We start from the raw sequence: 72,089 nt of genomic DNA on the forward strand, positions 1-72,089 counted from the left end.
GAGAATAGGTGGGGTCCTGGGATTTATTGCTCAATACAACTTCAGGAAGGAGCAGCTTCTGAGAGGAAAAGCTGTTGGCATACAAGGAAGTCCCAAGGGTTAAGATGGTTAATGCTAAGAATGGGAGGTCAACAGACATGGAACTTGTGAGTTTGCTTATTATTATTTCTTCCTGTCTTTGTTAGTTTTCTTTCCATCTTTAAGAACACATGTCTTCTCATATATTGTTGATATTTGCTTATAAGAAGAAAATTATAGCTCTTCTTTTCTCTTTTTGCACTATAGAATGTTCTAGGTTAAGGATCATGTTAATCCTCTAAAAACAGCTCTAAGTAACAAAGGTGGCATTCCATAAAAAATAAATTTTGACAAATGTCTTGATAAAAGGATCCTTAAACTACTAATCAGATTAGATTTTATTTATTTTCATTTGGGGGAGTGGTGTTGCTTTGGGGGCTCTTAAAAGCATCTTGCTGGATGTGAGCATTTTGTCTACTAGGGAGGCTGCAAGTTTCTTAAGATACTAGGAGGGTCAGAACTATGGTGTTCATAGGTGCCAGACCTCTGCTGTTTTTCAAATCTGTACCGTTTGGATAGTGCCTAGTTTGAAACATTGATTGACTGATTACTTAGTGAGGGAAAGTTATTGTTAGCAGTATTGGTTTTCTTAAATTTTATCTTAATTCCAGTATGGTTAACATGCCATATTGTATTAGTTTCTGGTATATCATAGATTATTGTTAATATTAAAACTAGTACCTATCATACACCCCTGGCATTGGGCTAGGCACTGGAGGTAGAGCTATGACTTCGAATGACATGTACAAAAACCTTTCTTCCAAACAAGGGGATAGTCCCAGTTTCCACGGATTGAGACATGGATGTGTCCTCTTGAGGGCCACATCCAGCCTACGACAGAGAGCTAGCCTTCCTGAAGTTAGCCGACATTAAAGTTGAGGCCCAGAGGATGAGTCAATGTCTGGGGAGTTGAGGTCAGAGGGTATTCCAGACTGGGAACAGCACGCTCAAAGCCCAGAGGCAAGAGTGTGGTGCAATCAAGGAACTGAAAGAAGCTCCCATTTGGCCCCAGCTCAGAGCACTGGGAAAATGAAATAGGGGAGACAAGGCTGGAGCCAGATCATGTGTAAGCCACATGAAGGAGTTTTAAGTTTATCTTTAGGCAATGGGAAGCCAGTGAATGTTGTACAAAGAGGAGAGATATAATCAAATAATCACTTCAGGAGGATCTCTGGCTGGCAAATGGAAAATGAATTAGGAGAGACTAGAGCAGGAACAGGAGACCCAGGAGGAGGTTATTACCATGGGCCAGAGAAAGAAAGATAATGTTGGGGTAAACATAAAAAGAAATAGCTAGATGCAACATGTATTTGAGGTACAATGGGAAGAACATTCTGGTAGTTTACATGTGGAGAGGAGAGGGAGGGAGGTGTCAGGAATAACATCCAAGTTCTTGAAATGTCATTGGTTGAATCATGTACCCCAAAATTTGTATGTTCAGGTCCTAACCTCTAGTACCTCCGAATATGATCTTATTTAGAAATAGGGCTTTCCAGAAGCTATCAAGCTAAAATGAGTTCATTAGGGTGAGCTCTAATCCGATAAGACTGGTATCTTTATAATTAGGGAGAATTTGGAGACAGACATCTACACAAGCTGAACTCTGTGTGAAGATGAAGGCAGAGATCAGGGTGGTGGTCTCTACCCCAAGGAACGGTAAAGGTTGACAGCAAAGCAGCAGAAGCTAGGAGACAAGATGCAACAGATTGTCCCTCACATACTTCATGTAGGCAACTCAGAAAACTAAATAACCTGAGACATTGGAGACGCCACCCACAGAGTTAGAGAGCACTAGACAAAGAGCCAGCTGGTGAAAAATAATGCTCTTAACCTACCAACAGAAGGAATTTTCCAGCCACACACCAAAGAATTATCCTTTTTCATCTGAAACTGAGATAATATGTAACTTAAAACAAAACCAGTTTCCAAATGATCAAGGAGCTGACCATTTGAACTAAATAAAAGTTGCTACATCTCTTGATAAACTGAAGGATGGAGAAACAAAGGCGTCTGAGGCACGCCTACATTAGAAGGTGCTTGGCTCAAAGGCTTAATCCCTGCCCCATCCCCTTATGGTGAATTTCATTGGAAATTACATAAGAGAAATTACAGGAGAAAATTTCTCAAACTGAAGCAGTCAGGTCTACCTTCTGAAAGGGCTCTTCAGATGCTTAGCCAAAACAACTTTGTATTGAAAAAAAGGCCTACATAAAGACTCATCAATTAGAAGTGTCAGAGCTCTAAAGATAAAGGAAAAAAAAACTGTTTAAAAAAAAAAGCCAAACACAAGGAATAGGTATAGAAGCCAAAGGAGAAATGCCTTCATAATCAAAAGGAAAAAAAAATTTTAATTTAAATTCTAATACCCAGCCAGCAATTTAAGTCAAGTGTAAAAGTGGAATAAAGACATCTCAAATGACTAAACAGCTTTACTTTTTTAATTCACTAATGGGATTAGCCCAGAAAACAATAGTGTAGCCACATCGTGTTTCCCTCAGGCCTTGCTTTCCTCCCCAGCTCCAGCCCTAGCCACATCCTTCCTAATTCCTGGACGTCGCTATTCTTCCCTTCAACACCCTAGGCCAAATGGCTGCAAGAAAGCAGATTGCTCCAGAGGACCTCCACTGGAGTCCAAAAGCCAGCAGAACAGTAAAAGCTGGCAAAAAGAAAAGAAAGGAGATCTTGAAGAGATAGTTTTAATGAGGTGATTCAACACAGCTAAAGACCATTTGTTGACTCAGTTCCCAGAGTGCTGTGGTTTCCAGTTATGGCCTTTAGATAAGTATGGTTTTCCTGTACTTTGGTTAGGAAATTTAAAATAATTCAATATCAAACTTCATGGGAAATGAGGATGATGATAATGGTGATGAGGAGGATGGTGATGATGATTATAGATTTTAAAAAGAAAGAGTGTTAAAGGAAAACACAATGTGAATTGCTAAGTCCAGCTCTTCTGGAACAATTGATAAAAATACCAAGCAACTTGTGATTAGACTATGGCTTACACTTCTTTAGTTCTCTATATAACACATAGTTTTCAGTAAGATCTTAAAAAAGATGACACAACTCCCTTTGGACACTTTTCTGCTCACAACAAAGGCATAAATTAGCGATCCTTTGTCATACTCAGAGGGATCAAGTGTATTTCTCTTCACACGAAAGTTACCCCCTGCTAGAATATCTAAGCTGCCCCCAGAGACAAAAGTGTGGTGGAAATTTAGCCATTCAAGTTGTATTCCTACCACACCAAATGTTGGCAGAGATGTGTGGAGACAGGCACCCATTGCTGGTGGAAATGCAAAATGGTACAGCCACTTTTGGAGACATTTTGGTGGTTTCCTGTAACACTATATGTACTCGTACCACATGATCCAGCAATTGTGCTCCTTGGTATTTACCCAAAGAAGTTGGAAATTTATGTTTATACAAAAGTCTGCACACAGATGTTTACAACAGCTTCATTCATAATTGCCAAAACTTGGAAGCAATCAAGATACACTTCAGTTGGTGAATGGATAAATAAACTAGGGTACATCCGCACAATGGACTTATACTCATCACTAAAAAGCTATCAGACCATGAAAGACATGGAAGAACCTTAAATGCATATTACTAAGTAACAGACGCCTACCTGAAAAGGCCGCATACTTTATGATTCCAACTATATGACATTCTAGAGAAGGGGAAACCAGGGACACAGTGTGAAGATCAGGAATTGTCAGGGATTGTGGAGGTTGGGAGTGAACAGGCAGAGCACAGAGAATTTTTAGGTCCATGAAACTATTCTGTATGACAGATGTCATGACAGATACATGTCATCATACATTTGCCCAAACCCATAGAATGTACAACACCAAGAGTGAACTCTAAGATAAACTATGGATTTGGGGTATTATACTTGTCACCGTAGGTTCAACTATTGGAACAAATGTGTCCTCCGGTGAAGGGTATTAATCTTGAGGAAGTCTGTCCATACGTAGCAACCAGAGCTGTATGGGGATTTCTGTACCTTCCTCTCAATTGTGCTGTGATTGTAAAAATGCTCTAAAAAAAAGAAGTCTCAAAAAATTCTTTTAGCTTGATGATTCTTGCTGAAATGCAATAATTCCAGGAAATAGAAGTGCATTAAACTGCGAGGAGTCACTGAAGGCTTGCAGTAAGTGAGTTTTAAGACTCTTTGGAAAAACAGGTTTTTACAAGGAAGGGACCATGGACCAGGAATTGAGTACAAACCAAGGCACAGCAAAGGCAACCGTCTCAGGAGTTACAACAGGTCTCAGAGCTATCTGGGTGTTGTTTGTTTACTCATTCAACAGATGCTAATTATATGCCTAGAATGTGTCAGGTAGTTTGAGGCTCTCAGGACATAAGTAAATCAAACAGATAAAGTCTCCTGTCCTCCCAGAGGAAGGGACAGAAAATAGATAATTGACACATACAATTAAATCATATAGTATTTCAGAAGGTGATTAAGTTGTTCTAGGGGGGAAAAAAAAAAAGCAGAGCTGGGTCAGGGGATTAGGAATGCCAAGGTAGTAGGGGCAGGTTCTAATTTTAAATATGGTGGGTGGTTTGCTTTTTCAAAGACGTAATTCAGTTAAAAGTCCACTGAGTATATAATCAGCTCCCAGGCTTGAAAACCATAAAGTGCATCTGTGACAACTGCTAGACACTGAAAATGCACATAACACATGGGGTTGGAGGTAGCAAAGGCATTTATTATCCTCCGTGGATATTTATAGATGTTCAAATAACATCACATTATCTCCTTTATTGTTTCTGAACGCAAGGGATGTGTTGAGTTTCACAATCAAAAACAAAGGCAAATATGTCTATTTGAGTGATGACACACCTCCACCTCCTCTTCATCCGTAGGCTGCCATAGGTACAGATCACACCCAATTTATTGGATGTTTCTTTCATCAACATATGAAAATGTTTAAATATTTGAGTTGAATATACTTCCAAAAGATGATGAAGATTATGCGTTGAGAGTGCTGTGATCTGCCTCACCATGAAAGAATCAAAGACCAGAGATAGGGTTGCCTTAGTACACTCTCCTTTTCTAGTAGAAGGGAGGCCCTTAATCACCAGGTTCTGTTCTCTGTGATTACCATTCAGGGGTTCAAAAAGCATTACTTGGGAAATGAAGCTCATTGAAAATTGCAAGGGAGAGATGGTCCTGAAAATCACACATAAGAGCAAGACTTCAAGTCAAGATGATTTCATCTTAGGTTGACACAACTATACCTTGAGATTTGCTTGGTGTTGCCTTTAGCCTCTAAATCACTCCTTCAGTAACCAGTTCTTAACAAAACCATTGGGTAGGACTGGAAGGGAAGAGAAAGAAGTGATCAAAAATTCAAAAAGTTAACAACCTGACCAACGTCGTTACTGAATGACACTGAACAACTATTAAAACAAAGACTTGTGAAGCAAGAATCTGTATCCTGAGTGCCTACAGCAGATGTCTGAGGCTTAAGTTACCTGGGTAGCAGATGGTGTTCTGGTTTGACTGTCTTGAGTCTGAGGTAGATTTGAGATATCTATGGTACACACTTCTTAGTAGGAGAGGATTTGCTGTCCCAGGCCCAGTCCCCTTTGCCGTTGGGTCAAAATCCCCTTTGTGAGTTGGGTCAGCTAGGTCCTTCCTCTGCTGACTCCCAGGGGACAGGCAGTATGATGTAGGAAAAGCCAATGGGATGTTCCAACTGGAGACTTTGAATTGTGTGTGGGATGTCAGGACCATGACCGATGGTCAGTTCATTGTACATGGAGGAGTTGCAGTGATGAAGGCAGCAGTACCTATGGTCATATCTGCAGAGCTAGCCTGCCAGCAAAGCCAAACATTCCCTCTAGTGGGACTTGACTTGTCTGTAATTCTAGCTATGTAAACTCCTGGAGGTGTCCTGCTCTAGCCCTAAAGTCTGTCCCTCAGCCTTACTAGCAATTCTAAAGTTGACAGATAGCCTATAATAAATTCACTTTCTCTTTAAGTTTCTGTTTCCAAACAAAATCCTTGACTGATCATATCCATGTGAAACCTGAAAGATTCACTCCTTCATTTCACAAAGAAGATAGGTTGTCTAGAGAGGTTGTGACTTTTTCTGGGTTCTTTCTGTGACTTTTTCAGCAACATGGTGTTCATAAGACCATGGCTTAACTATTGAAAAGATAACTGAAAATAAAGTATGAGGTAGCAGAACTAAGTCAGAGATAGATTTAAAGTTTAAGCCTTGGGAATGAATGAACTCACCATCTGAGAGCATGTGGTGGCACCAGAGGAGAGAGTGGGAACGGAACCACTGGAAGATTTTCTTTAAGGAAATAACTAAAACAACAAAATAGAACAAAAAAACAACTAGAGTCCACACTAAGGCAGACTAAGTAGAGGTTGATAAAATACTAACAGAAGGAATAGGAATGTAGGGTTATAAGAGAAGAAATAGAAGAATAACATCATTGAAACCAAAACATGAGAAATGATTCCAAAAAGAGTTAATTGATCAGCAGTTGATGACATTATCAACCACTACTAACATGCTGGTCACCAATTATGATATGCAGAGGTAGGGAGTTTGTGTCTCCACCACCAAGGAACTCACCAACACTAGCTCGGTGGCCTGCAAGTCAACTCAACCTGGACACTGTCTACCTGGAGATGGCATCGGATCCCACAGGTTAGGGGTTCCATTCTACAAGAGGGACCCCCACTTCATATGCCATCACAAGTCCAGACTGTCACCTGTGCTACTGCCCAACTGGCTATAGATCAGAGGTTCCAATGACTCCCTTCTTGGGTTCAATGAATTTACTAGAGCAGCTCACAGAACTCAGAGAAACATTTTTGCTTGTTGGACTACTAGTTGATTATGAAAGGATGTAACTCAGGAACAGTCAGATGCAAGAGATATATAGGGCAAGGTGTGGGGAAAGGGTATAGAGCTTCCATGCCTTCTGAGCTCACCCCTCAGCACTTCCATGTGTTCACCAAGATGGAAGCTCTGCAGACCCTTTTGGGGGTTTTATGAAACCTTCATTACAATAAGCATGGTTGATGAAATCATTGACCATTGGTGACTGAACTGAATCCCCAGACCTCACCCCCTCCAGGATTTCGGAGAGTAGAACTGAGAGTTCCAACCTTCTCATCACAAGGTTGTTTCCACCGGCAACCAGCTCTCCTCACTCTGGTCCAAAAATCACCTCCTTAATTAAAAAAAAAAAAAAAAAAAAAGACATCTTTATTGCTCTCATCTATCGCTCTGTGCCAGAAACCAGGAGGAATATCAAATGTGTATTTTTTATTTTAAATCAGGATATCACAACTGTGAATTGAGAAGAGACAATTTTGTAATTCTGGATTTATTTACCAATCAAGATATCTTTAAGACAAAAATCTTTAAAGAGATGCTAAAGCCAAAGCCAGCTTGCAAAGGGTGCAGAGTAAGTGAGGATATGAGTGTTACTTTTTCTTTCAGAAAATTTTGTGTAGAAAGGAAGAAAGAGGATGTATGCTGAACATCAGAGGAGAGATTTTTATAAGGGACAGATGATTTGAATACCAAAGAGAAGGAACTAATTTATTTGCTTATGTATTTATTTTTAAAGATTTTACTTATTTATTTGTCAGAGAGAGAGCACAAACAGGGAGAGAAGGATCCAGAAGGAGAAGCAGGCTCTCTGCTGAGCAAAGAGACAGATGTGGGACTCTATGCAGGACTTGATGCCAGGACCCTGGGATCATGACCTGAGCCGAAGGGACACTTAACCAACTGAGCACCCAGGCGTCCCAGAGAAGGAACTAATTTAAAAGGGTGTAAAAGACGGAGTCACTGTTTCTCTTGACTGTCACCCCACCCTGTGTGCAGCCAGGAGAATTATTGAATGCATTAAGTTCATGAATGGTTAAATTTGTAAATATCTGAATATTTGTATTTATACCTATTTTCTTTTTAGACCATTGATGGCTGGCTAAACATTATTCTTGTTTGGCTTCATGTAGCCATAGCCTGTTGTGGGGCTAATCATATTTTCTACATTTGACTTAATTCTTATAATTTGTACTGTGCGCTACCACACGGAAAGAACTAGATGTCACTCATTTCACAGGCACAGATATATTTATCACTGGCGGGACTTTGCTATCCTTTGAAGACGATTGCCTGGATAAGTCAAGCCAGAGAAAGTTAGATGCTAGAGATAACTGGCTGCCGCACAACTATGTGTAGTTTGGATGCACTTTGAGTGAGCGACACTGTTGATTTCATGCTGTGTGTTTCATGCTGGACTCACGCGGTGAAAACCTAGCAGCCTCACCTGTCATTCCCAGATAACCTCTCCAGAGAAACTACAATGACACTGAGTATCTGGAAGGAAAGACCTTCTTGAGAAGTTTGCAGACTTCAGAAAAGTTGTTCCTCCCGCTGGTGCACTTTGATGGACACAGCATCTCATTCTGAGTCACTCTGGCAGAACTGGGTACAGGTATCGATCAAACTTTCCTGCCTGCCTTCTGGCTGCATCTTGGGTATAATAATCAGGCTCAATAAGCTTGGATTCTCAACCAGTCTCCAAAATATTTGCTCAAATTATTAGCGTCAAAAAATACCTTTGTGATCTTGGGCAAGTTTCTTAAACTTCTTAGAGACTCAGTCACCCCTGTGCAAAATAACCGTATAGGGTCCCACGGCTGTTGGGATGATAAAATAAGAACTTCTGGCTGTAATTTTTTTCACAAATTTGATTACAGAACATTTGTGTACAGCCTAGCTAGTGACCCTTCTGTTGATTCATAACCCTGAGTGTTTTCATAATAAAACATTATGTGACCTTGTTAATATTAAATATGAAAGGTTTTATTGGGAATAAACATTTAAGGGCACCTGGGTGGCTCAGTCAGTTAAGCATCTGACTCTTCTTTTTTTTTTTTTTTAAGATTTTATTTATTTATTTGATACAGAGAGACAGCGAGAGAGGAAACACAAGCAGGGGGAGTGGGAGAGGGAGAAGCAGGCTTCCCGCTGAGCAGGGAGCCTGATGTGGGGCTGATCCTAGGACCCTGGGACCATGACCTGAGCCAAAGGCAGATGCTTAATGACTGAGCCACCCAGGTGACCCACGTCTGACTCTTGATTTTGGCTTAGGTCATGATCTCAAGGTTGTGAGATGAAGCCCTGCTTCGGGCTCTGTGCTCAGTACAGAATCTGCTTGAGACTTTCTCCCTCTCCCTCTGCCCCTTCCCCTGTTCAGGCACATGCTTGCTCTCTCTCTCTCTCTCTTTTTCTCAAATAAATAAAAAAAAATCTTAAAAAAAAAAGAAAAAAGAAAATAAACATTTAGATATCAGCTCTAATAGATTTGCTCAAAAATAAGCTAAGCTCATGTCAGATTCCTGGTCATTCAATATTAGGTTATAAATGATTAGGCTTTGTCATAATTGCTCACAGCTCCTTTCGTGAGGTCTCATAAAGCCTCAGTGTCCCCCCCCCCATAAAATATGTAAGCCTTTGGGGAGACACATCAATGCAAAGTCTTTTATCTTCTACTCGCACCTTCCATGCAAATGAAGTATGCCTTTGAAATGTGCAGAAATACGTCCATTTAGAAACTTGCATTAGATGATTTTTATTTCCAAACAGCCTGTAAAGAACACTTTGACTATTGTAATGGAAAAAAATCTTGGAGTCATCTTTGACTCATCTTTGTCTCCCCCATAACCAGCAACCTATCTGCCAGAAAATCTTCTGGGCTTTTCCTTCAAAAGATTTTTAAGATCCAACAGTAAGGATCTCCTTCACAGGTCTTCCCATTTACCCTTGTCTCTCTCTCTCTTTTTTTTTTTTCCTAAAGATTTTATTTATTTATTTGACAGAAAGAGAGATCACAAATAGGCAGAGAGGCAGGCAGAGAGAAGGGGGAAGCAGGCTCCCCGCTGAGCAGAGAGCCCGATATGGGGCTCGATCCCAGGACCCTGAGATCATGACCTGAGCCAAAGGCAGAGGCTTAACCCACTGAGCCACCCAGGCACCCTACCCCTTGTCTCTTTACAGCTTCTTTTCTTCACAGCAGCCAGAGTAATCTGGAAAACCTAAGACATCCTTCTTTTCAAAAACCTGAAATGATTCCACTTCTGCGTATATACCCAAAAGAATTGAAAGGAAGGACTTATAAAAATAATTAATGAAAAAAATAAAAAGAAAGGAAGGACTTGAATAGATATTTATACACTGATAGTCACAGTAGCATTATTCATAATAGCCAAGTATCCATCAGTGGATGAATGGATACACAGAATATGGCATATACATACAATGAGATATTCAGTGGTAAAAAAGAAAGACGTTCTGAAATATGGTACAACATAAATGAGCCTGGAAGGCTCGAAGAGATGAAGACATTACGCTAAATGAAATAAGCCAGTCACGAAATTATAAATATGATATGGTTCCATTTAGCTGAGGTACCTGGACAAGGAAACCTTGTCCAGATAGAGATAGATAGCAGATAGAAAGCAGAATCATGGTTGCCAGGGGCTGGGAGTCAGAGGAATGGGGAATTATTGTTTAATGGGTATAGAGTTTCAGCTGGGCAACATGAGAAATTTCTGGAGACAGATGATGATAATGTAATGCACAGTAAATGCACTCAATGCCACTGAACTGTACACTGAAAAATGCCTGCAATGATAAATATCATGTTATGCCTATTTTACTGCAATTAAAAGAAAAAAAAGGTGAAATGTCACCCATCTCAGAATAAAAAACTAAATTCTTATTTTGACCTAAAGGTTCTATGCAATTCGATTCCACATTACCCTTCTGACTCAAGTTCCTTTGCTCTTACCCTTGCTCATTCCACTCCAGCCATGCAACCTCCTTGTTATCCTCAAGACCGCAGGGCATGGCATCTCCCTGGGTGTTGCTGTTTTCTCTGCGTAGGTTGCTAGTCCCCCAGATCCCCTCAGGGCTCACCACTTCCTTCTTCCATCACATCTGTGCTCAAATGCTCAGGGAGGCTCTTCTGGCCATTCTGTTGAAAACACCTTCCTCCCAACATCCTTCACCCCCTTTCCTTCTTTGTTTTTCTCCATACAATTTATTAGCATTTGATATGCTATATAATTTACATATTTATTTGTTTCCCCTACTCTAGCCTAAGTTCCATGAAGGTATGATTTTCTCCTGTTTTGTCCACTTCTGCTTCCCCAGGGCTTCGAAAAGTCCCTCACACCTGGGGTGAACTGGTAGTCATCCCATAAATACTTGTTGACAAAAAGCCAAAAGGCGCAGTGGGGCCTGAATGGCTCAGTCAGTTAAACATCTGACTGTTGATTTCAGCTCAGGTCATGGTATCAGGTTTTTGAGATTCAGCCCTGGGTAGGGCCCTGCTCTGTGCTCAGCTGGGAGTCTGCTTCTGTCTTTCTCTCTCTCTCTCTTCCTCTCCCTCTGCCCCTCTGCTCCGCTATCTCTCTAAAATAAATAAACAAATCTTAAAAAAAAAAAGCCAAAATGTACAAATTCATAAAATGATCTAAAAGGCAGAAAAATACATTCAAAACATCACTTTAAAGTCTAAAGCCTTTACATTGACTATTAAATATTTCTCAGAAAATCCCTGTAAATGAATCATTGACTGGGAATCAAATCATTTAAGCTTTACTCTAATTTTTTTCTGAATAATAGTTGACTTTTATATTTTCAATATTTAATATTTTATGGTATTTTTTATGTCCAAAGTACCTTGCATCACCTACATTCAGATTTAATTTAACAAACATTTACTGAAGACCTTCTCTGTACCAGGCATCATTTACCCAACCTGATTTGGCATCATTACTATCACAGCTCTATAATCAGCCAGTAAATATTTTTGGTTTTTAAAAGATGTACTCTTGGGGCACCTGGGTGGCTCAGTCGGTAAAGCCCCTGCCTTTGGCTCAGGTCATGATCTCAGGGTCCGGAATCAAGCCCCGCATTGGGCTCCTTCCTCAACGGGGATCCTGCTTCCCCCTCCCCGCTCCCCACCCGCTGCTCTACCAACTTGTGATCTCCATCTCTCTCTCTCTCTCTGTGTCAAATAAATAAATAAATAAATAAATAAATCTTTAAAAATAAACAAATAAATAAATAAATAAAAGATGTACTCTTTCAAATTTGAATAGAAGCAAATTTTTATTGTCTGGCAATACAAAGTAGAGATTCAGATTATTTTTCTCCCATAACCGTGATGTCTTCTCTTTAAGCCCTTAGACTTCAGTTGCTCAAAACTGGTCTCATTGCCCCAGGGACAATTGTAGATTCCTAACATCACAGAGATACTTGGGCCATGACAATCCTTCTGGTCCATCTTCCTGCTCTCAACGATAAGTGACTTTCCACTGTTATGCTAAGACCTTATTTGGGGATTGTTCCTCCAGGGATGTATACTTCTACCATAATATTATAAGAATGAATCTGGTATTATAACATAATTCTCATTTTATAGATAAAGAAATTAAGGTAGACATTTTAACTGAGTTTCCTAAACCATCAAAACAAGTTTATGCTAGAGCCTGGATTAAACTTCCTTCAAAGCTCAAATGATCAGCTTCTGAGTAACTCTGTAAAGCTCACTGATTTTTATGAGTACACAATTTCTTTTCTAAAATAAATAACATTATTTCCCACAAGCCAATATCTTATAAAAGTAAAATTATATACCTTTGATTCTAGAAATGACTCCATCTGAACTCTTCTCCCAAAACTGGTTTTTAATTCATAAATGCAATAGTACATTTTTGAGAGACACAGTTAAAAATCCCATTGTGATTAACTGTATGGGATGTGCTAATTAATTACCTGGAGTAGAATTTTGCTATAGTGAATATTCAGTTTAGGCATGAAATTCCTAGGCAGCAAGAAGAATAGAAGAGAACACAAGGCTGGTGTGTGAGTGCCTTGAAATAGTAGCCGTTAGGTCATTAATAATAGTCACCAGTTCCTGAATATCTCAAATGTACCAGACCCTGTACTAAGCTCTTATCACTGGTTTATTCTTACCATTTTTCCTTCAAGGTCCTGCAACTTTTACTTCTTGGAAAGTCCTGTTTTGGGTTACTTGGAGTAAATAAGAAGGGGATTCAACTGCTTTGGTTGCTATATTGTTTTCAGTTGGTGATGAGAGTAATAAGTGGGAAAGGGCAGGAAAAGAGGAGTTCCAGTTTCTACCTACCACCTGAAAATTGATTAAAAGTTCTATTTTGTCACGTGGTTCCGAGATAGCTCTAAACACATCCGTCTCAGTTTTAGGAAATCAGGATCCTATCCCCAGGGGCTGCTGCTCACCTTTCCACAGGAGAAGCATAGAGTCTAACTTGGAAGGAACAGTCTTTACTGGGGTGGGGCAGTCAAATATCGGAGTGGCAGCCAGCTCGCTCTCCAGGGTTGGCTTCTTCCTGGGTTACACGGTTGCTATGGAAAGGAATAACACAAAGAAGGAGAATAACCTGAGCTGAGAACGAATCTTCCCAAATCTTACTCTATGCAAAGGAAATGCTCATTAAATTTACATGTGAGATTTTATGGAACAATACAATTTGTTTTTGTTGCAGTGTTTGAACCACGGGCCCGCTTACATTTATTTTATAATCGATAACTATGAAGCTCTGCAAAGAGATTTTTCAAACCTCACTAGTCCACAGAGAAAATCACGCTCCTGTCCCATCAAAAGCAGTTTTGGTAGCTTTTAAATCTATAAGGCTGAGATCATGATTCAAAGGTTTCAACACCTTGCATCACAACCTGGAAGAATAATCACACCGATTGTTAATTAAATCTAAGACAGTGATAAGGAGAAAATGGTCACATTAATCATGTATTGAGACTAAAAATAGCTACCCAAATAGGCTGCTGAAATTCACATTGCAGCATTCCATGGTGAGCATTTTAAAGCTCTGACTACCCACTACCCAACAAACAAAGGCTGAAAATCAGCTGAACGAGAGGAAAATTCCCTTATCTGGCACAGAATGATAATGAAAAACTCGAGCTGTTATGCCACTAGTACCAAGGTCACTGTAAGTCAATTATTTTATAGGATCTTGCCAGTAGTATGTGTTTATAACAGTTAAGTACAAATTCAGCTATGTCAAGGTTAGGATATTTAGTTGAAGAGAATGTTTCAAACACCAAAAAACTAAATATTTTTAACCACAGGATCAAAAGGAGATGCTATTTGTTCCTTACAGTGTACAGGTCAAGACCTAAAATATTTGGGGCAGAGGAACCTGACAGAGGATAAAATTCCTTTTTAATGCACAACACTGCTCTCTAGGCCAAGAGGAGAGTTATAGAATTCAGAATAGGAAGGGACTTTGGAGTTGATGTGACTCAACCGCCTCATGCCAAAGGGAGGAAACTGTAGTCTTGGGGTGGTCAGGAATGGTCACAGGGTTATAATCAGACTAGAGTCCAGGCTTCCTGACTTCCTGCTGCTCCACTCTGCTGCCAAGATGTCCTCCCTTGTGGAAAGGGCCAAAGCCATCCTACCGCCTGGCACAAGACTAGCCCAATGCCCCACCACATGCAAATCATGTCAACCACCCTTGTCAATATGTGGTGTCATCCTTGCCTGGACACTACAAACTCTGGAGCCCTCTTAAGAAATGATACGCCCAGAACAGTTGAATGAAGCCCAGAACATTAGGTACAAGTTTCTTTCAGCATCTATGTAAGCCAGTAACTCAAGTATTTCCTTCTCCACATTAAACCATTTCTCTTCCCAATGCCCTTCCTACTAAAGGTTTAATCCAACTGTAAATATCTATTCAGGCCTTCCTATTCAAGCACAAGACTTTTTTCTTCCCATCAATTAGCTTCTTATCATTCTCCTAGAATGATTGACAAGTGTCTTTCTTATGCCAATCTTGTCATGGTTGTACAATGTGTGGGAAACCTCCCCAAGGTTCTATGATTACCTTAGTTTTACAAAAAAAAAAAAAAAAAAGCACACAAAAGAAGTAGGAGCTTAGTTATTTAGGCTTAAAATATCCAAAATATTCCTTTCAAATTTCATTTGACACTTCATTTTGGAGCGCCACCATTTTCCATTATGATTTCTCATTACCCAGACCACTATATCTGATTTTTGTCCTCCAATCTAGACTCAGTAGTAAGCTTACTTGGTAGACTGTTAACTGGTGCAAAACTAAATGTAATGTTTTTTATAAATAAATTTCAAGATTATATATCTACTTGTTGATGAAATTTGCTCTGGCCCTCCAGTTCACTCAGTTTCAATAAAAAAAAATATGAAAATACAACTTCTCTTTCTTTCTTCTTCCTTCTCTCTTCTTTTCCTTCCTTCCTTCTTTTCTTTCCTATTTCCATGGAATACCTGTGTTATCTCTTGCTATTCACTAAGTACTCCACCAGTTGTTGCAGAAACAAAGAGTAATAATTCATGGTTTCTGACCTCAAAGAGCCCAGTGTCCAATGAGGGAGAAAAATGTATTAAGCCTTTCTTTACAAGTATCCTTTTCACACTTTGGTTGTTGCTGTGAAGATGAGGAAAAAAATCACATACCAAAAAGACATTCGAGTCAAAGAATACTTATAGAAACATCTGAAGACTTACACTTGAGAGTTGGTGTTTTAATCTATAACTTGCCAATTTTCTTTCTTAAGCCATGTGCTCAGTTTCTTTTCCCCTGGAGTTGGAGTACCAATCCCTATGCATTCTTGATAGACATGAATTTCAGGACAACTGCCCAGTAAGTGGGTTTCTATAACAATCCAAAAAGTTGAGGCTCCAAGCTTAAAGATTCTAGAGCCACAAAGACAGAAGGAAAAATTCCCCCCAAAAGGGCTGCAAGAAACCTTGCTTAACTGTGAACCTTGCTTAACTTCCTTACCTGTCCCTCTGTCAAAATGACACACTGATCAACTACCCTGAAAGAGAAGCATCCTAAAGAAAACCAGGTCTAATTAGACTGAGCACTTTACTCAATGTGTTAGTTTCTAAATGTGCTATACAAAATTACCATAAGGTGAATGGCTTTAAACAACACAAGTCTGTTTCCATATGTTCAGGAGACCAGAAGTCAGAAATCAGTTGCACTTGGCTAATGTCCAGGTATCCTTGGGGCTGGTTCCTTCTGGAGGATCTAGAGAAGGATCCTTCTCCTTGTCTGTTCCAGCTTCTAGAGTCTGCTGTGTTCCCTGGCTTGTGAACCATTCCTCATATTGCTCTTGCTTCTTGCTTCTGTTATCATCTCTCCTTCATGCTTCCCTCTTATAAGGACAGTTGTGACTACCTTGGGCTCCCTGGATCTTCCTGTATCAAAGCCGATGTCAATCACATCTGCAAAGCCCCCTTTGTCATATAAGGGGACAGTGACAGGTTCCAAGGACGAGGACATAAATGTTTTTGTGGGGCCCTTATTTAGCCTATCACACTCAGCCAGAAGTCAACTCAACCAAGGGAAAAGTTCTGATTCACTCACAGACAGTGGACTGGAAAAAGGGCTGAAAAACGGATATTACCAAGATCCATTGCTCATTCTACTAGACTGTTTTTTCATTGCTCAATATGAGAGTTTTTTTTTTTTTATTTCTGGGGAAACAGAGACATAGACTCTGGCTATTTGTTTTGCCATCTCCCGCTAAATCATGTTCCCAAGCCTGATGTAGTTTGGTTTACATTCTTACTCCCAACACTGCCTTTGGCACTTGGCGCTGACCCATTTTCTCCCACCTACCCTGTAGGTAATTGATTCCCAGTGGTACTGACATTTAACTTGGGACATTTTTCTTATTTCCTCCCCTTCCTCTTTTTAAAACTTGCTAGGGTTTTTGTAAAATGCTGTCATTTAGTGCCACCTACAAGTTTCATTTTCGTGAAATTCCTTGAATATTCTTTGAATATTGTAATGAACTCATCTAAGGAGATGACATCTAATTTTGATCTCCATCAGATAATTCTTATGGAATAAATAAATAGCCTTCAGTTTATAATCTATACAAATTTCAGTCAACATATTGGTTTTTTATTTCAACATCTTCAACATTTTTTTATTAGGAGAGTCAAAGTCGTGCTCCATTTAAGATAATATAGTTCATACCACATTCATATTATCATTTGTACAGAGACAACATTGAGCTATGAAAAAGTATTCATATTTATTGGTCTTTTCTCCCCATCTAGATTATTTGTTCTTGATAGAAACAAACTTTTACTTCTTTTTCATCCTTGATGATAACTAGTATTGGGTTGGCCACCTAATTAGCAATCAAATTATTTTTGGTTGATTGACCAGTCTTTCCCTAAAAGTCACATTAGGCTATATGACTTCATTCCTTTCTACAAATCTGGATATGTCTCATTTTAAACAAATTGTATATATGGAAACTTGGGTTTATTTTTAAAAAGAAAAATAAGAGAGCAATGATTTAATTTCAAATGGGATGTAAGATTCTTATTAATTAAAACCACCCACCATAAAATTTTAATTTGAAAATTTAAAATTTAAAATTAAAATTTAAATTTAAAATAAATTATTAAATATATAAAATTGCACAGAAATATATCCGTGGCAAAAGTAAAATGTGGGGCACCTGGTTGGCTCAGTGGGTTAAGCCTCTGCCTTCGGCTCAGGTCATGATCTCAGGGTCCTGGGATCGAGGCCCACATCAGGCTCTCTGCACAGCAGGGAGCCTGCTCCCCCCTCTCTCTCTGCCTGCCTCTCTGCCTACTTGTGATCTCTCTCTCTGTTAAATAAAGAAATAAAAAAATCTTTAAAAAAAAAAAAAGTAAAACATGGTTGCACCCTGTTTGATGTTTTTTTCATCTTCTGCTCACTACTGATCTTTAAAAATATCTATGTGCTGCCTTATGACTTCATTTGTTTACCACCCCACCTTTGATTCTGGTTTATGTATCACCATACTTCTCAGTTTTACTTTATTTAAAACTTCCATCTTATTTCATTTTTATTTTACTTTTTAGTCCTTTGTTGCACATACATAAAAGCACATGGGTCACAGTGAACAGCCGACCAGACTTTCTTGAAGAACACCCCCTCTGTAATCTGGCGCAGGTGCAGAAAAAGGACATCACTGGCATCCCAGATGCCCCACCCCTCCTCTTCAGGGTTTTTCCCCCTCTCCACTTCCCACACCACAGGGTAGTTTTGCTTGCTGTTGAACTCATTTTAAAATTTGCTTGCTTACTAGTGGCCAATCTAACAAAGATTCAGATTCTACCTATCCCACTCCCACCAAATATATGTATATATATATATATATATATATATATATATATATATATATTCATATTCCTGGGGTATATTTTCTTTCCTCCTTTTAAAAGATGAATTTAATGATAGAGTTCATTATCTCAAGAATGTCATGTTCATCATTAAAGCCATCTTTCTGTGACTTGCTAATAGGCCTCCCATGTTTCTTTTCTCTCCAGTCCTTTCATAAAAGCCTTAAAAGTTCCTATAACCCTTCTGCTCACACATTCCTTCCAGGGACTACTGTCCTTTCCTGTCCCCTACAGTTCTCAGGCTTGCTCCAGTCTGAATCTACCTTCTTTCATATTCTCAGAGAGACATCATTTTATAGCTTTCAAGATGAAACCCTCTGTCTTCCTTTGTGAGTCCACAGTACAGCTGTACTTTTTCTTTCTTAAAAAAAAAAAAAAAATCCCATATGTATTAATTATAGAGTGTTGCTTAAATTTCTAAAGATTCCTGGGGCACTTACAAGCATTTATTAATTCTTGTTTCACTTGCCTGATTAGTTTTATTCTTGAAATTTTAAATCTGGAAATTAGGCTTTATGCTGCTTTGGGCTATGTCCTCACCATTTCTTACTATGCCAAATTCGAGTGGTCATGGGGGCCTTCTTTTATGCAGGTCTCATCCTCATTCACTTCCCTCCCCTTTGTTGAGAGGCAGATCAAGACTTTGGCTGGGGCTCTATTCTCTGCTTCTAACATCAATGTTTCTCTCTCTGACTAAAGAACCATGTGGATGATGGATATACCATGTGCTTGTTTCCCAGAAGAAGACTAGAATAACTCTCCCCAAGGAAATATTTTGAGCACTTTAAAGAATTTGAAAAATTGAAAACACTAAGTACATCTCATAGTCTTGATACATTTGAACTCTAGGGACACAGAATGTTATAAAGGATACAGCTCTTGACTACAAGACAGGAAACCTGTTCTTATCTTGGGGAGGCAGCTAACCATCTATAGGGAGGCCATCTCTTGGCATTGTCTTTCTCTGCAGCATCGTGCTACAGGGATCCTTGGTGGATAGTAGAAGGAAAGTTACCTAGTCCCTCCTGGGCCACAAAAGAATCTATAAGGGTGCATATCTTCATGATCCCAAATACAAGAGAAATTACTCAAAACCTTGGGTTATAGAGATACATAGAGGCTTAACTGAAAAGCATTGTCTAAGAACCTGGGTTTAAAAATGGTGTAAGCATTGAGCAAGAATATCTTCAGATTATGAAGAATCTGGAATTTATGAAGAAGACCTTTAGGTTCCTTTCATTTCTGGAATTTTTGGTTGCCTCAGTCATCCTCTTTTCCTGTCCCCTGCCCTCTATGGAATTCTCTATAAATTATGCAATCCCCACCCAGGGTTTCTGGGCTTTCTACTCATTTAGATTTCCTAATGAAAATAAATAATTCTTCTTATTCAGTAAGAAAAGTAATAAGAAAACCAGAGGACAAAGTCCTCTGAGCAGAAAGTTTTCCCACTGACCCTCTGCTGATGCTCCCTGCAGCTTGGCTTTACTAGAACTTGGATGCTGGAAAGAGAACTGACTTAAAGCTCAGAGCTGAGTCTTTTCAGTCCTGTGGTTTGCACTAATTGTGTGGATGGTGGACACGCCATTTCATCTCACAGGCTTCCATCCCTGAACAAAGAGTTACTGTCTTGCTTCTTATACACGTAGTGCCAGCCTAGAATCAGCTTTGGGGTGAGCTCTAGTTATTGCAGACCAGGAGACTCCGAGGGCTCTTGGTTGGCCCAAAGAACCTTCCAACCAGAGCAGCATCTTTCCCAAGAGGAGATCAGACTGGGGTGAGGGGCAGGAGCCCGCAAGGAAAACACTCAAGGAAGAACCAGACAGAAAGAATAGCACTCTTGGACCAGGGGACTGGAACCAGGTGAGTCAGCTGCACTCTCTTCCCATTCCCATCTCAGACACACGGGGACACCGAAAGGGATGGAGGGATGACAGAATGTCCTAACAATCCCCTGGTGATGGTGGTGGCACTTGGAAAACCACTGTGGGATCTTATTATTATCAGCAGGGGGATGATCATGGAGAAAGGGAAGAAGGAACAAAGAAGAGTAGGTCAGAAGACTACTGGGAAGAAGTTTGAAGATGGTCATGAATGAAAATTTGTGAATTTTGGTGTAAAACCAATTAAATGACGCCACATCATTTATCTACCTCTACCATTTGGCCTTGTGAGAAGTTGATCTAAGAATGAAATTCCAAGGAATGAAATGGCAGGCAGGCTCCCCGTGCACTTTCCCTGTCTCAGCGTCCTGAATGCAAGGTTTTGGAGCCCTGCTGAAAAGGGACTGTGGATGGAGGTCCGCTGCAAGCAGGTAGAAGGCCTTTTCCTGTACCTAAAAGTGCTTGCCTTGTCATGGAAAAAAGGAAATTTACAATTACAACTGCAAGGAATTAACTTGCACGAATAATGGGTAATTGGAATGCAGGGAGCCAAAAGAAGGTTAAGCTTTCTTACTGACATGCATTCGTGCGGGATGGGGAAGAAAACACCTGAGAAGTGGACAATATTTCCCTAATGGCTGTCAGGGGCTGACCATGGTGTCCTTCCACCAAATGGCAGGATGAGTGGTGAGATTCTTCCTCGGGCTTGGAAGCATTTTGGTCAAAGGAATGGAAGGGCTGAGCCTGTTTCGCTGACTCCCACAGGAAGTGGTGGGCTGAGAGCACAGCTACAGGCTTTCCTGTGCAGCATAAATTGGCCCAATTTGCGCAAAACATTCTTATCTGATGAAGAACTGGAAATGTGACTGTGTGCTAAAATGTTGGAAATCAGACTGGGTCTCTGCTTCCCTGTTCCCTCATTTTTCTTTCTCCACTGTCCCTTCTTTGTCTTTGGCAATCACCCTTAGTTCTTTTCTAGCTTCTCACATGGTTTTGATTAGGAAGAACAAATATAACAGAGAACAGAAATGCTCCTAGTCTTTCTTTTTCTCATCTTCTTTCAGATGAACGTGCTTAGTTGTTGATCTTGTAGGTCTGGATACACACACACACACACACACACACACACACGTATATTTCGACCTAAAAGTGTCCCTTTTTATCCTATCCTCTTTGAAAAGCTGTCTTGAAAAGAGAAGCACTAATATGAAACAACCAAGCTACTCTTGGCTAAAAGCTATTCATAAACTGAACTGGCAATCAGACATTTTGATTTTCAGTCCTGGCTCAGCATCTAGCTAGCTGGGTGGCCTCGGAGAACTGACCTGAAGGTCCTGGTGTGAATTTTCTCCTCTCAAAAGATGACAAAGTTGGATTCAGTACTCTCCCAGGTACCTCCCAGGAGATTTTATCATTGTCTGTGTAAAGGTGCATTTGTACCAACTTCATGGGATGAGCCAAAATGGGACTTTTTACCTGTACAAGAAAATGAAGGGGGAAAAATTCCAAGTCTTTTATTGATTTCCTTAACGAAATTAAAAAATAACCAAAAAATAAAGTTTATTACAATTCATCAACAGAATTTTATTAATGGCTCACACATAGCAGGAGCCCAGATTATGAGCTATGTACAGTCCCAGACACCTAGAAAGCATAAAATAAATGTTCCTCAGAGGACATGCTGTTCTAAGTACGGACAGGGTGGCCTAAAGGGACAAGGGCCCAGAATTTATAAAACTGAGACTCAAGTCTCTGCCCCACAACTTGCTGTTCTATGATTTAGAACTAGTCGTGAACTTTTCTGAGCCTCAACTTCCCCAACTGCAAAATGGGACGAGTATGGGTACTTCAAATTGTGGGGAGAGAAACAAATGACATCATATATGTGAAAATGATTAGCAGTGTATGGAAGGCTTGAAAATACACTTGTGCATAATCCAAGTTAGGTTACAGAGGCCTTAGCCAGTAAACTAAGGAAGTCAGTCTCTACGATCTATAAAGAGCCTTTCAGCTTGGAGCAACTCTTAGCCTGTGACATCGCGTCTGCCCCCAGGGTGCCGTTGTGCCTGCCCCAGGCAACTTGCAGCAGTACCTGCTGTGTCTGGAAAGTTGGAGAAAGAGGCTGGGAGGTTCCCGTAACTTCATTCCTGGCCCCACAGTGCACAACGCCGCCCTTCTTCAAAGACGTTGCCGGGGCCTATCGACTCATCTTGTTAACCTTTAACTGCTCCCAAGACATTCCACCCCACGGCTCCTGTGCTGTTACCATCAAAAACACTCTGGTCCCCAAAGGCAAGACACTTGCCCTTTTATCAATGTTGATGCTCGTAATCTACAGGAGAAGGGGAAAAACACAGGTAGTAAGTAGGGAAAGAAGTCAAGTTCTGTCCTTTTTCCCTGAAATTGTGTATTTCTTGCTTTTGTGTTAGCTTTTATTGAAAATGAGCAAATTGCTGGTCAGAGTATCCTAAATTCGCAATGGAGAAATGATGGCTTGAAGAGTCACCTGAAAATCTGCATTACATATTGTGAAAGTGGGTTTAGTGTCGTGAAGTGGAGGGGACGTGTCTTTACCAGAATGATGCGGGCTCGCAGCACTCCCACCTTCGGGAGACCTGGCTGCACCTGTCGTGGGATCCCACCCCTCCAGGAGCCCCGCTGTGGGTTGCATTGGAGAGCGCCAGGGAGTGAGGGTTCCCACTCACTCTTGAAGAGCAGGTGTGGATGGGGCCAGTTCTTCAGACTTTAAGAAATAAAGAATAAAAGAGCAGAGGAATTGATCAAGGAACAAAAACCTCAGTTTACGATGAAAACATCTTTCGAGGTTTGTGATAGTCATTTTTATATTCTGGGATCAGTTTTTACTCATTGTTCTCTCTGGCTTATCCCCAGATGACTGTCACGCTGATTACTCATCAGCCATGCGTGTGTGTATCACCGACCAGTACAGTAAGGGGTGTCTCCGCTGTTTGTAGACGCAATGATTATACAATGAAAGGGCACATTCCTCTTCCATTCTGCAGAATGCCGGCTACCCCCGGGAATGGAGACCGCTCTGAAGCAGCATTTTACTTTTGGCTCTACAAAGGCTTTCTTTGACAGGGGAGTGTGCAGTGGGTTGAGGAAGGGAAAACGGAGAATAAAGGAAGGATATTTCCAGAGTTGAACTTGAACAAAAGTTAACGCTGACAGCAGAGTTAGCTACTGGTCAGAACTCAGAAATGCAGCCGGGCATGGCATGACTGGAGGCTAGTGGCCAGTCCTCTCTGCGGGCAAGGACGACGTCTCCAACCCACAAGGGTGGGATGGATTTTGAAAAATCCCAGAAGGCAGAACTGATCTTTGGGGATTTGCTAGCCTTTTGTTTAAAGGCTTGGGAAGAATTTTGGTAGGGAAGAGATGGGGTTCTAAATAGCACGAGAGGGGGCTTTTTCTGCCCCCCTTCTTGGTAGTGCTCAGAGATACCTGGCCTCCAGAGACACCTGCTAATTCGCCCCCTCCCCTTGCTTTGACCCCGAAGGTTAGCTTAAGAAGCCAAACCTCCTCAATCTGGAGGTGGGACTGAAACGAGGCCACCAGTGCCTTTGCCTGTGACCTACTTGTACCCTCTATCTTCTGAGATGAGAAGCTGATAAGCCGCCCACACCCAGTGGCCGAGGATTCACCAGTCTGTCATTTTGGCTGGGAGGCAGGACAGCTTCTGGCAAACCTAATAAGCAGATTTCCTCAGTGATAGGAAAATTCTTGCTTAATGCATGCAGCTCTATTTCCGTGGTTAAAACGTGCAACCTGGAGAAGATAGCAGAAGTCACCTGACCTGGTGTGAACTATAAATGAAAGTTGGCTTCTTTTTTTTTTTTTTTTCTTAGCCCCCACCCCCTTTTTAAAACTTCCATTTTCTTAAGGGAGATGGGGAAGGTAGGCTTTATCTTTTTTTTAAAGATTTTATTTATTTATTTGACAGACAGAGATCACAAGTAGGTAGAGAAGCAGCAGAGAGCAAGGAGGAAGCAGGCTCCGCACTGATCAGGGAGCCTGATGCCGGGCTCGATCCCAGGACCCTAGGATCATGACCTGAGGCTGAAGGCAGAGGCTTTAACCCACTGAGCCACCCAGGCGCCTGGGCTTTATCTTTTTTTTTTTTTTTTAAGATTTTATTTATGTATTTGACAGAGAGAAATCACAAGTAGGCAGAGAGGCAGGCAGAGAGAGAGGAGGAAGCAGGCTCCCTATTGAGCAGAGAGCCCGATGAGGGGCTCGACCCCAGGACCCTGGGATCATGACCTGAGCTGAAGGCAGAGGCTTTAACCCACTGAGCCACCCAGGCGCCTGGGCTTTATCTTTAATAGACCAGGTTCCTGTAAGAGAACTTAGGTTGGAATTATGAAACTGGCATAATATGAAGCCTACTTGGTAGAGCAGCCACCATTAACATCACACATAGCATTTGGGTCCGTTTTAATCGCTTGATTTACACTGAAGGCTTCTCCTGTTACTGTCAGTCCAATGACCTCTATTCATGTGGCCAGTAACAGAGCAAGGATGTTGTAAGACTATCAGAAAGCAGAGGCCAATAAATGCTACCTAAGCAAAATGTGGAGTTACTTCTGTGCGTAACTCCCAACAACAACTAGTTCACATTCCAGCGTCTTCTCCCCAGAAATCCCAAATCTCTAAGTCAGAGAAGAACCCAAGTGTCAGGCTAAGCGCCACAAAGATGGAGTCCCCGTCTGCTCTTTCCCTTCCCAGGTACAAAGCAGGGACTCCCGGCCTAACAGGTGTGCAGTCTCCCCAGCTGCGGGGGTGCTAGCGCAAGGGAATACATTCAGAAGGGATTGTAAAAGTGTAAGATGTACCACGTCAGAAGTCCGCGGGAGCATATTTTTGAGTTTTACGGCAAAAATGATGTAATCTCCAAAGATCTCTTTTCTTGTAATAGTCCAAGTAAACAAATGTCACGGGCATTTTTACAATTTAGCAGATCTGCATTTCATCAGTTGGTTGGGAAATTAAACAATATACCTATTAAAACTCATTAAAAATTGGAGACTCTTAATTCGGGCTTTTATTTATAACCCAAGTTCAGGGAGCTGGCACCAATCTTTTAGAGAGACAGAGCATGACTCTGAGTCAAAACCAAATTGATTCCAGCTTTTTCAATTTGTGAACTTCCTTTGTGTTTTCTTTTGCTTCTGCAGCTGCGTGCCGTGGTCCTGCTCCATTATTGGGCTGCTGGGTCCATGCAAACCCTTCTAGCCCTGGACGGAGCTTGGGGGGTGAGGGGGGCACGGCATCCAGCAGTCCGAAGTCAGAATGAGAGTGACTTGGGTCAGACCCCCAATTCAGCAACAAAAGTTAACATGCAACCAAAATAGTAGCGCATTGTTACCAGTGGGGATGGGGACAGAGATGAAGACATCAAAGGCCATTTTATTTATTTATTTATTTTTAAAGACTTCATTTATTTATTTGACAGACAGGGATCACAAGTAGGCAGAGAGGCAGGCAGAGAGAGAGAGGGGGAAGCAGGCTCCCTGCTGAGCAGAGAGCCCGATGTGGGGCTCGATCCCAGGACCCTGGGATCATGACCTGAGCGGAAGGCAGAGGCTCTAACCCACTGAGCAACCCAGACGCCCCTCAAAGGCCATTTTATTAAGCCCATCAGCTTAATGATGACTTTTTGCAATGGGCTTTTGCTGATTGACTTTTGCAAAGCAGCTCTTGGAAACTTCACTTTGATTCTCTTTAGATAAAGGAGCAAAAACCACAAAACACATGAGAAATGCTTTAGACTTTATAATCCAAAAATCTAGAACCTACCTACTGACTCTATTCCTTACTGGGTAGATATGAATTTGACAAATGACTTCAATTTTTGAAGACCAAACATCAGCTTCTTCATATGTAAGAGGGATGCGATAATATCTTATTACATATTTTAGGGTGTTGGCTTGAGGATTCAAAACATTATTAAATGCCTCATGTAGAGCTTGGTACATAGCATATCCCAAATAAAGAGAAGTCATAGTTGTTATTTTGTCAAATGCATTTTCATTTTCGAGTGAGATGATCCCATGGGAGTTTATCCTTCATTCTGCTAATGTGATGTATTTACATTGATTAACTTTTGTACATTGAATCATCCTTGCATTCCAGGAGTAAATCCCACTTGGCCATGGCATATAATCTTTTTAATATACTACCGTTGAATTCAATTTTCTAGTATTTTGTTGAGTATTTCTGCATTAATATTCATAAGCGACTGTGGTTTGTAGTTTTATTTTCTTGCAGCATCTTAGCTGGGTTTTCTATCAGGGTAGTTCTGACTATATAGCATGAGTTAGGATGTTCTCTGCTTTAATTTTTTGGAAGAGATGAAAATTCGTGTTAACTTTAAGTGTTGGCAGAATTCTTCAGTGAAAGCACCTAGCCCATGACTTTTTTTTTGTTGGAGCTTTGAATATTGAGTGGTCTTCTTACTAGCTGTAAGTCTATTCATATTTTATATTTATCCATGATTCAGTTTTGTACATTTCTAGGAATTTGTCCATTTTGTTTAGATTATCCAATCTAAACATACAGATGTTCTTAACATTCTCTTTGATTTCTGATGTAGTTATTGGAGTCTTCTCTCTTTTTCGTGGTCTAGCTACGGGGCTGTCAATTGTGTTGGTTGTTACAAAGAACCAACTCTAGGGGCACCTGGGTGGCTCAGTTGGTTGGGCATCTGGCTCTTGATTTTGGCTCAGGTTGTGATTTCGGGGTCATGGGATCTTGAGCCCCACGACACACTCTGTGCTCCTGCATGGAATCTGCTTGTTTCTCTCTCTCCCCCAGTTTATGCATGTGCTCGCTCTTTCTCTCCAAATAAACAAATAAATAAAATCTTGGGAAAAAAAACAATTTTGGTTTTGTTGTTTTTCCTATATTGTTTTTCTCATCTCTGTTTTGTTCTGCTCTGATTTTTCTTATTTCCTTCCTTTCGTTAGCTTGGGGTTTAGTTTGCTTTTCTTTTTCTAGTTTCTCAAAGAGTAAGTTTAGGTTATTGATCTGAGATCTTTTTCTTTTTCTTTTTTTTTTTTTAACATAAGCATATAAGCTACAAATTTCCTCCTTAGTACTGCTTTTCTGCATCCCATCAGTTTTTGTATCTTGTGTTCTGTTTTCCTTTTCATTTATCTCAAGGTATTTTCTTTTTCTTTTTTTTCTATTTTGTTTTATTTTATTTATTTTCAGTGTTCCAAAATTCATTGTTTATGCATCACACCCAGTGCTCCATGCAATATGTGCCCTCCTTAATTCCCACCACCAGGCTCACCCACCACCCCTCTCCCCTCTAAAACCCTCAGTTTGTTTCTCAGAGTCCACAGTCTCTCATGGTTTGTCCCCACCCCATTTCCCCCAACTCACTTCTAAATCTCCTATGATTTATCTTCTTTGATTCATTTGTTACTCAAGAGTACATTAATTTTCATATATTTGTGGGGTTTCTAGTTTTCCTTCTGTTATTGATTTCTGGCTTCATTCCATTGTGATCAAAAAAGAAACTTCATATGATTTTAATCTTTTAAAATGTATTAAGATTTATCCCGTGGTCTTACACAGAGTCTATTCTGGAAAATGTTTCATGTGCAGTCGAGAAAACTGTGTATTCCACTGTGTATTCCAACTGTTATTGGGTAGAGTGTTCTATGTATGTCTCGTAATTCCAGTTGGTTTGTAGTACTGTTCAAGTCCACTGTTTCCTTATTGATCTTCTGTCTGGTTGTTGGCATTTTTGAAAGTCTCCTACTGTTATCTTAAGCTATTTCTTCCCTTAAATTCTATTAATGTTGCTTGATACATTTTGGAGCTCTGATATTTTGTATATCACATATGTTCATAATTTTTATATCTTCTTGGTGAATTAACTCTTTTATCAATATGTATTCTTGTCTCTTGTGCTCATTTTTTTTACCCAAAGTCTATTTGATTTACTATTAGCCATTCCAGCACTCTTCTGGTTACTAATTGCATGAAATATCTTTTTCATCATTTAACTCCGAACCTAATTCTGACTTCAGAGCTAAAGTAAGTCTCATGTTGACAGCCTGTAGTTCAGTTTTTAAAAATCTATTCTGCCAACCAATGTCTTTTGATTGGAGAGTTTAGTCCATTTACATATGAAATAATTACTGATAAGTAAGGACTTACTTTTGCTGTTTTTTGTGTTTTCTATATGTCTTATATCATTTTCTGTCCCTTATTTCCTCCATTACTGTCTCTTCCTGTGTTTCATTTTTGTAGAGAAACATTTTGGTTCCCTTTTCATTTCCTTTTTTATATATTTTATATATATTTTCTTTGTTGTTATTATGATGATTACATATAACCCTTTTAAAGTTATAACAATCTAATTCAAACTGATTCCAATTTAAATTCAATCACATAAAACCCTACTCCTATAACAATTCCACCCCCTTATGCTATTAATGTCACAAATTACATCTGTATACACTGTATACCCAATTACATAGATTTACAATTACACTGTATGCATTTGTCCCATAAATCCTGAAGTGAAGTTAAATTAAAAGTGGAGTTAAATCCAAAATTATAATAACACTGGATTTTATATTTTCTTATATATATATTTTAACCAGAGGTCATTGTATGTTCATCTGTGTTTGAGTTATCTTACTCTCGAGGATTCTTTCATTTCTATTTGAAGGTGTGATGTTATGATTTATAATAAGAAATACATATTTGGTTTTCACTCATTCCTGGCACAAAGCTCCCCAAACCAATGGAATTTCTTAAGTGATAAAGGTGTCTTTCATTGTGTTAATGTGATGATTTTTGGAAAGGCCTTATATAACCCAAGGATGGGGGCTGGTAGCCAGGAAAACCAATCATGTGATTAAAGGATCTGAATTTTCAGTCTCATCCCTTGATCTTAGAGGGAAAGGGCCTGGAAGTTGAATAAATGGCCAATGATTTCATCAATCATGCCTATGTAATGAAGCATCCATAAAAGCCTCAAGGATGAATTCAGAGAATTTCTGGGTTGGTGACCATGGGAAGGTGCTCAGAAAGGATGGAAGCTTTGTGCCCCTGACCATGTCCTATGCATCTCTTCTATTTGCATATTCTTGAGTTTTATCCTTTTATAATAAACCAGTACTCTGGAAAGTAAAATGTGTCTCTAGGTTCTGTAAGCTATGCCAGTAACTTAATGAAACCCGAGCAGGGATCATGGGAACGTCAGAAGCATAGGTGACAACCTGGACTTGGGATTGACATCTTAGTGGGAAAGTCAGGGGTAGTCTTATAGGATGGAGCATTTAACCTCTTGTACCTGACATGATCTTCAAGTAGATAGTGTCAGAACTAAGTTAATTATGTGGTGGTATTGGAAAAACCCTCATCTGAGAAAGCCTTCCTTTAACATTCATTATAGAGCAAGTTTAGTAGTAATGAACTCTCTCAGCTTTTGTTTTTTCTGGAAATGTCTTAATTTCTCTATCAGAATTCTGTTTTCTTTTTCCTTTCAACAATTATAAAATATATCATCCCACTGTCTTCTGTTTTCCAAGAGTGCTGCTGAGAAATTAGGGAATCATATTATCAAGGATCAACTGTACATGATGAGTTGCTTCACTCTTGTTGATTTCAAGGTTCCTTTTGATGTTGGCTTTTGATGGTTTGATTATGTGTCCCAACGTATATTGCTTTTAGTTATCCTACTTGAAGTTCATTGAGTTCATTATCCTACTTGAAGTTCATTGAATATACAAATCAATATTCACATTGAATATACAAATCAATGTATATATTTGTATATATATAATGATTTGTATATTCACGTATTTCATGAAATCCAGGGGTTTTCAGCTATTATTTCTTCAGATAAACTCTCTGCCACTTTCTTTCTTCTTCTGGGATTCCCATAACTTATATACAGGTTTCTTTTTTTCCCCTTGTTTATTGCACTTCACTTTATTTTGCTTCACAGACACTGCAATTTTTACAAATTGAAGGTTTGTGACACCATTTTTCCAAGAGCATTTGGTCACTTCATGTCTCCGTCACATTTTGGTAATTAACACACTTTTGGTAATTCAAACTTTTGCGTTATTACTGTATTTGTTATGGTGATCTGTGACCAGTGATGTTACCATTTGTGAGTTTTAAGGAGTGACGAAACCATACTTTCATAAGTTAGAAAACTTAACTGATGAATACTGTATTTATTCTTATTATAGATTTGGAGGAAACAGCAAGAAAACTGGAATTAGGAGTGGACCTTCAAGACATGACTGAATTGCTGGAATCTCTTGATAAAATGTTAACAGATGAGGAGTTGATTCTTACAGATGAGCAAAAAAAAAAAAAAAATGGTTTATTGCTATGGAAACTTCTCCTGGTGAAGATGCTGTGGAGATTGTTGAAACGACAACAAAGGATTTAGACTATTACATAAAATTAATTGGTAAAAACAGTGGCAGGTTTTGAGTGGATTGACTCCAAGTGTGAAAGAGGTTCTTTTCTTCCTTTCTTTCTTTTTTTTTTTTTAAAGATTTTATTTACTTTTTTGTCAGAGAGAGAGCACACAAGCAGGGAGTGGCAGGCAGAGGGAGAAGCCGGCTCCCCACTGAGCAAGGAACCTGATGGGGGGCTCGATCCCAGGACCCTAGGATCATGACCTAAGCCAAAGGCAGATGTTTAACTGACTGAGCCACCCAGGAAACCCTGAAGGAAGTTCTAATGTGAGTAAAATGCTAGTCAATTGATGTGGCATACTTCAGTGTTGTCTTATTTTAAGAGGTTTCCACAGTTAGCCTGACTTCACCACCCTGATCAGTCAGCAACCATTAACATCAAAGTAATATTACTACTTACTACAAACTCAGATGATGGTTAGCATTTAGTAATAAAGTATTTTTTAACTCAGGAATATATATTGTTTTTCTACACATAATGTTGCACATTTAATAGGCGACAGTGTAGTATACACGTAACTTTCATATACAATGGGAAAACAAAACATTCATTTGGCTCACTTTATTGAGATATTCACTTTCCTGCAGTAGTCTGAGGCTGAACCTACACTGCCAGTATTGGTTCTTTTGATGGTATCCTTTAAGTTTCTTAGATTCGGTTCACTTTCTTTATCCTTTCTCTTCTGCTCCCCAGATTTGAGAATTTCAGATGTCCTATCTTCCAATTCTCTGATTTTTTCTTTTGCCTGCTCATGTCTGCTGTTGCAGCCCACTAGTAAAATTTCCATTTCAGTTATTACATTTCTTCACTCAGAATTTGGTTGTTTCCCTTTTACAATTCTTATCTCTATGTTGATGTTCTCATTTTTTAAATATATTATGTTCCTGATTTCCATGTTTTCCTTTGGCACTTAAAGCATATTCAAAAGAGTTGTTGGGGCACCTGGGTGGCTTAGTCAGTTAAATGTCTGACTCTTGAGCTCAACTCGGGTCTCTATCTCAGGGTTGTAAGTTCAAGTTCCATGTTGGAACTCCACACTGGGTGTGGAGACTACATAATAAAAGAAAAAGAATTGATTTACTCTTTGCCTAGTAAGTCCATTGTCAACCTTCTTGGGGACAGTTTCTGCCCATTTATTTTGTCCCTTCAATAAGCCATATTTTCCCAGGTTTGTTGTTGCTGTCGCCATCATTGAAAATTGGGCATTATATTATTATAATATGGTAATTCTGGAAATTAGATTTCTCCCTTTTCCCAGGGCTTGCTTTTTTTGATTTTTGGAGACTGTGATAGTCCATTTGTTTTGAGACTTTTCCAGACTATTTTTGCAAAGTCTATTCTTTGCCGCATGTGCTCACTGAAGCCTCTGTTACTTGAGCTTGTGTTGAGCTAACACAATTTGATAGAGATTTTCTTATGCCAGGAGCTGAAACATACAAATGAAAACACCGAGATAGAGATAGTTATATATGTATGTGTGTGTGTGTGTATATATATATATATATGCATATATATAGAGAGAGAGAGAGAGGGAGAGGGGAAGAGCAAACCCCACTCATAACCTTGGCGGATGGGCTCTGTGCTGGGTTACTTCTCCCTTAGTTAGGCTTGCTCTCAGCCTAGGGATCAGCTCTAGGTGAAAGGTTCAAATCTTCTCAGATTTTTGTGAGCGTATGTCTTCCCTGGGTATGCATGTGGCTTTCTAGATTCCCCTACATAAACACTTTTGAATCTCCTGCTTTCCCAAAGAGTCTTACCCCACTTTCTCCTCCGGCCCTTCGACAGTCTATTGTATGCCTCCAGTGAGAATCTGTTGCCCAGGGTGTCTATGTGCGTGCATTCTCTGGCTGCTTTTAGGAGCAAAGCCTGCAGCTTTTCCTACTTGTATTCTGAATGATGTGAGAAAGAGAGAGCAAGTCAGTTCTTCAGGCATCCCCAGCCAGGTTAGAACAGATGTACATAATAATCGGCAAGTAAGGTCTGTTCTCTCCCACTGGTTTGAAGAGTGGAACTGGGAACTGAGTTGCCACCCCTTGAGTCTAAGATGGTTGCCATTTGTACAAAGGTTTTTTGAGGTTTTTTCCCCCATGATTATATGGAGGAGCATGAACTTGGAGCTTCCTAGTCCAACATTTTTCGGACGTCCCATCACTGTTATTTTCTGTGGATTTACTGCGTACCCAAACTGCACCCAGCTGGTTATTTTCCCTTTGCCCTCCAGATATACTCTCCACCCTTCTCTGTCCTAGTTTGTGTCCGGCAGGCTGATCTGCACAAACCACATCAATGGGTTTTCAGCCCCAGTGGGAGGAGAGGGAGGCTGTGAATTTTAATTCCCTTCCTGCCGTGGACACAATGTGGCCACATCTTTCCATCAAATGTCACACTCTCCTCCAGTGACCCTCTCCCTATGGCTACCCACCCTGAGATCTGGAACTGGCACAGTCCCCTTCAGACCCGGGGGGAAGGAAGAGCTTACCAATCACCATCACCTTCTGCTACCTTAGCCCCAAGGTCCTTCACCATCCTTTGTACACATCCCCAGATCTTTCCACAACTTTGTAACTCACTTTTTTATTAACATCCCTCACTTACTCAGTTGGAGAGTGCCATCTGTTTCCTGCTGGAAATCTGAGGGACACACAGCGCTACTGTTGCTATTTCTCTCTCAGAGAAATGCTTCTGATGTTGGAATAATGTGCTCAGATACCAGCAGATTCTGGAGGGTACTTTGGGCCAAAAGATACGAATGCACTTTCCCGAACAACTTGGTAATATTTATAAGACTGAGTCTCCGCTTGGGGTTCAGAAGATGTGTCTTATTAAACACACAGCCTCAGTCCTCTAATCTGAAATGAGGACACATCTACGGTTCAATTCCTGCAAGACAAGTGAATGAGAAGAAGACAGCCCTCCCTCTGTGGGCAGGCAAAGCAGAGCAGCACTGTGGCATCCCAGGAAACCTGTCCTGGGAGTGGCATCATCCTGCCTTCCCATAAACTGAGAAGACAGGCGCCCAAGGGAAACTGCAAAAGGAGATATCTATTGCCTTCTTTTTCTAGAAAAGAGCTACCCATGAGGTGAGATCAACTGCTCCTTCTCAAAGGCTTTCTCCTCACCATCGAAAGGCTTTTCTGAAGCACAGACAGGATGAGGAGGCCATTTTCTCTGCCAGGAACCTCTAGCGACTCTTTGACCACAGGTCAAAGAATGACAAATACTCAGCATGTGGGCGGCCACTCCCACTGCTGTCTCCCAGGGCACACTTGTCCAATAAAGCTGCTTTCAGCCTGGGAAACTTTCCATCGTGGCTCTCCAGGTAGCCAATACTTACGTTGCTTTTCATTTCAAGGTCAACGTATTTCCCAACCTTGTCCTTTAAGATAAAATATATTCTGAATTCAGAAGCACAGCGTCTCACAATGTGCCCCCAATCTTCGATTCCAGCATCTGAGCATTTTCCTCGTACTCTTTTGTGCCAAACCGTTAGCTTTATTTGCACCGTTCATAGCATATATTGGGCGTTTGAAATAGCCCAATTTTGATACAGTCCTATGAACTGAAGTTTGCTTTAAACACATGCACATACACACAAAATTTGTGTCTGAACCAAATATGTTTAGAATATTGCAATAGCCCCAAATAATATTTGTGTATTAGTTTGGAGCATTTGCTGATACACTTTTTTTTTTTTTTTAATTTAAAGGGTACAAAAGGCTTATTAGATAAAAAGCTGGGAAATATATTCCTTATGGAGCAAAAGCAACACGTTCAAGCCCATTGTGTTTTTAAATGATGCTTTCAAGCAGGTGGCTTCATGACCTTGGCCTCCTCCCAGTAGAGTGATCAATGCATTCCCGCGTGAGGTCGAATCTTTTCTTCGTCGTACTTCAGCTGTCCAGACCGTAGCTCATTGTTTCTGAGACAAGCCCCAAAGCAAATAACAAATTCCTGCTGTTCTCCCAAGTTGTCTCGATTGTACCTCTCCCCGGAAAAGCCGATGACATCATTTATCTGCTGACTTACTTTAGGTGTGAGCTTATTTAACACTAATTTACTGAATTCACATTAGAATTTCAGCTTCAGTTTCTTAAGTAGAAGAGGAAAACAAAAACAGGATCTTTACAATTAGAGTTAAATTTTTAAAAATGTGTTTAGAGAAAATAATTCCTTTCTAAATATAGACAACTATACACGACTGCTTGCCAATGCATTGAAGATCATGTCAGGCTGAGATTCAGATGATTTTCATTCTACCAAGATTCACAGAAAGACTGCTGTGTGTCAGGACCAGTCCGAACACTGGGGAAGGGTGAAGGTCTGTGGAGCCACTGCCCACTGCCCCAGAGCATGCAGGCTTGTGGGGACAGAAGACATGGCCACAAATTGTTGTCACCTAATTAATTTTAAGCTTCACTCTTCAGATGATATTTTCAAGCTACCCTTTAGTGAGCACTTACGGTGTGGTGGGTAATCATTATTTCATCTATATGAAGTCTTTTATTCTCACAGCAATTTCTATACAGTAGGTATTATTCTTTCTACTTTAGAGATGAGGAACTCAAAACTCATAAATTATGGGTAATGCAAAGTTCAATTAGCTAGTAAGCCCATGCTCACAAGGAGCCAGAAATTAATTGTTGCAGCTATATTTTTAGACAAACTTTGAAAACATCGAAACGTAGTAACACAGCCAAGGTTGCAAATAATCTTAAAACTGAATTGTCAGTTCCAGGATAATTCAAGATATTCCAAATATGTGGTAGTTGGTAGCTGACGACCCAAAAGATATTTTTTTGTTCAGAGTTAATTTCTTTACCAAAATCCTCTTTAAACAAATAAACCCGCTGGAAAATATTTTCAAAATCTTTTTTTTTCAAGGCAGCAAAAATAAATTTAGACAAAGCAAAAAATAATTGTCAATTTTGATCTCAGCAGAAGATTTATCTTCATAAATAACCCAGGGTGGTATGTGGATGTGTGGCTCAAAGTGATAAGATTATAAAATATCAGCTAGAAACAGTCACAATAGTGGAGTCTGGGAGTGCAGGTTTTTTAGATTTGGCATATTTGGAATAGCTCTATTATTATTATTGTTTTAGCACATTTTGAAAGTGGAAACAGTGGGCTAGGACAGGATAATACTGTTGCTACGAGGGGCTTCTGTTTCTCTGTAACTCCCACTATAGGAAGAAACTCTACAATCCAATTACTTGTGTTAAGAAATTAGAGTTTGAAGGGGCACCTGGGTGGCTCAGTGGGTTTAAAGTCTCTGCCTTCAGCTCAGATCATGATTCTAGGGTCCTGGGATCAAGCCCTGTATCAGGCTCTCTGCTCAGCAGGGAGCCTGCTTCCTCCTCTCTCTCTGCCTACTTGTAATCTCTGTCAAATAAATAAATAAAAATATTTTAAAAATTAAAAAAAAAAGAAATTAGAGTTTGAAGAAATATGCCTCTCTTTCAGTGAACCTTCTCTAAGTGCCACAGAATGGGTGTTGTTGAGATGCTGAGAGAGCAGCCTTCATCTTGAGGGACCGGGGTTAGCTATGCCGAGACACCAGGCTTGAGCCTTACACGCAGCCTCCTTTGCCCAGAGCCCAGAAAAGAGAAGTAGAGTCAAGAGAAACTGGTGAGCAAAACCTGACCTTGCTTCCAGCCTCTCTCTGCAAAAATGCCCGGCACAAACGCAAAAAAGCAGAGTGGAGTCCAGGGGGAAGACGGCTCGAGAATTCCGTGATCAGAATTTCCTCTCTCTGGAAAACGGTTCTTGAGTTGGAAGCCACAGTCCAGAAGGCCCTGCAGAATCTTCGGGGACAAACAGAAAATGGAGGAGGGTGACTTGCCCATATTAAGTCAGTCGGCAGCCGCTGGAGATTTTAGTCCAGGGTTCCAGACCCACCGGAAAGGGCGAATCTCTGTGAGTACGTAGTGCCCGTGCCATGGGGCCTGGCGGATGGACCTGGAAGGTGGGGACAGGGGCCTTGTCACTTTGTCACGTGGCAAAATGCAGTGTGTAAGCAAACCTGCCCCAGAGCGAGTTACTGCAGATACAAGCCCCGAACACTCTTCAGTCTGGAGGAGGAAAAAAAGCAATTATTGGTTTTCATCTTGCAACAAGATTTAGTTAATAGGACTTACCCAGTTAGTATATGTATATGTGCGGCCCCAAGTACAAAACGAAGAGAACAGTAACTAGAAACAAATTAAAAAATTCGAGTTCTGCCATCTACCAGCTGCATGGCCTTGAGCATTTTGCTTCACTTCTGTCAGCCTCAGTTTCCCCTTCTATAAAACAGAGATAGTAAAAGAATAAGATACGAACGGACACTTCTCCAATGAAGACATACAAATGGCTATCAGACACACGAAGAAATGTTCATCATCACTAGCCATCAGGGAGATTCAAATTAAAACCACATTGAGATACCACCTTACACCAGTTAGAATGGCCAAGATTAGCAAGACAGGAAACAACATGAATTGGAGAGGATGTGGAGAAAGGGGAACGCTTTCCCACTGTTGGTGGGAAGGCAAGTTGGTGCAGCCACTTTGGAGAACAGTGTGGAGATTCCTCAAGAAAATAAAAAGAGAGCTTCCCTATGACCCTGCAATTGCACTACTGGGTATTTACCCCAAAGATACAGATGTAGGGAAAAGAAGGGCCATCTGTACCCCAATGTTTATAGCAGCAGTGGCCATGGTCGCCAAACTTTGGAAAGAACCAAGATGCCCTTCAACGGACGAATGGATAAGGAAGATGTGGTCCATATACACTACGGAGTATTATGCCTCCATCAGAAAGGACGAATACCCAACTTTTGTAGCAACATGGACGGGACTGGAAGAGATTATGCTGAGTGAAATAAGTCAAGCAGAGAGAGTCAAGTATCATATGGTTTCACTTATTTGTGGAGCATAACAAATAATATAGAGGACAAGGGTAGATGGAGAGGAGAAGGGAGTTGAGGGAAATTGGAAGGGGAGGTGAACCATGAGAGACTATGGACTCTGAAAAACAACCTGAGGGTTTTGAAGGGGCGGGCGGTGGGAGGTTGGGGGAACCAGGTGGTGGTTATTAGGGAGGGCACGGATTGCATGGAGCACTGGGTGTGGTGCAAAAACAATGAATACTGTTATGCTGAAAAGAAATAAAAAATTAAAAAAAAAAAAGGCTTCTTGTAAGGACCGAGAGAAGAGGTTCACATTGCCTGGCACTTAGTATTTCATCTTATTAAATATTATAATTATCATCAAAGATCTACTTTGTATATTTAGACAATAAAACTTGCCTTGAAATACATAGGGTTTGCCAAAAAATCATCGTCTGTCTGTCTTTGTCTCCATTCCCTCCCTAGCTATTTCCTAGCCTTGAAGGATTTCCCCTGAAAGTCAAGAAAGTCTCATTTCCTGCAGCTGAAGTAAGTATGACCCTTAGTAGGTTCCCCATCCCACATTCTCAGAAGAGCCTCTCTTGAAACCCCACCAGAGCTTCTCCAAGGAGGACCTAAACACACATGGTCAGTTGGTACCCTGGTTTCCAAGCAGAGGAAACAACTATACAATATTCTACAGTAGTTTCTAGAGGACTGGCAATCTCTTTCTGTGAGTCTCTTTTGCAGCTCTTAGAACTCAGCTCTTGGGGTGTTGGTGTTGGTGTGGGTTGTTGGTGAAGATGGCTGACAGCCACAGGGGTGGGGGAGGGGTGAGGACATTCTTCACCAGTGTGGGCAGAGACTGGCTCCACGACAGACAGCAATCTCTTCCTGATGTTTCTGACGCAGGCCAGGCAGGCAAAAAGGAAGTAGAAGACACCATCATACCTAGACTCCAGAAGGCTTTTATCCCATTTGGATGAGCTTGAGAGGATGCCCCGCTCAAACGGGGTTGACAGAGGATCCTGGGAAGGACCACGGAGATCTGAGCCGTGGGTCATGGCAGGAGTTTTGGCACACCTTCCTCCCTGGAGCTGGGCCAGCACTCCTCACACCATTCTCCTGGCAAGTCAGTCCAGTTCATAGTTTATCTGACCCGTCAGCTCTTTCCTTCCTTCCAGGCCCTTTCTGACATCATGCTTCCACGACCCTGCCTCATGGGCGGTGGCTTCTGACCTCAGCTCTCGCGGGGTCCATGCTCACCAGGTGTTTCCACACCCCCAGGAGGATTATACGCTGTGCTCTAGGCGGATTCCTCCCACCTTCCTTTCTCTCCTCTCTCTTTTCCCCTTTTCCTCCTTTTCCCCCTCCTTCCTTCCTTCCTGCCAATATATTTATTGCTGGATGCCTGGCACTGAGACTTTGTTCATGATCTGGGGTTAGGCTGAGCTCTGAGATTTGAAGACGCCAGCGAACAGCATTGAAAGCACCTGAGGGAGAAGAGCATTTACAGGGTGTGTTGAAGAAATGCACTCAGCCAATCGGAAAGATGGTGAAATGGTTTGGACTTGAAGTGGACCAGGGTAGCAGAGGGGCAAACGGCAAAGCACCAGGACAGTAGGTGCACAAAGAGTGAGAGGGTCAAGCTCAAGCAGCAAGGCATACCCAAGATGATGGTACAGCCCCTCCTCCCATTCCTCCTGTCCTGTGCCAGAGCCAAGGGGAGCAGAGAGCAAACTGAGAAAGACTGTCTGGGGAGGCACCCAGAAGGAGCTGCCATTCTGGAGCCTCTGACCCAGACACTACGCATGGATTCCCTGGGGATTTCCAGGCGGGGGAGGCTGGGAAACAGGCACAGAGGGTTAGTGGTTTCCCAGGAAAGAATACAGTTCCTGCAATGAGTCACCCTGTGTCAAGGAGGATATTTGTGACATCAGCTTCCAAGCATATCACGGAGACTTCACCACTCAAGAGGGCACTGGAGCATACCACCGCCGGAGCCCACACTTGATGTTTTCTTTCTCGTATTTTCCAAGGGGACATTTGGACCAAGAGTAGCCTGTGGCCCCTGGAAACTCTGAGTAGTGGCTTGGCTTCTTAGGAATCTGTCTGTTGTGCTTTGTGGAACAGTCTGGAGAGGTCTAATTTTGTCTGGAAAACAAAACTCATGGTTGTTACTGTCAAAGTGTAACCTTGCTTACTCTCTTCTAATAAATGCCACAAATTCGAAATAATATGAATTCGATCTCTTAGATATCTAGATATATCATTTAAGATCAATTTTCTTCTATTGGTTTAATTATATTAACTTTGGATTTTGGAGGCACAGTTGTAATGCTTTGCAAGTCCTTTCAAATCCTCAATATATTCCTTTTTTATTCCCACTTTTTGTCCAGTGAAGCCTAATGTCTTCCAGCCCCAGGCTTGTGGGTCCGTGTTCGTCTCTGTGACTGATCCCATAATATTTACTTATAACGTTCATAAAAATACCCTGCATGCCAAAAGCTGCTAGCTGCAGGAAAATGATAAAATATAAAAATATTTTATCAGTCAGTGGGAATTCCCTTATGCGTTAAATCAAAGGGTCTCTCAGAGAGTTCACTGTGACCTTGGACAGCCAGCAGATTCAAGTTGCCCTTAAGGGCCCCAGCAGGAGGGAATGCCTGCGAAGAACCCTCTCCAGGGCAGGGCCCCTTCATGTCCTCTAGAAAACACATCCCGAAGGAGGTTTTGGCTTCATTGTCAAGGAGCTCAGGGGCAGGTGTGTGGGGGCATGGAGGGGTTTTTCCACCGGGGTGTTCATAGTTTGCTGTGTCTCCCCCAGGGCCGTCGCACCTTGTGTTCTCCCAGTCTGTTTCTCTAAAAGGGGCACTGGGAAGGGTTTCTTTTTCCTTTTTATTTTTTTTTTAATTTTTTTCCCAGCTTTACATGAGATATAATTGGTGTATAACACTATGTAAATGTCAGTCATGCAATGTGATGATTTTCTACATATACGTATTGTGAAATGTTTACCACAATAAGGTTAATGAACACATCCTTCACCTCAGGTGTGTGGAGGGCTTCTAACAAAGGGTTGCTAGAGAGATAATAGGAGTGATGTGGTGGGGAAAACACCCCAGGGGAAGCAGGTCTGCACCCAACCCTGATTGCTACAACCCACCTTGGACAACTCATTGCACATTTCTGGGAATTAGATGTAGGGGCGCTTTTCAGCTCTCGTGTTCTACAAAGTACCACTAGGTAGAGAGAGTGTGACACGAAGCTGTTGGGTTTCTAGGCCCCTTCTGCATTCCCATGTCAATCATCTCTGCCTTATCAATTTTATATTTGGGATTATACATATTTAATTCACAAAAAGCATCTTACGATTAAGAAGGAAACTTTAAAAACCAGTGGACCACCAAAAGATTCCTGTTGAATATTAATATAATTAATATAATTTGGAGCTCGGTAATATCTCAGACTCCAACTTCCCTCTCCTCAGCATTCTCTACTAAAAGCTGGTCAAAACTGGTTAGTTACGTCTGGTGTCCACAAACGAGCTGATGAGGTATAAGCAAAAGGACAGGGTCCATCTGAGCGGTGACACTGGGTGGCAGGATTCAAGGATAGTGTGGTTTCACAAGCTGCAAGCTGACCTACATGGCAGGATGCCTTTCTCCCCTTCTGGGTTACTTTCCACAAGAATGGTAACAAAGCAGTATACCATGTTTTGACTGCCTGCCAAAGTTGTTTTTTTTTTAACTTTAAACTAGTCAAACTGTTCAGAAGCTCAAGAAAATCAGAAATGTTAAGTCCCCTCATTCTCTTGTAATTAAAAAGAAAATAGATTTTTACTTATTTCAGCAATTATAATGAGATAGTTCAGAGCACCCAAACTTGATAATGATTTACTGAGTCCAAAATGTCACTGTTGGTTAAGAAGCAAGTTTCCTTTACTTAGTGGTCTCTTCTCTGATCTTTATGGTGTTTTTTTTTTCATTTTTTTAAAAATTAATTTATTTATTTTAATAAACATATAATATATTTTTATCCCCAGGGGTACAGGTCTGTGAATCGCCAGGTTTACACATTTCACAGCACTCATCATAGCACATACCCTCCCCAATGTCCATATGCCTGCAGAAGCTCTATCGTCCAGGCTCCTCACTCTACCCATGAGTCTTCTTTCAAAGTAAGCCACGGGGCTACGACTTCATCCCTCACCAACCATCTTGGTTCCGCATTTCCTTCAAACTGCTGTGGAAGTCCTGCTTTTCTCCATAAGGCTCTAATGGGTCGCGTAGGTGGGGACCCAAAGACATTCTTGTCATTCTTCATGCCCTTCTGTAATATTTACCCTGGCAAATTCCACCCAATTTCAATCACCTCCAACGTGCATAGAATCTAAAGGCCTTTTAGAGATACACTTTATTTTTAGATGAGTTTTAGATTAGCAGCAAAGTTGAGAAGATCGTGCAGAGAATTCCCATTCAGGATTTGTTTTTGAGGTGAGAATTTCTATAATCCTTTTAAGCCAGGATGTCTTTTACTTAGGGAGATATCAGTATGCTCTTCACTCGTGCAGACATTTCAGGGTGACTTACTTTTAAAACATTAGCTCCCCAAAAATGATGAAATTCTCTTTCAATGGTGCCATGTTTTTTTATTAAGATACAGAATTCTTGGGGGTGCCTGGGTGTCTCAGTGGGTTAAAGCCCCTGCCTTTGGCTCAGGTCATGATCCAAGGACCCTGGGATCGAGCCCCGCATCGGGCTCTCTGCTCAGCAGGGAGCCTGCCTCCCCCCCCACCCCGCCTGCTTCTCTGCCAACTTGTGATCTCTGTCTGTCAAATAAATAAATTAAGATACAGAGTTCTTAGTGGTTTTTGGTGCTGCTGCTGCTGCCACTGTCGCTGAAGACCATATTTCTGCTTTTGAAGATACTCTTAAGGTAATGATGCAACAAGTCCAATACCATTCATTTGAAGAATTCTTCCTTTCCCACAGTTCTCTCCTCCTTTATTACCAAGACATTTACTTGGCCCTACTTGGTCAGTTTCTTTTTCTGTTTATCTATTTTTGGATGCTGTATTTAAAAAGATCCTGGTGCTAATGCTGAATATGTATTATTAATTTCTATAGTGGCCTAATAATTTTTTTTAAGTAATTCTCTTTTCTTAACACACACTGGCATTTTACTTGAACCAATGATTTATGAATATCGGTGCAGATACACTTATTTGTATGTCTGCTATGATGCCTGAATGTGCCCCAAAGTTTGAAAGCAATTCAGAAACAATTTGCCTGTTTGGGTGGCCAAACTGTTTATTCCCAGAGACATAATTTGAAAATTCTGAGATGTATGTTAAATTTAATTTTCCACCAGAAGGCGTCAATTCCCTTATTTTGTTAGGTGCTTCCCTGGATTTTTATTTTCAGTTCAAGGTCACATTTGAAACAGAAGTGCCCAGGAGTTTTCATACCCCTTCCCTAGTCTCACAGTTTGATGGGGTTAGTTATAAAATGAATGTTTTTCAGAGTGGCCAAAAAATTACAAAGCATGCTAAACAAGAAACTCTCTGTCCCTCTGATGAATTTTTGTTTGTTATTGTTATTGTAAAAGTGTGATTGAAAGGAAAAAAAAGAAAACCAGCTCGACTAGCACTGTGAATGTACATGTAACTGAAGCATTTGAGAAGAATACTTTCTTCCAGAAGGAAACGTGATCTAAAGGATCAAAGGTCATCAAAGAACCCAGGAAAGGGAGTGAATAATGGGGTTTAGGCAGCATTTGATTCGTCATCGTGATCAAGAATTTCCCATTAGTCTTATGCTACAAAGATGTAAGGATTGGAGGGTCACTTCCAACAGGAAATAGTAACTTAGTGCATCCAAAAATGGATTGGCTCACTTGGAAATAGGAGACTACAAGGAATCGATTGCTGGGCATTGGATGAATTAATGTAATATGGCCAGGTTCCAGAGAACAGGAGCACCTGTCTTCAAAGCCGTGTACGGCCAGACACTAACTGAATCATAAGTAAAGGAACAGCATCACCTGATAGATTCAATTCCCATGACATTAAAATTATGTGAACTCAAGTATCAAGTTCAAATCTGCTTGTTCACTGCCATCTCCTCATTCATTCATTTAATGAACTAATGTTCATTGAGCACCTGCTGCATGCCAGGAATCTTCTACGCACTGGAGTATAGCAGTGAACCAGACAGCAAAAGTTGATTAGATAATGATGTATATCCAAACAGGAAATACTTACTTTAAGGAAACCAAACAAGGTGGAACCAAAGACCGGGGACAAAAACTTTGAGAGCCAAAGAATATCGTAAGAGACGGAGGACATATCTGGGTTGGCCATCCATGAAGAAAATTCTCTGACCTAGATGTGAAGTATAGTCTTACTCTAGGAGGCCAGGAACTATTTCCCTGAGTGTATTTATGTATGCGAAATAAGTGTGTGTGTGTGTGCATTCCCTATGCCACCCCTCCCCCCCACCAAAGATACTTAAATTCTAATCCTCATAACAATGAATGTAACCTGATATGGCAAAAATGGACTTGGCAGATGTGACTTAAATTACCAGTTTTGAGATGGAAGATTAACCTGCATTATCCAGGTGGGCCCTAAATGCAATCACAGACCTCCTTGTAGGAGAGAGGCAGAAGATTAGACCACAGAGGTAGGGATTGACCACAGGCTATGTAATGCTAGTCATCAGATCCTGGAAGAAGCAAGTAACAGATTCTCTCCCAGAGTTTCTAGAGGCAGCATGGTAGCTTGATTTCAACTCAGTGAAACTAATTTGGGAATTCTGGTTTCCAGAACTATGTGAGAATAGATATTTTAAGCCACCATCGAAAACCACTAAGAACTCTGTAATGTGTTGTAATGTGTTACAAGTTTGTATTAGTTCTGTGTCTGCTGTAACAAATTTCCACAAATGTGTGTGTGTGTGTGTGTGTGTGTGTTTATCTAATGTATCCATTTATCCACTAGACATCTCTAATATAAATACCTAATGACTTGATTATCATTAATCAAGTCTCTATCCCAGTCTTTTTCATCTTTGGAAATGGCATAATTATTTACTACTTCTTCGGGTAGAAAACTGGCGATCATCTTGAGTTTCCCTTTTTCCTTTATTCTTACCCCACTCCCAGTTCCAAGAAATTATCAATATCTTTTAGTTTTACTTCCAAAATATGTCCAGAACGAGGCCACTTTCTTGTCACCATTACGGGTTCATATTAGCCTTTAGTCACCATTATCTCTTGCTTGGAGCACCAAAGTAGCCTCTGAATTGATCTCACAGTTCCTCCCTTGTCCCTGCAGTCTGTTCCCCCATAGAGTAGTTAGATGAAACCGTTAGGAATATAAATCAGATTGAATCACTCCCTGATTAAGCCACCACTTGTTTCCCATGGCACTCTTTGTTAAGTCATAAGCTCTTCCAAGGTCACAAAGCCCATGCAATTGCCCTGTTTAGCTCTTTGGCCCCTCTCACTACATCCAGTCCTACTGGCTTGCTTCCTATTCCCTCAACAAGCCCAGCTCCTCCTCACTACAAAACCCTTGCAGTGCGCTTCTCTCTACCTGGATGAGATAAATGCCCAGAGGCAGTACTAGTCTCATCTGTGCTCTTAATTTGGAAGGAAGGAAGGAAGGAAGGGAGGGAGGGAAAAGGAGAAGTAGGAGGAGGAAGGATAGGAAGAAGGAGGAGGGGGCAGAAAAAAAGGAAGGAAAGGGGAAAAGACATACTCTTTTTTCTATACTATCAGTTTTCTACATCATTTCTTTTGAAAAATTCCAATCTTGCCTCTAAGCCAAATGGTGAGAAAGAGGATGTTCAACACAATGGATGATCAAGTATAGAAAGCAGCAGGTAACCCAGTGGTCAGTTTTTTGGTGGCAGTGAGATTGAAAGAACAGGTGATCAGAAAAGACCAGAGAATCTGATGTTGACTATCCCAATTAAACATAGATAAGGACATTTAAATGCACTCCCCTGAAAAATTCCACATTATGCGAGTTTTCATGTTGAAGTTACAAGTAACAGAAAGTGCCAACTCAATGAGATTAAACAATAAGGTATGGACTTATGTCCTCATAACAGGAAGTTATGTAGAGCAGCTCCTGGGTTTGTTATTTCAAAGGCTGATATTATCAGGGACTCATTCTCTTCTCATCATCCTAATTAACCCCACGCAGTATAGGGCTTGTCTTCAGGCAAACCCTGGCTCTGTGCCACTGGTGGGCTGCAGGAGCTCCAGGCATCCCATCCAACATTCCCACTCTAAAATCCATTGGCAGAAGAGTAACCACCCCTTCCTCTACATGTCTTTTTGTCAAGGAAGCCTGCCTCAGAATCCATCCATCATATTTCTCCTCACATCTTTTGTCCAGAAACAACTTCTCCTCGACCAAAGATTACCACGGGTGCTGCTTCATCGCTTAAGATTATATATGACTTATCCTTGAGCTAGGGTGGGACAACTCTCCTGAAATATGGAGACCTGGGCAAAATCAGAATACTGTTAGCAAGGAACAGTTAAGAGAATGGATTTTGAGTAGACTACTAATAGGGTCTGCCACATATACTTCTTGTCATTTTTCAATTCTTGCCTTCCTTCATTTTCACCTAACAAAAGTTAAGAGTTGATAGTCCCATTGCTTGAGTGGGCATTTGATGAATGAGTCTAGCTCAGGAGAGCAGTAGGAATTGGAGGTATAAATCCAGGAGCCCATGTGCATGAGTATGGCATTTAAAGCAATAAGACTCGATGAGATGAGCTCTGAGTGTGGAAGAAAAAAGAGAAACATTCCAATTTTTAGAGGCCAGAGATACCCTGTGAAACAGGCAACAGGACTGAAAAGGAGTAACTAGAGAGATAAACAGAAAACTAGAGAATGATAATGTGGAAGTCAAATGAAGAGATAATTTCAAGGAGGAAGGAGTGATTGACAATGTCGCTTATAGTTTAAATAATATGATTAGGTTTTGATGATTGGATTTAGTAATATAGAGGTCATTAGTGCCCTTCACAAAAGCAGTGTAGGTAGAAGTGAGAGAAGAAGCATAACTGGGGTAGATTTGAGAGAGAATGGGAGGGGAGGATTCAGGGACATTGAGTAGAGGTAACTCAATTAAGGAGTTTGACAGTGAAAAATGGCAAAAAGACGGCCCAGAGATGGGATATGTAATAACTGATGGAAATTACTCAGTAGGTGGTAACAGGGAAACTGACTATTTAAGAAGGAGAGGACAGAATTGCTGGTTAATATCCTTGAGTCTTCCAGGGAGTGGAATTTCAATTTCACATACAAGTGCAAGGGTTGCCCTTGGCAAGGAGCCAGAATAGTACATCCATAATAACAAAGAGGAAGGTGGACTGTAAGGTCTCGTTTGCAGGGTTCCTTAGATATGCTATGGACACTTGTGGAAGGTCTCTTGAGATTACTTTGATCTTCTCAAGTAAATCATAAGCAAGTCATTAGCTGAGAGTACGGATGGGGGTAAAATGATGAGAGGTTTGAGGAAAGTAACAAAATATGAAATAATTGTCGAGGAATGTGGGAAATAGAATGGACTAAGGGATTATGAGATGGAAAACTCGTTTACTTGGATGTTGCTACATATAGAATTGCAACTTAAAGATAAAATCTAAAACAAGCTCACCTGGGCTTGTGCTTGCAATGGTAATTCAACTGAGTTAGAAGTTTCCAGGAAAATGTATTTCTGTGGTATCTCAGGAGTTGGGAAACCCTCTCTATGAGATAGAGGAACTACTGCTACCTCTATCCAAAGTGGCCTCCCAGAGACATTTGTTTTAGTCCTAGACGGTAGGTGGTATTTATGCTAACAAGATAGGTCAGGTTAGCATGATGTATTTCCAACTCTCTTCCCAGGGTGCTCTGGTCTTTAATTTTGTCAGGCATCTGTCACATCTCCTTGATAGAGTGGGCTTCTCGAACCACAACTCTGTGGGGCATTGTTTCCTGGAAACACACATCAAACTACCTAAAACTATGGGCTCAGGTGGAATCCTGACTCCACTTCTTTCAACTGGATTGGGAGTTGAGCCAGTTGCTGAACTTCGCTGTGTCTATTTCCCTCAAAGTAAATAAAGATCCAAATAAGGTTGTTGTGTGTATTGTTGAATAAAAGAATGAATTAAAACATTCAGAACAGTGCCAGCACATGGTAAGTACTCACACATATGAACAATTTAAGACTATTGGTCATTGTTCAAGAACTGAAGGGTTCCTGAAACTGGTACCTTGGAAGAATAGGTCAAGGACCAGCCCTGCCTAAATATGAAGACTGTGACTCAGTAGGAGTCACGTAGGTTCTGGTGCCTTTCCTTTAAGTCCAGAGGAAACTATTTTGCTTGGGGCTTTCCACACAGAGCTATTAATTTAACGATAGAAACGATATTGACACTGAGTTAATCATATGTGAATATACATAATGGTTTTAGATAGCTAAACTTACAAGTGTTGGTATTCTTTAACCTCCCTGTGAGAGCATCTCACTGTGTAGGAATTTGCATAATCTAGCTGCTCTGGACCAGAGGCAAAGTCTCAGTCTGGATTGGCTTCGCGCGCCTTTGGTTTCCCCCAGGTTGTTAGCTGGGTTGGTTGACTTCTTGTCGCACTATCTCCAGCAGAGGGGACTCCCGACTTCTTTTCCAGATGAAATTCTCACCTTCAAGGCTTTTTGCAAGATGTACTCCTTCTAGTCTGCCCCCAGTTGCCTTGTCTCTTTTGTATTTCCTTTGCATTGTAGTACATTTTGATTCTTCTGAATGAAAGACACCTCTCCTCTCTCTCTCTCTAGGTCCAGGCAGGAGAAAATAACAATTCTCACTTACTCTGTCACCCCTAGTTCCACCAGTTGAACCAGCTGAGGTATGTTCATGTCCAAGGGTAAAGGGCAACATAGATAAGGAGCCTGCTAGATGAGCAGGGCGCACCGACCTTCCCAAAGGTACATTGTCGAAACTACCTTAGCATAAAAGAAGCACAGATGCATTGTTCTCAATGTTCCTAATTATTGAGGAAGAAACACACAACACCCTAAAATTCCACTTCATGAAGTCAGGCCCCTCAGATGATAGCGCCAGCATTAGTTCACCAGTTTCTGCCACCAGGCATAGGAAGGGCAAGGCGCAGCCAGGGCTGGCCTCGGAGCCACCCAGATCACGTGAAAAATGCAATCCATCCCGGACCACTGGAAGGGATGCCGTGCTGTTAGCGTCACTTTTGTGCAAATTGCCCGACGATTAACACTGGGACTGCGATGGCTGTTACAGTCGTTAAGGTGACACATCTCCCTGAAGTTGTCACCCTCTCTCAGAGTTGGCCTCACATCTGATAGCAAGACTCATCAAGGAGACAATGAGGATATTAATTACAATTATAAAAATAGTGCCTCACTCTTGTGCTCAAGCTTCACAAGTTACACAGCCTCTTTTCACATTAGCTCACATTATCCTCACAACAGCTCTCTGACAAGTACTCTCGCCTCCATTTTATAACTAAAAAAAAAAAAAAAAAGGCAGGGGGTGGGGGTGGGGGGGACGAGGGGGAGTTCCACCAGAGAACTCTCTTGACAGGAGCTGGGATTACAAAGGTGCATGCGTTTGTCACAACTCAGCAAAAGGACCCTTAAAACGTATGTATTTTAATGTATCTGCATTTTTTTTTTTCCCATCAGAAGACGAAATCGTCAGCAAATCTTCAACTCTAATTCATTATACACATGCTTAGGTATTTAAGGGGAAGTATACCAATTTCTTCAAAATTACTTTGAAATCCATCAAAAAATAAGATAGATTAATGGATGGCTGGAGAAATGGATCGAGGAATAGATACGTGATGGAGGTAGTAAAACGTTAGTGGTGAAATCCAGGTGGTGGGATTGTGCATGTTCACTATAAAAGTCATTTAGCTTTGCCTTTTGTTGGAAATTTTTCATAATAAAACGTTTCGGGGGCAGGGTGGGGAAACAGGCTTAGAAAGATGAAATCCACCTGCAGGTGAGTCTGTGGCTGGACCCAGACCCGAATCCAGACCGAGACCCGGGTCCCAGGTTTGACAGGGAGGTTTGAGCAGATCATGCTGGCTCCAGGTGTAAAGGCGGGCAGCGGGGCGGGCAAGCACTCAGTTCCCGTTCACTGAGAGCTATGCACAACCGAGGCAAACTCTACCATAAAAGGATGCTATTCAAACAGGGAGTCTGTGCGCTTCAGTCCCGCAGGGATTCAGCTCTGGGAGCATCCCCCCTTTACAGCAGTCCCTCCGGGGTAGTTGACATTTACTGTAATGATGCTCAGAGCCCTGCTGCCCCTCTTCAGGGAGTATTTTTCTGCACTTGAAGCACTTCACGTGCTCACGATGACACACCTTTGTCCTCTTAAAAGATCCAAATGCACCCTGAATCCCAGTCGGGTAAAAAAAAACTCAAGGTTTACAATATCATCTCTCTGTAAAGCTACCCAGTGATTACAGAGAGTCAAAGGAGGATTTGCATTTGTCCGTGTCTTGTTTTTCTTGGATGAAATGAGCTGGACCTCCACACACAAAAAACTGGTTTTCTCATAGGACACAGACATTCTCTCCGGGACTGCTCTGTGCCAGTGTTCGGGCAGTGGCAGCGTCTCATCCATGACAGAAGCCACCAGTCCTTGTCACAACCTCTTGTCTAACACCTGGGTCCCTCCGACAGACTGGAAACTTCCCAAGGGTGGGGCCCCTGGAAACTGTCTCTGTTCCTTAATACAGGGCCTGTGGCTTTATTGACAAAAATAACTAATAAAGGAATTAGTTAATGGGTGAAAAAGTAAATCAATGGACTGTTTATGTTAACTGATTTGAAAAACTGTGAGCCTTTTGACAGTGTCTGGCCCCACGTTTCTACTGTTATTTTATTTCTTCTATATCACAGCCTGGACAGATTATGCTCTGCATGGATTGAAAAGCTGACAGGTTTTCTACAAATTTATTTTTCCATCTTTTAATTACCACGAATCATTTTTGGTTACCATCCCTCAATTTTCTTTTTTTTTTTCTTTTAAGATTTTATTTATTTATTTGACAGAGAGCAGGCGTACTCGGGGGCACACAAGTAGGCAGAAAGGCAGGCAGAGGGAGAGGAAGAAGCAGGTTCCCTACTGAGGGAGTCCCCAATGTGGGACTCGATCCCAGGACCCCGGGATCATGACCTGAGGTGAAGGCAGATGCTTAACCAACCGACCCACCCAAGCGCCCCGACCATCTCTCAATTTTCTAAGTAGACAGTTAAATCTTTTGCAGAAAGCATTCTTGCATTTCTCTGTTGGCTTATTTTTGTTTCTTTCCTGCACTAGTAGTTAGTCACAGTACAGGTCACACCAAGATAAGCAGTGCTGGCCTGGGCCCCTTGGTCTTGCTGCTTTCAACTCGTCTACTAAGTACAGTAGTAACTCTTGGATTAACTATACAGTACTGTATACTTTATTGTGTCCATGAATGCATTTTTTTTATTAATAGGTGTTCAGAATTTTATTAGTAAATGGATTTTGAATATGACTGGATTCCTTCTCACTGTCTTTTAAGTTAGCTCTGTGTGTGGACCGTGTTGCTGGCTACTGTGAGGAAATGGTACGATGGGGATGGTAACACCCACCTTCCGGAAAGCCATGAGGATTGACAACAGATGTGCAGAGCTCCTGGCGGTGCAGGTTAGCGGTGGATGCCCGTGAGAGAGTCCCATCGTCTCCCTTGGATTCTGCTCAGTTCTGCTACTGAGCTGTCTCTTCCCTGTGTCTCCACTTATTCTGTTCCCAGTTTCTGCCCCTGTTCAGGTGTTGTATTTGGCATTTCCATTCCCGCTTTGGCATTCTTCTGGGTTCTTGGGTTCCTCATCTTCCTTCATCCCAGACGCAGACTTGGCTCTTTTCTAGACTGTGGCTACTGCCCTGGCCCTTCTCAGATTCACTTCCTGCCTTCCTGGTACGTCCAGCGGGTCCCCAGGTCTGTACCTGAAACACGAGCCAGTGTGCAAGTGAATTCTTTTCTCTGAGCTCATAGCTGAATAGCCTCTTTTTTCTTTTTTCATTTAAAAATTTTTGATTTTTATATACCATATAAATAAGAAATTCTTCCATTAAGGAGGGAAATACATTTTGATTCAGACATATAATTAAAACCATTGGGAATATCTAAAAAACTGAAACATTTTTCTGAAAAGCACTGAGTCCAAACATGTGTTAGGGCATCCAGGTATAATGGGGTCTGAGTACCATGGGAATCTAGATGAGACACAGAAATAATATTATAGTTTAATAACTGGCTGTCCCTCCTGTCTGTGGCATGCCAGATTCTCTAACTTCCAGAGATCTATGATTTTTGATATACTCATTGTCACCTTGGGGAATATTTCCTCTCATCCCCAATTCCCCTGTGACCAAAGTTTTTTGTTGTCCAGCTTCCCAGTGAGACTGCTTACTGTGGAATGAATATTCACCAGACTTTTGTCCTTTTCTGTTTCTTTAGACCAATCATGTCCTTGATACATCTTTTACACCTCCCAAGCTTCATGCCTGTGTCATTGGCCCTCTGGATGCCAACACCTTTGTTCTGTTTTGCCCACCTGTCATTGCAGAATTTTACATAATCCTATTTCTTAATTGAACATCTTTGTGTTTTACTGTTATTAAAGTAGTAAAATTTCACTCAATCATAAAATAACAATTCTCAGCAACTAAATGAATAGTTTTTGCTTGGTTTAAAGCCTTAGCAATTTCTACTACAATTTTTCACAAGCTTAATCCTTATAATGATAAAATAATAATAGAATATTAATGAAATATGATCTTTCCTGGAAGTAAGGGCTTTTAAATTTCTACTTAATTAATTAATCAGGTACATCTAATAAGTTCATGTTGAGCCTACTAGATATAATTGCTGGTGGAACATAAGATAAAAGAGGCTGAGAATTACTGTACTAGGGCATACGACTGTAGAACAGTAGATTTTTGTTTCATTACTTTGTCAATCATTCCACCGTAGACAAAAATAAAAGTAAAATCTGTACCATCCCATCTGAAAAATACTAAATGATGTCCCTCTAAAATCCATATGACACACTTGAAATAACTGTTATCAGATAACTAAATATATCCATTACTGGTTTATATGCTTGAATAAATTATATTTTTTAGAAGTGTGTGAGCCATAAGGGTTTTATCATAAAATGACTCAATCTCTTGAAATTCTGAAGTGAGAGTAAGCAATGTCTGTCGATATCTAAAGTAAGTCATTTGTCTGGTATTTGTGTGTGTGTTTCAAAGTAAAGTAACCTTTGAAATTCAGGGAGAATTTTGGAAAGAAAATTGCTGTCTCATTAGATGCAGCAACTTTGATCAGCCTCTTTCTGATGCACATGTTCTTTCTTTGGATTTGTGAAGATCTTAAAGTTAGCTTCAGATTTAAAGTTCAGAGGTATGTGTGTGTGATGGTGACGTAGGAAGTGGGCCTGTTGTTTATGTAATTTAAACTTCAGAAGAGCAAACTTATTTCTGTGTCCATCTTATGGAATCGAGGAAGGGGAGAAAAGAGAACAACTTCATTGATGTGGTCCCATGTTTGTTGCCCATTCATCTCTACTGGATTTTCCCCATTTGCCCAACAGATCCACTTTCTATCCCTATGCATCTGTTCCCTGAGTCAGGACACTGAATGCAATGGACAACTTCAGTGGGCCCCACAGTCCCTGCGCTAGGGAGATCAGGAGCGGGGGGCGGAGCGTGGAGTTCTTGCTGTTCCCCCAGCTCCTTGCCTGTGGCGTGACCACCTTCCCTGGACTGGCATGGTAGAGGCTCAGGACGTCACCAGCCCCAGACACCGGATTCACCACTCCCTGGCAACGTCTTGGCATGGAGTCCTTTTCTCTCTCCTCAGACTACTCAGCTTGAATGTCTCCTCCATTTCTCCCTGGCATCCTGACTGATGAAAACATTATCCTCATTGGGCCATGGAAACATTATCGTCTCTGGTCTCTTCCAAATTAATGACACTGGGATTCCATGATCAGACACGACTAAAACAGTGGGTCTTCTAATGAAGAGTTAATGTCTCTTTTTTAAAGTGTAGGAATTTAGAGAGAAATGCCAACTGCCGAAAGACGTGCAATTACCTTCTTTGTCCAAAGTGTCATTAAGCTTTGAATAATCCTCTTCTTTGACGTGTGAAATCATATCTTTTTTACAGAAAAAAAGTCTTAGATGGAGTGCTTTAGACCTGGGTAGAGGTACAGAAGCACTCCAAATTCAGGCTTGAAACATTTCAAACAGATGGGGGAAAGAGCCTGCATTGTCTTTCTGTTAGTAGTTTTTTGCATTATTATTTCTGATAATAATATTAACAATATTAACAATGATAATGATAATAGGTAATAGTCATTGAAAATTTAGTGTATGTCAGGGACTGTTTCAGGTGTCTTAGATCATTAAATACCCCCCAAAAATCTGTGAGGTAAGGACTGTTATTATTCTTTTTATTTGTTTATTTGAGAGAGAGAGAAAGCAAGCATGGTGGGGGGAGGGGCAGAGACAGAGGGAGAAGCAGACTCCTCGTTAAGGGAAAGAGCCTGAAACTGGGCTTGATCCCAGTACCCTGATATCGTGACTTGAGCCAAAGTCAGACACTTAACCGACTGAGCCATTCAGGTGCCCCAGGACTGCTATTATTTATTCTTACTCAACAGGTGAAGAAATAAAATGTGCAAGATTAAATAGCTTGCCCTAATATAGGTCTGTATGTTGTTGCCTTCAATGGGCTTTAGACTATACTGAGCAATGATTCTTGCCCAGAAGAATTACATGTACCGGCACTTTTTGGAAATTAAAAAACATTCTTATTCCCACTTCCGTAGTGCTAACCAAATTCCAAATGCCTGCAGACCTGGCTGAAATAATCATTGAGTTACACCAATTTCTTAACTTGGATGTTTGTTCCAAATCATAAGTTTGTTACTTTGAGAACTTCAGCAGAAGAGGCTTACATCTGTGAGCATTTCTGTCCGTGTGTCCATGTGTATTCATGCTGGAGCTACAGCGGGCACAATGCGAAAAGCAAAACACACTCTTCAACATCATTTCAAAGTTAAACTAATTTTATCTTAGTTGATGTGAAAAAATCATCTTGCTTAAAATTCTCTTGGGCAGCCTATAGATTTGTTTTGCAGTGGCACTGTGTAGATCTTCTTATCGTCCAGGATGTTATTTTCTAAAAGTACCAAAAAAGAATTTATTGAGGCTATGAATCTTTAAAAAGTTAAACTGTGAATACATATCCCTTTAATATATTTTTTTATTTTAACTGAGTTTTTCAGGTTGCAGTCGGTGGTCTGAGGAGCACTTTCCTTCCATGGAAGTGTGGAAACGTAATTCACCTGCCTTTTTTGTCTGGTTCAGGTAAACCATGAGCCAAAGATTGTTACTGGAAAGCCAGAGTGTTACTGGAAGCTCAGCTGCCTCGTGGCTGAGGTTAAACCACACAATCAGATTCTTTGTTTCCGGCAGTGACTGTCACTGAAACATAGCTTCCCACCAAAAGAGTCCTTGCTTGTACAAAAAAGTAAAAGGAATTAACTCCATGTTCTTGGTTACTAGTGAAGTCTCAACTAGTATATATAATAGTTTCTAAATCTTTGCTATGTCATCATAGTATTAAATAATAACAGTATATTTTGTTTTTATCCCAGAATTTTGGTCACAGTGTAACTTTCAAGACACTTCTCACACAAATACATCCATTATGATTCTACCTCCAAAAGACTGTGTGTCTGAAGGGAAGAAACTCAGGGTATTCGTGAGGATCTTAAAGATGGTCTACTTTAGAAGGTGAGGTCAGTAAAGATAAAATAATTAGTCAATGTATTAATGGAAGACTGTTTTCTCTCATATTAATAACTTCAATTATTTCTTGTTTTCGTTCTGCCTTCTAAATCTTCTGGTCTTTAGTTTCACTAAACTGAGATATGACTAGCACTTGGAAATCCCAACCTACATCCATATGTGTTACATTTGTGGCCTTTTCACTCTCTCTCAATATTATACATAATATATCTTAGCCGCAATTAAGATGTAAAGCATCAAAAAAAAAAGATGTAAAGCATCATTTAAACTAATAAGTGACTGTTCTTCCTAATTTTCAAAAAGCAAGATGCCCAATTAATAATATGTTCATTGTTCTTCTCTATTTAACTTTAGTCTCTTCTTTAGCCTGGAATAGACTTAGATTCTATTCAAAGGTTCCAAATGTGTGAACTCATTTATATTGATAATGCCTCTGTGAGAAGAAAATGTTTCCTTTCATCAATGTGTCACCATGATAGTATAAGAGCCAGAGCTATTAACTTCCCCAAGGTCATGCCAAGGTTCCCCGGACAAGTCTAGGCAGTCAGAACTTGTGGTCCCAGGTCCCAATTTATCTCTGATTTTGACAGTAATACCAAGAATGTGTCAGGATAAGATGAATCAGAATCGCCCATCTTTAGCCTATCACATGTCCTTTGACATTTATCACTGAGAAAATGTGAACCAGAACTTTGGGTGTACTTGGTAAATCTTTGTTGACTGTGTGATTTAATTAATTTCTAACTAATTAATTAATTTAATTAGGTAATCCTAAACTCTTTTCAGTACTTTTTATTCTGCACTTTGACCTCTGTATCCGAAATAGATGGATGAACAATAGATGTTTAATCTATTTTTGGAGGGGAAAAAAATGGATTCTTCTTACAACTTCATGAAACGCAACTGTAGAAAACATCTGTGAAGTCACAAAGTGAATTAGAAGTGTTTCCACCACCATCAAATTGGTGGTTAATTCTCAGGTGGGTAGAAAGAGAAAGGGAGCCTAGAAGAGGAGCTTTAACTATACATGTGAAATGTTTGACACCTTAAAAAAAAAAAAAAAAAAAACTAGAGATCAGAAACAATATAGCAAAACTGCCAGATTTGATTAATGGGCTCTTTTGGTGTCATATTGCTTTCTGAGATTTGAAATATTTCATTTTTTAAATTTTTAGTAAAACAATGTTTCTAAATTCTAGTAATGAAGACACCTTTTAAGGGGAAAAAAAATTGCAAAGCTCCAAAATATGTCTGCAGACCTAGTTTGAGAAAAACCAAAATAGAATGCTTTCTGGAGAAAAGCAAATTAAAAACAGCATTTGTTTTTCTTCTGTATGTTTTGGTGATTTATCCCTGAGTTTGGAGTTGCAGATCCCAGAAATGCGTCCACATCTAACACCTGTAATTTAGGGCTTGGCTGCTACCTTATTTTCATCTACTCTCATCTTACTGAGTTTTAGGCCTTCAGTCTTTTTTGTGAGTGTACAATTAATGTCAGTTTCCTTAATAACCCTAAAAAAATTATAAGTATAGGGGGCACCTGCGTGGCTCAGTTGGTGATCTTGGGGTTGTGGGATCAAGCTCCATGTCAGGCTCCATGGGGAGTCTGCTTGAGATTCTCCCTCTCCCTCTGCACCCCTTCCTCTCTCTCAAAAAAAAAATTATAAGTAAAAATAAGAAAAGGGTATGTGAGAAATGAGCCTAACTTTTTGTTGTAGTTGACATTTTAGTTTTGATATTTTAGAAGTTTTAATACGTAGTTTAAAGAAGAAGAGAGAAAAAATGGTACAAAAAGGAGAAACAAGAAGGATGGGAGCATAAGGAGCTGGAAGAGGAGAGGAATAAAAATGAAAATGAAAGAAAAGAAATCGTAGTGGAGAGGAACGGAATGGGAGGAGGAAAGAAAAATTTTTTAAATTTCATTATTTTCAGAAGCCAGAATTTTTTATCATTGATAAGCTTTCTACTGCTCTTTGTATATGCACAAGTGTGTCAGAGAATATTCTATTAGGAATCGCATATAGTCTTGAAAACAAATTAAAAAAATTTACCTACTCACATTTTCCTACTTGAACTCCCATTCCTAGAAGAATGTGAGAGATGAAAGCAGAATTTGTTACATTCGTTTTTACTGTGGATAAGTGTATAAGTAGCTATTTCCTCAATTCTAGCAGGATTGAGAATTTAGTACACATCACTGGTTATTAAGAATACAAAGCCAGGGGCACCTGGATGGCTCAGTGGGTTGTGTCGGCTTTTGGATCAGGTCATGATCCCAGGGTCCTGGGATCGAGTCTTGAGTCCGGCTCTGTGCTCAATAAAGAGCCTGCTTGCCCCTTTCCTCCTGGCTTGTGCTCTCTCTATCTCTGTCTCTCTCTCTCAAATAAATAAATAAAATCTTAAAAAAATACAAAGCAAAGTCCCAATAGTTTATATTTCCTTTGCCTCAGCAGATATACCTAGAAAGAAGTTGCTACGGCCAAGGTCAAAAACGTTACTGCCTGTGTTCTCCTCTAGCATCTTGATGGTTTCAGTTCTCAGCAAAGCAAACAGTCAACAAAACTAAAAGGCAGCCTATGGAATGGGAGAAGATATTTGCAAATGACATATCTGATAAAGGGTTAATATCCAAAATATATAAAGAACTTATAAAACTCAATACCCAAAAAATGAATAATCCAATTAAAAAATGGACAGGAGACATAAATAGACATTTTTCTAAAGAAGACATCCAGATGACCAACAGACACATGAAAAGATGCCCAACATTGCTGATCTTCAGGGAAATGGAAGTCAAAATTACAGGGAGATATCACCTCTTACCTGTCAGAATGGCTTAACTCAACATCACAAGAAACAAATGTTGGAGAGGATGTGGACGAAGGGGAGCCCTCTTACACTGTTGGTGGGAATGCAAACTGGTGCATCCACTGCGGAAAACAGTATGGAGAGTCCTCAAAAGGGTAAAAATAGAGCTACCCCAGTATCCAGCAATTGCACTACTAGGTATTTACCCAAAGAATGCAAAAATACCAATTCAAAGGGATGTTTATTGTGGCATTATTAATGACAGCCAAGTTATGAAAACAGCCCAAACATCCATCGATTGAGGAATGCCATTAAGAAAATGTGGTATATACACACAATGGAATATTAGCTATAAAAAAAATGAAATCTTATCATTTGCAATGACACGGATGGAGCTAGAGAATATTATGCTAAGTGATATAAGTCAGTCAGTGAAAGACAAATGTCATATGATTTCACTTGTATGTGGAATTTAAGAAACAAAACAAACAAGCAAAGAGGAAAGAGAGAGAGAGGCAAACCAAGAAGAGGACTCCTAACTATAGAGAACACACTCATGGTCACCAGAAGGGAGGAGACAGGGGTGGGTGAAAGAGATGATGGGGATTAAGGAAGGCACTTGTGGTGAGCAGCGGGTGTGGAAGTGTGGAATCACTATATTGCACACCCGAAACTAATATCACACTGCATGTTAACTAACTGGAATTTAAATAAAAACTTAGGGGTGCCTGGCTGGCTCAGTCCACTGAGCATGTGACTCTTGATCACAGGGTCAGGAGTTCAAAGCCCCACACTGGGCATGGAGCCTACTTAAAATTTAAAAAAAAAAAAAATTTTTAATTAAAAAAAAAAAAAAGAACACAAAGCTGATAAAGTTAATGCTACAAGACCCTTCCAAAACCTTGGTAAAGGATTTAGTGATGTGTTTACATGTCTTATGTTTATGTAAAATTTATAAAAGAAATTTTTGTATCCATTTTCTTTAAAAGGAACCCCCAAACTTGTATGAACTCCAGGCCCCACAAAACTTGGATCTGTTGTGTAATAGGTTATTCAAGGAGACTGTCAAATCTGCTTTAGGAAGTTTTAAGAAGAAAATTGTGCAAAATAATTCCAGAAGTCCTTTGTGTGAAGTCCTGCCTGAATATGAGGGGTGGTTAGAAAATTAGTCAGCTTCTCAAGGACGCTTCCAGATCCTTGAGACTAGGACTATTTTTTTGAAGGTCTTCTAATCAAAAAGCTTATTTGTTATGAAGCAGTTGTTTAAAACAGGTTTATCTCACTTACAGCTAAAGCTTCATCTTGCATATTTTGAAAATAGGTAAATAGATACAGATCTCCAAGACAATTGCAAGTGTCCCATTTTTTTTTTTTTATAATTAACCTTGCAATGTTTCAGTCTTTGACATCACATGATAAAACACAACCAATGAAAGCCTCCAATCCTGTAAGGCCGTATCAGGCACCCCTGCAGTATACAACTGATGCCCTAATACCAGGACTACTATAATCCCAAGATATCTGTGCACCATGAGTGTGTTATGGTAAGTAATGTAGAAGGTTGAATACTTCCGTTTACTTGAATGCTAAATATAGCATAATAAGCAAGTGAATTTAATATCTCTACAATAACCCTCAAACAATACACTTACTGGCTCTACCCTAGGCTTAGACTAATTCACACACCATTGAAGGGCATTGTTTTCAAGATGAGGAAGCTGAGTTCCAGACCAGGGATGGCCAGTAAAGGGCCGTAATGTAACTATCCCTATTTCCCACCCTGTGGCTGACATCAGTAATCAATCATCAGATCCTCATTCCAGGAAGCCATTACTCACTGTGATCCAGGTGGACACATCAAATAAAACCTAGTTAATAAATCAGGTCTATACCCAGAACATATAATGACCAGGGAATACCAAGGAAACAGTATTAACACCTCTTACCACTTCCCACCCACCCAAACTTGTCACTACTGCTTCTTATTTTGATAACCCTTTTCGTATGATGTCATTCTCACAAATACTCTTCTTCAAGAAAAAGAATCCGTTTATCCAGTTTATGACTAAAACCACTCTCCTTTCCTCTTGACTCTTTGCGGGTGATGATGACTGAGAATCCTGTCTTCATACTTGGCTCCCCCCATGACCTCACGCGGTTGGTGCAAACGTCTCCACTTGCTCCCCCTGGGGCCTGGGGCTCCAGGCGTGGACTTTTGCTTTCTCTGGCTAGCAGCGCTGCCTGAAGCCATCTGTCTAAACATGGAATCCCTGAGCCCACATTCCCTCATTGCTCATGTTCTGCCCCTCTCGGCCGTCTGCGGCTTTGGGCTTGGCAAACGCCAGGGAAACTACTCAGGGCTTTACCTGTATTCTGAAGTATTTAACCACGGAAAATGAGATGTTTCATAACAAGGGGGCTTTTCGTCTTCTTTGAGGAGGCTTTCCTTTCATCACCTTCTGCTCTCAGAGCAACAGGCGAAGACACAGAGAAAGAAATAGATTATTTTGAAGGGGGAACAAATTAAATAACAGTGATGGATACGGAAGTCTATTTTTTAGCTTAAAAAAAAAAAAAAAAAGCTCATGGAAAGTACTCAGGACTACAAAATGGCAGGTGAGGAGTGGCGAGCCATCTTTCTCCAGTCACCCTGAAGCTTGCCCCAGCACAGATTTCAAGGGCTCATCCTCAGCTATCTGGGGACACATTTTGTAACACTGTAAATTTTCCTTCATACTTGCCAACAAGAGTTTTGAGAAATATCTATTTTTTCCCATTCTGATGAATTTAGGTTTACATATAGAACAGTGGTCCCTAACCTACTAACTAACTAACTAACTAATTCTAACTAACTACTAACTAACTAATTCAAAAATAAGAAGGAAAGGCCAGAGCCACTGCCCTTCCCTTCCACTGCTCTTCCTATGCTAACATTATATAAACCTTGGACATGTGTGCAAAGTGTTAGGAATTTGGGTGAGGAAGCTGACTGGGGTATACAATGTGGCCTAAATGGATTTGAACCCAACCTTGTTCTTCCCCCATATTATCTCAACCCTCACAATTGAGTGAAGAAACCAACATATAAGAATATCTTTACCTTCAGAAGGTTTAATGCTGTCATGAGGTATGCACATGACGCTGAGGGCAAATGGTGGAGAGTAACATTCTGATCAGAGACTGCTGATCCTCACCTGGCCCTGATGAGTCAAATGCGGGAGACCCCCAACACAGGGATCAGAAGCATGGTTTTCTTTGTTTACAATTGCACACAATTCCCAAAGCAGCCACCCCTGCCCAAGTTAATGGTCTGGTAAGGGTTTTGAGCTTTGTACAATTTCAGCCCAAAGAACACCTTGATTATATGGCTCCTCTAAGACACTTAAAAGGAATGCCAATTCAGCAAACTCATCCAGCAGAAGAGCAACAGTTATTCAAACAGAAATCTGGTCTGAGTAACCATCCTTTTATCACACTTACAGAGGCCATGAAAGAAGCCAAAGTATTTCCTTTCAAAACTTAAAGTATCTTGGTAATCAACATCTGGTTAGTTTGCCAGGAAAAACATATAAATTGTAAAAAGCCTCTAAATAATGCTTAGGATAAAGTACTAAATTATAGTAGTGAATTTTCTTGGCAGTCTTTGTCCCCCCCCCCCAAAAATGCATCAACACACTACTAAAGGGAATCATAGAAATAAACTGTTAAAAAATATCATTTTATTATTATAACTGAGTATTATCGTTATCAAACTCCTAACTCGGGAAGATCTCCTGCCAATTTGTTTTCTTTCCAGGACGTGGAGGAAAATGAGAGCCAGTATGCATTCTCTGGGGACTAGGGTGGGACCTGCAGGCTAAGCCCAGAACCGAAAAAAGCAGCATATTTGTATGAAAGGGGAAGCACGATAATCCCATAACACTGAAAAATGAAAGTACCTCGTTCTAATTTTGCTTTCCCATGCTGTCACTGGGAAGCAACCCTTTGCTCATTCTCCTTTTCCACATTCTCAGTTGGTACTTTTGGACCAGCAGTATTTATTTTCACTTTAGGACTTGAAAAATGAAGGAGCATATGTCTGTCCTGTGGGTGAATGGAATAAGGGCAGCAGAATGCAGTCATTAGAATGGCTGAAGCACTTGTGAGGGCTAGACCGGTGGCAGAGCCAAGGCTCATGTCCCAACCGCGTGGCTTCCTCAAGCAGCCATGCCACAGCCAGTTACGTTCACCCAAACTTTCAGTTGATTCAGCTGTAGCTGTTTAGACATGGTCTTTCCCCACAACAGGGACCAGCCTGGAGCTCTTTCTACATGGCTGGAATGACCAGTAGCAAAGCCACTCATTCAGACCACGCCCCGAGTCTAGAAAGAGCCCGTGATCGCAGGCTTACATTATGGGTTGAATTGATGCAGTGTTTCTTTTTCCAAAGTGGAAAGACTGAATAACCTGTGTTTGTTGTTTTGCTATTTTCAGTACAGTGGAATGTTTAATACTCAGTTGATTTCACAACTTTTTGCACATATTGATACAACAGAAGCATTTATATGAAGACTATTTTTTTTTAAATAAAAGATTCTCCCTCCCACCCCCGTCCAGTACTGACGGCTGATTGCTGGGACTTTCCTACATTTCTTGAGCTGCATATCTTATCCCAACCCCACCAGCATGTTATGCATGGTTCTTCCAAACCTTCCTGCTCAAAAGTCTCCAGGCCCAAGACTTGTCCCTGAGGGACTTCCCCAGAACACTCTTTAGGTGAACCACTTACAAGTCCACCTGGCATCTTCTGGCTCTAAGACCTCCACTAGTTGTGCAGGAAACACAGGTAAAGTCTGACCTGACATCTCCAGTTGGACAAACTGATCCACAAACGATAGGGAACAATCTTCACTCAGTTTCCTCCTCCAGCAACTTTTCTTTCCTTCCTCCTGTTCCTAACCTCCAAGAGTCAAGCAGATTTCTCTGCTTCTGCTGTGCAAACAACCTTGACTGCGACCATATTTGAGTGGCTCCTTGCAATGTGGTCTCACAGTTCTGGCTTAGCATTGGCATCCCCCATACAGTGCAATTCTGCTGTTCACCCTCTGATTTCCAATCATGAGTATGGATCATGCCAGAAATAGGCCTTGAACCTTTGGAAAATCACCTAAAATTAATATTACTCTAGAACAATCAGTTTCTGACTAATCAAGAATGTAACATCAGATAAAGTTAAAATTTTAAAGAGAAACTACCATCGGTGCTCCCTTTTCGTTACTATGTCTTTACTATCGGAGAAAAAAATTATCTCCTCGAAGAGCTACGTTGACTTTTTCCAAGGTGGCAAATGGTATCCTTTTTAGTGTTTATTTGATGATATGTTCCAGGATGTTTGATTCAAAAACAGTGGAAGAGATGTCACAGGATATTATCTGAATTACTGTCAACCAAATGGTGTATAGAATTGCTAAATCTTAAAAAGAAAAGAAAAGGAAAGAGAAAAGGAACAAACATGTTTTGATCTTTTCTGGGTACCTGGCACTAGGCTGAAAGGGTGAATAGGGGCTTAAATCACTTGGAATGATCCACTCTTGGCTCCTCTCAAGGTCTCACACCTCAGATCCAATTCTCTCCATTGTCGTTTCTCTCCACTGTCGCTGCCGCCATTCTCCTCCATCAGTTTTCTCTGGATTCCTTCCACAGCCACCTGGTGGTCTCCCCACTTCCATTCCCATCCTCCTCTCATCTGTTGTCCTCTCCTAGCTTTCTAAAGCATACCTCAGCCTCTGACATGCTACTCATTCTGCCCGGTGCTCTGTCCCCACTACTCTCAAAGGACACCTGGCTTCTCCTCATTCTTCAGGTCTTTGTTTAAATGTCATCACCCTCTCTGAATAGGTTCTCCCTATGATTCTGTCTCCTTGCTCTTTCCTTATTACTTGTTTGCTTTCCAGCAAAGTGTCTGCCTCCCTCTATAGGCTGGAAATGTCACAGGGCAGAGAGCATGTTTGTTTACTCACCAGTGGGTACCCCAAACCCAATATGCCAGCCGGTAGGTACCAGGTAGTCAATCCATGTGTGCTGGATGAATGATAAAGAGGAACCTGAATTGGACATTGATGGTAGAAAGGAGCTAGCATTCAGAGGTTAAGTCATCATAATTATATTGGTAACAGGCAAAGATGAAGATGAAATAATGTAAGAGAAAGAGAAGTAGTAAAGTGTGTGAGGGCACCGGGAGCAGACCGAAACACTGACGTGGGCAAGGAGCCGCGTTAGGTTGTTTGAAGAAAGTAGGCCAGGTGTGGGGGGCACTGTTGCTGCCTCACCTCCCACCTTCTACTGGCACATATTTCTTTTTTTTTTTTTTTTAAGATTTTATTTATTTATTTGACAGACAGAGATCACAAGTAGGCAGAGAGGCAGGCAGAGAAAGAGGGGGGGGAGCAGGCTCCCTGCTGAGCAGAGAGACCGATGCGGGGCTCGATCTCAGGACCCTGAGATCATGACCTGAGCCGAAGGCAGAGGCTTAACCCACTGAGCCACCCAGGTGCCCCTGGCACATATTTCTTATACAGGGTACATCAACTTGGGCCTCATAGAAGCTCAGGGTCAAGTCCCAGAGAGAATGCCATGGCCAATTTTCAGAAGCACGTGCCTGAATGTGCGCTGTCATACATTTTGAGACATTTCACACCCCCAGGATATCCTATACGTTCAAAAGAGGTGTCCCTTACATCCCTCATGGGGCTGTTCCTTAAGAGCATTATAAAGAAGATCTGAAAAAAACATTTGGAAAGCTCTTCAGAATGCAAGTCCCTACAGTCAGAGTCCCAGAGTAGCTCCTGGGAGCAGTGGTGATACATAACCCAGCCATTTACTAGAAGTATGGACATGGAGGTGGGAATCAGCTCAGAGCTCGAGATGTCACTGAGCTCCCATTTAATTCTCTACTTCTGTTACTAACCTGGAATTACAACAATGGGGCAACAGGACACCCTGTCTATTAAAAGTCTCCAGGGAGGAATAAATCACAGTGTTTATGGTAAATCTGATCTTTGTCACAGGATCTCCAGGCTGATTTCAACACCGTAATCCTATAGTAAGAAAGCCAGGTGGATGGGACACAATCCTTGTATTCACAAGTGTTTCAGATCACGGCCCAGTGTTTACTGATTTGATTAAATGTTATCTCACACCCAAGACACTTGGTACAGATGGTGGTTAGGAAAATGAGACTGGGGTGCTGGTATTGGGTTGAGCTACTTAGGCCAACGGAAAGTCCTTGACCCAGGAAAAGCAAAGCTAACAATAAAATTGCCGAGGAACAATCTTGGCCTTTATCCCTTTGATAAGAAAGGGCAGGTATGGGAGAGTAATGTTGGCTTAGTTCCCAAAATGTCTATTAAGCTCCCAAGGAGAATGGTATTGGAATTTTAAGTACGGTATTGTGTGAATTGTTCACCTGTAGGAAATTGTAGACATATCCAGAAATACCTACATTCTTTCCCCCTTTTAGCCAGGTGACTAATGGTTTACCATTCTACTCTAATATGTTAGGACACGGGCGTGCCAGTGTACAGCTCAATAAAGTGCAAGCCCCAAAGATCTGAAGGGTCTGATCCAGAGAGTTATGTGAAGAAATATGAAAAAAAAAAAAGCTGCCAGTAATTAAGGATTAGGCTTTAAAGTTTAAAACGATGCATTCTCATAGTTTTTTTAGAGCCAGGCTGGTGCTTCAGTTTAAATAAGAGTGCTAAGAAGGCATAAGAAGGGGCTTGAAATAGCATGGAAGGTGCAATCTCTGGAGAGAACGTGGCCAAAAAAGCCACATCTCTGTTCCCAAAGTTCAGATTCAATATCACAGACTGCAAATAGGAGCATCACACTTGCCCTCAGAGATAATTACTCTCTAAAATGCCCAGTTTCCAAGCCTAGTATCCAGAGGAGGCAAGATTGATTCTTCCTCAGCCTCTGAGAGGCCAGGAAGCAGAGATGAGATAAAGGTTTCCCTCATCATGTATAAACCATTAACTGGGATAGGGTCTTCCCATGGGCTGTGAGTGGCTCACCTCTACCCAGGCAACTCTCATTCCATTAGAGATGCACAAAAGACTTAGATGACCTTTCAAGAGGCATGTACTTCCGCTGATTCCCACCCAGACACCTTCATGATTTTCTTCCATAACCTAATAAACTAACAACAGCCCCCTTCTCAAGAACTCTGGCAACACATATTACCAAAATTTATTGATAAAAAGAACATTAAAGAATACGACATACCCTGAGGCTGATGCATTATAGTAGATTAAGGTCCCAGAACTCATTAAGTTCTCACAATGAACATTATTTAATGTCACTTAATCTCTTAGGAAATATTGCTGGCAGAAGTCTCAGCTTCTCTCCACAGAAGGCCAGTGATTGCAGCTCTACTTGGAGAGGCCACAGCTCTAGAGAAATGGTGCCAGAACCGGGAGTCCCTTCCTTAAATGGTGATAGCTAATGGTAGAGAAGAGTATGCCCTCTGGGTACAACTGGCTGCCTCCTCACATGGAGGGACTCAGGCAGCAGGGGGCCATTATAATAACATCTTTTTCCTCCAACTTTGAAAGCCTGGGACAAATGCTATCCAGTGTGGGTATTAGGATAGATAATCCCACCACATAGGTTTTTCTAGTGAAGTTCCAGATACAGGCTACCTTGACCTTGGCCCTTAGACCTCTCCGGTGCTAAGAGATATGGGGGAATGGGAAGAAACCAGGACAGTAACAACTGGCATATGACTGGTCATCAGTCAATACTCAAGCTTGTATAGAACCTGGTACACTGTCTCCTTCCATGACACCTATTTTTAATTGCCTATATGTATTCATTTCCCCCAATCAGGTTTTTAAATTAACTTTGTGGGTGGGACACGGGCTCTGCTTTTAGGTAAAGTTTCCAAATTAACAATATCTCAATTAATTCAGTTGCACTAGTGTCAGCTCATAGATTGTAGGACTCCAGCCCTTATTCGTGAAATACCTATTTATATCAGAGAGACACAAGAGATATACATTGTCTTTTAAGAGACATTTCTATTGGTTCCCATCCAAACAACAACAAAAAAATCCTCCATAAACCTTTAAGTTACTTCTGCTTTTTGAAATTTTATCTATTCATTTTATCTATTCTCTTCTCCAATCTCTGTATCTGGCCATTTTGGTTTTTCCACCACTTTGGAAACTTAAAACGAAGGTTCTCATTGTGCCCCAACTCTCAATGCTACAATTAAGGCCTTCACACAATTACACATAGTAACAGAAAGTCTTGCATTTTTAAAGTAAATTGCACGTCTGAAGCAACACCTAGGTAACTTTAATGAGCACGTCCCCTTTTTATGTTGGTACCTGTCCCCATTCTCCTGCTAAGTTTCTTCTCCACACAACAGCCTCCTCCCTTGTTAAGGAGAACCTCAAAACAACCATTTTTCTAGTAGGTTAATTCAGATATAATTTGTCAGCCCGATAATTTTTTTTATTTTTTTTTATTTTTTTTTTAATTATTTTTTTTTTAATGGATCATCCAGTGTTGTTTTGATTGGTTTTTTTTTTTTTAAATTTTTTATTTTAATAAACATATAATGTATTTTTATCCCCAGGGGTACAGGTCTGTGAATCATCTGGTTTACACATTTCACAGCACTCATCATAGCCCATACCCTCCCCAATGTCCATTTCCCCACCACCCTCTCCCGTCCCCCTTCCCCCCCGCAACCCTCAGTCTGTTTCTTGAGATTGAGTCTTTTATGGTTTGTCTCCCTCCCAATCCCATCTTTTCATTTTTTTCTTTTCCTACCTCCCCCCAAACCCCCCCACCTTGCATCTCCCCTTCCTCATATCAAAGAGATCATATGATAGTTATATTTCTCCGATTGACTTATTTCGCTAAGCATGATACCCTCTAGTTCCATCCACGTCGTCGCAAATGGCAAGATTTCATGTCTTTTGATGGCTGCATAGTATTCCATTGTGTATATATACCACATCTTCTTTATCCATTCATCTGTTGATGGACATCTAGGCGCTTTCCACAGTTTGGCTATTGTGGACATTGCTGCTATAAACATTCGGGTGCACGTGCCCCTTCGGAGCACCACGTTTGTATCTTTAGGATATATACCCAGGAGTGCAATTGCTGGGTCGTAGGGTAGCTCTATTTTCAGTTTTTTGAGGAACCTCCACACTGTTTTCCAGAGTGGTTGCACCAGCTTGCATTCCCACCAACAGTGTAGGAGGGTTCCCCTCTCTCCGCATCCTCGCCAGCATCTGTCATTTCTTGACTTGTTAATTTTAGCCATTCTGACTGGTGTGAGGTGGTATCTCATTGTGGTTTTGATTTGTATTTCCCCGATGCTGAGTGATGTGGAGCATTTTTTCATGTGTCTGTTGGCCATCTGGATGTCTTCCTTGCAGAAATGTCTGTTCATGTCCTCTGCCCATTTCTTGACTGGATTATTTGTTCTTTGGGTATTGAGTTTGATAAGCTCTTTATAGATTTTGGATACGAGCCCTTTATCTGATATGTCGTTTGCAAATATCTTCTCCCATTCTGTCAGTTGTCTTTTGGTTTTGTTTACTGTTTCCTTTGCTGTGCAAAAGCTTTTAATCTTGATGAAATCCCAATAGTTCATTTTTGCCCTTGCTTCTGTTGCCTTTGGCGATGTTCCTAGGAAGAAGTTGCTGCGGTTGAGGTCAAAGAGGTTGCTGCCTGCATTGTCCTCAAGGATTTTGATAGATTCCTTTCGCACATTGAGGTCCTTCATCCACTTTGAGTCTATTTTCGTGTGTGGTGTAAGGAAATAGTCCAATTTCATTTTTCTGCATGTGGCTGTCCAATTTTCCCAGCACCATTTGTTGAAGAGGCTGTCTTTTTTCCATTGGATATTCTTTCCTGCTTTGTCGAAGATTAGTTGACCATAGAGTTGAGGGTCTATTTCTGGGCTCTCTATTCTGTTCCATTGATCTATATGTCTGTTTTTGTGCCAGTACCATACTGTCTTGATGATGACAGCTTTGTAATAGAGCTTGAAGTCTGGAATTGTGATGCCACCGACTTTGGCTTTCTTTTTCAATATTCCTTTGGCTATTCGAGGTCTTTTCTGGTTCCATATAAATTTTAGGATTATTTGTTCTATTTCTTTAAAAAAAATGGATGGGATTTTGATAGGGATTGCATTAAATGTGTAGATTGCTTTAGGTAGAATAGACATTTTCACAATATTTGTTCTTCCAATCCATGAGCATGGAATATTTTTCCATTTCTTTGTGTCTTCCTCAATTTCTTTCATGAGTACTTTATAGTTTTCTGAGTATAGATTCTTTGCCTCTTTGGTTAGATTTATTCCTAGGTATCTTATGGTTTTGGGTACGATTGTAAATGGGACTGACTCCTCAATTTCTCTTTCTTCTGTCTTGTTGTTAGTGTAAAGAAATGCGACTGATTTCTGTGCATTGACTTTATATCCTGACACTTTACTGAATTCCTGTATAAGTTCTAGCAGTTTTGGAGTGGAACCTTTTGGGTTTTCCACATATAGTATCATATCATCTGCAAAGAGTGATAGTTTGACTTCTTCTTTGCCGATTTGGATGCCTTTAATTTCTTTTTGTTGTCTGATTGCTGAGGCTAGGACTTCTAGTACTATATTGAACAGCAGTGGTGATAACGGACATCCCTGCCGTGTTCCTGACCTTAGCGGAAAAGCTTTCAGTTTTTCTCCATTGAGAATGATATTTGCGGTGGGTTTTTCATAGATGGCTTTGATAATATTGAGGTATGTGCCTTCTATCCCTACACTTTGAAGAGTTTTAATCAGGAAGGGATGCTGCACTTTGTCAAACGCTTTTTCAGCATCTATTGAGAGTATCATATGGTTCTTACTCTTTCTTTTATTAATGTATTGTATCACATTGATGGATTTGCGGATGTTGAACCAACCTTGCAGCCCTGGAATAAATCCCACTTGGTCGTGGTGAATAATCCTTTTAATGTACTGTTGGATCCTATTGGCCAGTATTTTGGTGAGAATTTTCGCATCTGTGTTCATCAAGGATATTGGTCTGTAATTCTCTTTTTTGGTGGGATCCTTGTCTGGTTTTGGGATCAAGGTGATGCTGGCCTCATAGAATGAGTTTGGAAGTTTTCCTTCCATTTCTATTTTTTGGAACAGTTTCAGGAGGATAGGAATTAATTCTTCTTTAAATGTTTGGTAGAATTCCCCTGGGAAGCCGTCTGGTCCTGGACTTTTGTTTGTTTGGAGATTTTTGATGACTGTTTCAATCTCCTTACTGGTTATGGGTCTGTTCAGGTTATCTATTTCTTCCTGGTTCAGTTGTGGTAGTTTATACATCTCTAGAAATGTATCCATTTCTTCCAGGTTGTCAAATTTGTTGCCATAGAGTTGCTCGTAGTATGTTCTTATAATTGTTTGTATTTCTTTGGTGTTGGTTGTGATCTCTCCTCTTTCATTCATGATTTTATTTATTTGCGTCCTTTCTCTTTTCTTTTTGATAAGTCTGGCCAGGGGCTTATCAATCTTATTAATTCTTTCAAAGAACCAGCTCCTAGTTTTGTTGATTTGTTCTATTGTTTTTTTAGTTTCTATTTCATTGATTTCTGCTCTGATCTTTATGATTTCTCTTCTCCTGCTGGGTTTAGGCTTTCTTTGTTGTTCTCTCTCCAGCTCCTTTAGGTGTAGGGTTAGGTTGTGTATTTGAGACCTTTCTTGTTTCTTGAGAAAGGCTTGCACTGCTATATATTTTCCTCTCAGGACTGCCTTTGTTGTATCCCACAGATTTTGAACTGTTGTGTTTTCATTATCATTTGTTTCCATGAATTTTTTCAATTCTTCTTTAATTTCCTGGTTGACCCATTCATTTTTTAGAAGGATGCTGTTTAGTCTCCATGTATTTGCGTTCTTTCCAAATTTCCTCTTGTGATTGAGTTCGAGCTTCAGAGCATTGTGGTCTGAAAATATGCAGGGAATGATCTCGATCTTTTGGTACCGATTGAGACCTGATTTATGACCCAGGATGTGGTCTATTCTGGAGAATGTTCCATGTGCACTAGAGAAGAATGTATATTCTGTTGCTTTGGGATGGAATGTTCTGAATATATCTGTGATGTCCATCTGGTCCAGTGTGTCATTTAAGGCCTTTATTTCCTTGTTGATCTTTTGCTTAGACGATCTGTCCATTTCAGTGAGGGGAGTGTTAAAGTCCCCTGCTATTATTGTATTACTGTCGATGCATTTCTTTGATTTTGTTATTAATTGGTTTATATAGTTGGCTGCTCCCATGTTAGGGGCATAGATATTTAAGATTGTTAGATCTTCTTGTTGGACAGACCCTTTGAGTATGATATAGTGTCCTTCCTCATCTCTTATTATAGTCTTTGGCTTAAAATCTAATTGATCTGATATAAGGATTGCCACCCCAGCTTTCTTCTGATGTCCATTAGCATGGTAGATTGTTTTCCACCCCCTCACTTTAAATCTGGAGGTGTCTTCGGGTCTAAAATGAGTTTCTTGTAGGCAGCATATTGATGGGTTTTGTTTTTTTATCCATTCTGATACCCTGTGTCTTTTGATTGGGGCATTTAGCCCATTAACATTCAGGGTAACTATTGAGAGATATGAATTTAGTGCCATTGTATTGCCTGTAAGGTGATTGTTACTGTATATTGTTTCTGCTTCTTTCTGATCTACTACTTTTAGGGTCTCTCTTTGCTTAGAGGACCCC

The sequence above is a fragment of the Martes martes genome (assembly GCF_963455335.1).
Source record: "Martes martes genome assembly, chromosome: 3".
NCBI classification, from domain to species: Eukaryota; Metazoa; Chordata; class Mammalia; order Carnivora; family Mustelidae; genus Martes; species Martes martes.